At 32.1% G+C, this 72,089-nt stretch overlaps 5 protein-coding genes and 1 pseudogene across 9 annotated transcripts in view; 1 reads left to right on the plus strand and 5 right to left on the minus strand.

The window, feature by feature from the left end:
* LOC150034169 (basic leucine zipper 4-like) overlaps window positions 1-181 on the minus strand; it is a 758-nt gene extending 577 nt beyond the window's left edge. The window contains exon 1 of the mRNA XM_090318173.1: window positions 1-181. This exon is cut by the window's left edge and continues 577 nt beyond it. Within this exon, the coding sequence (XP_090174299.1) occupies window positions 1-108 (108 nt within the window). The 5' untranslated portion in view covers window positions 109-181.
* A 17,218-nt stretch (window positions 182-17,399) lies between these two features.
* On the minus strand, window positions 17,400-23,866 carry LOC120085674 (uncharacterized). Of its 4 annotated transcripts, none has more exons than XM_090317818.1 (3): window positions 23,726-23,866; window positions 18,360-19,175; window positions 17,400-17,960 (listed from the first exon to the last, which is right to left on the minus strand). In XM_090317818.1, the coding sequence occupies exons 2-3, from the start codon at window positions 18,406-18,408 to the stop codon at window positions 17,617-17,619; spliced, it is 393 nt and encodes a 130-aa protein (XP_090173944.1). In that variant the 5' UTR covers window positions 18,409-19,175; window positions 23,726-23,866; the 3' UTR covers window positions 17,400-17,616. The 4 variants fall into 4 exon arrangements, with proteins under 4 accessions (XP_090173944.1, XP_090173945.1, XP_038897735.1 ...); XM_090317819.1 differs by lacking the exon at window positions 23,726-23,866 and adding an exon at window positions 19,255-19,321; XM_039041807.2 differs by lacking the exons at window positions 18,360-19,175; window positions 23,726-23,866 and adding an exon at window positions 18,275-18,313.
* Window positions 20,041-22,124, minus strand: LOC120085673 (protein PHLOEM PROTEIN 2-LIKE A10-like). Its single transcript, XM_039041805.2, has one exon. It carries the CDS (start codon window positions 21,468-21,470, stop codon window positions 20,196-20,198), a length of 1,275 nt encoding a protein of 424 aa, XP_038897733.1. The 5' UTR covers window positions 21,471-22,124; the 3' UTR covers window positions 20,041-20,195.
* A 117-nt stretch (window positions 23,867-23,983) lies between the features above and the next one.
* On the minus strand, window positions 23,984-27,467 carry LOC120085672 (uncharacterized). The gene is made up of 3 exons (XM_039041804.2): window positions 26,760-27,467; window positions 25,038-25,225; window positions 23,984-24,797 (listed from the first exon to the last, which is right to left on the minus strand). Exons 1-3 carry the CDS (start codon window positions 27,343-27,345, stop codon window positions 24,282-24,284), a joined length of 1,290 nt encoding a protein of 429 aa, XP_038897732.1. The 5' UTR covers window positions 27,346-27,467; the 3' UTR covers window positions 23,984-24,281.
* A 5,676-nt stretch (window positions 27,468-33,143) lies between these two features.
* Window positions 33,144-33,964, plus strand: LOC150034170 (uncharacterized; annotated as a pseudogene).
* An 18,978-nt stretch (window positions 33,965-52,942) lies between these two features.
* On the minus strand, window positions 52,943-55,516 carry LOC120086479 (U-box domain-containing protein 30-like). Of its 2 annotated transcripts, none has more exons than XM_039043150.2 (2): window positions 54,994-55,516; window positions 52,943-54,833 (listed from the first exon to the last, which is right to left on the minus strand). In XM_039043150.2, the coding sequence occupies exon 2, from the start codon at window positions 54,770-54,772 to the stop codon at window positions 53,414-53,416; it is 1,359 nt and encodes a 452-aa protein (XP_038899078.1). In that variant the 5' UTR covers window positions 54,773-54,833; window positions 54,994-55,516; the 3' UTR covers window positions 52,943-53,413. The 2 variants fall into 2 exon arrangements, with proteins under 2 accessions (XP_038899078.1, XP_038899079.1); XM_039043151.2 differs by having other exon boundaries at window positions 52,943-54,757; window positions 54,994-55,500.
* Window positions 55,517-72,089: the final 16,573 nt, after the last annotated feature.

The raw sequence follows: 72,089 nt of genomic DNA on the forward strand, positions 1-72,089 counted from the left end.
CCCGGTTGGATCTTCGAGCAAAGACCAAAGCTCTTGGATTTCGGCCGGAGTGAACCTGGGTTCCTGAACCGGCCACCGAATCCCGACGTCTTCTTCAGAATAGAACATTAGGAAAGAGAACAAATGCCAAAGAGAGAAGAAAGTGAGTTGAAGCTCAAAAGAGGTAGGTTATAGAAGAGAAAGAAAGGGAAAAGGGAAGGAAGGAAGAGGAGGAGATGGGCATATAAAGAAGAGTTGGGGGGTGGGGGGACACCCTAGGGCCCATGAAGGCAATGTAAATAAAAGTTTTCTTTTTCTGAAAAATACTTATTTACCCACAAATCATTAAGATATTTGTTGGAATGTCTTGAATATGTTAACGAGGACTTTTTTTTGTTAATTATGATTTTGGTCCTTTGGTTTAGAAGAGTACTCTATATAAACTGTCTAACTCTATTAGTGCTTTTGAATCTGTAATATGATACTTTTATCTTTAATAATAAACTACTTTTTCCTTCTATTCATGGACATAGCTAATACATTATTAGTGAACCACATAAATATCTGTGTTAGTTGCTCTACTCTTTATGTTTGTTGCATTTAGTCGATTTCTTAACAACATTCCATTGACTTTGTGATCTAACGCCGTATATTTTCATCAGCTAACTTCAATTATATTTAATAAATAAATAAACCATACTAATAATACACCATATCATAAAATAAATAAATAAGATGTATAAAAATCTTACATTGTAATTTTTGTATACGCAATTCTTTGAAAAAAGTAATCTATTGACTTTTTGACAAGTATTTTAATAAATTAGTGCTAAAAAGGTTGTAGTAGAATCTAGGAGCTCTACATATGGCTGGTATAAAGTTAGTGTATTAATCTATTAATTAACCTTTTATTAAAAAAGTTTAGGGGTAGAGACAATGAAAGGAAAAACTACAAAAGTTTATAATAAAAATTTGTTGTAATTTAAGTAATTAGGTGGGAGATTATCTCTTATCCTTCTTCTTCGGTAACAAATAGGACCGATTAAATTAAAAAGTTTGAAACTTTAGAGGACGAACGCACATTTGTCCCCAAAAAAAGGCAGAGCCGATTTGCTTATCTTTTTTTATGTGCTTGCTGGTGGAAAAGGGGATAGTTTATATTAATTTTGGTAGTGGGGTCTGCAATTTTCTTTTTTTAAAAAAAGAAAAATGATTTAATTTAATTTAATTTAATTATTTTCTGGATTTCTCATGAGAGAGAGAGAGTTAGAAGATGAGGTCTTAGCTTAACCACGAAGGATAGGATAAAACGTAAGATTAGACGACAAAAAAACTTTTTCAGAAATGGGGAAAAAATTAAAGAAAAAAAGGGGGTGGTGACCAAATATGAAACAATTAAGTTTTAATTAGCAATAAACCCAATATTGTGCCCATGATCGTCCTCAAACTCCATCAAATGCAAAAGCTTGAATTTTTAAGAATAGTTTTTGTCAGAGAGATTTAATTAATTATTCAAAAAGTTATTGTGAGGTGCTGCAAATTAAAATCTAAGCTACCCACAGTTTAGTAGTTAAATGTCGGAGACTTGTTTTTTCTGTGTGGAGGAGCGACAGAGACAAGAAATTAAAAGAAACTTGGGCGGTTTTTTTAGTTAAATTTGACGTTGGACGGTTACGGAGGATCAGTTCTTGTTATTGCTGGAGGGTTTTTTATTTTTTTATTTTTAAGTAATATTTCAGTGCACACCTAACTCTACCCATTTCATACATTTCTTCAGTGATCGTTTGTTTTTTTGAAAATGTAGATAACTGAAATCTTAGATGTCCGACATATTTAAATTATCATATTTATTTTGTATGAATATTTTTGTAGATATCTAGAACTATTTTGATAATTGTATTTGTTTTATAGGATTTCTACTCGGAAATATCTTAAATTTACATAAAGTTCTAAGAATACCATTACGATTATTTATTACTTTATAATTAATTTGATATAATTTGAACTTATATAACATATTTGTTTTTATCAATTTGAATTTCTTTTAAAATTAATACAATTTATATTATTTTTATATGTTATTTTTCTCAAAAAAAAATAATATATCATAGTTTAAGATTTTTTATAAAATGAATATTAATTTAAATTTATTTCTAAAAAGTAATAAGAATTATGATATAACTAAAAGTATATGATATACATGGTTGACAATATTTATTTTAATTATATAATGCACATGAAGAATAATATATGTGTAAAATAAAATAAAAAGAAAGAAAAAAAATAAAATGGGGATGCCCTCAACTCGAGAATCTGGAAAACCCATGTTTCAGGAAGACATTCAAACTCTCTAGATGCCCTTTGTCCGGGCATCCTAGAATATCTGGGAATCTTTAGATGTCAGGGCATCTCACAATACCGCAAAACAAACACGGTAATGATACTCACTTCATGGGAATCTAGGATACCCACGAAACAAACGGTCCCTTAAGTACATAGTAAAAAAAAATTAAAAATATATATCTTTTTAAAAACAAAAGTTTTTCATGTGTCAAAAATTGATTGAATAACTAAGACTTCATTTGGTAATCGTTTAATTTTTTTTTGTCTTTGTTTTTTAAAATTAATCCTATATCATCTACATTTATTATAATGATTTGCATCTTCTTAGGTACAATGGTTGAATTTTTAGCCAAAATCAAAAAATAAAAACTACTTTTTGAAAACTACTTTTTTTAGTTTTCAAAATTCGGCTTCGTTTTTTAAACCATTAGTGAAAAGTAGATAACAAAGAAAGAAATTTGGTGGTGAAAGTAATGTTCATAAGCTTAATTTTTACAAACATACAAAAGATAAAAGGATTGTCAAAAGAAATCTACATAAGATGCATAAAGATAGGTGCAGTCAAAGATGTATTATGTATTTTTTTTAGTGACATTAATTAGTGTAAATAAATGTGAGTGGAGGCTAACATGCATGCAGAGCAAAGTTGGGTTTGTTCTTTTTTTTTTTTTTCAGCTGAATTTAGTAACGAAGTGTATGAGGCTATTTGTATATTTAACAACACAAAACCATTGCCTTTTCCCCTAATTTTTTCCTTCTTTTATCAGTTGGCTTCATGTGCTGCAAAGTCTGTAATATATAATGCATTTTTTGGATAGGGTTTCTTGTTTTCTTTGAAGAAGGGTTCTGAAACAAAAACAACCTGGTTTTAAGATTTCTACAGTATTGGATGAGCAAATACTTTAGTGCATTAATTCTAAAAATAAATAAATAAATTGTCATAGGACACATTGTGGTTGAACAATTTGAATGGATTCGGATGGACAATTAAAGATGGATACAAATACAACCTAACATGCACTCAAGTTATAGGGATTTTTACATAAGAAGTCTATCTTTGGCCATATATTTTCATAAATGTCTTTAAAGTTGATTTTTTTCATAAAGGTATTTTAGTATTATTTTTGGACAGTTTTACCCTTTTTATATTTATTTATATTCATTTTATATTTTTTCCTATTTTCGAAGCTATTTTAATGATTGGGAGAGAAAACACATTTATTGTAAAGAGGGAAAATACATTTAATATAATTTTTATCATTTATCAATTGAGAAAGAAATGCATTTATTTTAATTTTTTTTCTATTTTCTAATTTTAAAAAAATGCATTTAATGAATTTTTATTTTCTATTTACGTTGGTTTTCACTTATTGGGTTTTTTTTATAGATTAATGGTTATTTTAAATATAAAATAGAACATTTTGACGGATTCATGATTATTTTAAATATACCTTAGAACATTTTGTTAGGTATTTGAAAATATTCTAACCAATATATGAAATATACTAAAGTTTATAAATTAGAGATTAATTCAATGTTTGACATAAGTCACAGTATAAACCAATATATGAAATATACACAGTATATAAATTTTTATAAATTTCATTTACAAAATACAATAAGTCTAAATAAAAAAACACTTGTTTATATCAAATAAATGAATACATATACTACAATATATATCAAATTTCCTACAAAAGCTAAAAAAGTACGTATATATATCACAGTATATATAAAAAATAGGAAAAAATAAAGTTCATCTTCATATGGGAGTTTATGATGCATAACCCTCCATTTTCATCTCTTCTTCTTCAACCATTGTCACCACGGATCTCTCTCCCCACCGTCGTCGATAGGATTTTCTCGCCCCGTCGTGCCGTCGATCGAGTTTGCTTAACCCGTCACCATCGATTTGCCCCACGTCACCCACGCCATCAATTCATCTCGAGTCATCTCGTGTTGGGCCATCAATTCGTCCCACGTTGTCGTTTACTGCCTACAACTCGCACCACCGAAAGGAGAAAAGAGAGGAAGGGGAAGGAAAAAAGAGAAGGAAGAGGAAGAAATTATATGAATTATGGAGGAGAGAATATATGAAATATATTATTGGGGAGAGAGAATATATGCATGGGAGAGAGATAAATATGCATGGGAGAGAGAATATGCATAGAGGTGAGAGAGTATGCATGGAGGAGAAATAAATAAATAAATTAATATATATATATATATATATACATATATATATATATATATATATATATATATATAACGTAGGTAAGAGCTAAATTATAAATAACCACTAATATTAGTGAAAATAGGGAGGCTAGTTTTTTTTTTTTTTTTTTTTGTAAAAAATGAAATATTCAAAACGTAATATGTGTTTATTCTTTAATTAGGTCTTTTATGTAGAAATCCCCAAGTTGTGTTACTGATTTTTTGGGCTGTCAACCGTGCCTAATTAAAAGCCTAGTTACTAGAATGTATTAAATGTACCATTTTTTCGTGAATAATCTAATGTGTAGAGATATTACATAAAAATCAGGTCCAAAAGTCTATTACACCCCAACATAGTTTTGATGGTTTTTTTTTTTAGAAAAACGAAATACGAAAAACCACATATGAAAAAATAATAATAAAAATACACGCTTTAAAGAGGTTTTTCCAAAATTGTTTCTTTCCAAACACAACCACGAAGGGAAGTTCTAACATTTTAAAATTTCCATGTGTGAAATCTATAGAATTAAAAAAAAAAAACAAAAAAAACGATATATAATAAAGCATCCTACATCAAGTATATTATATATTGTAATATATGAAATAGACATCTCTCAACTGAATAAATAGTTATGTTGTTTGAATATATCATTTAATATATTGTATTATATATGGTGAATAAATCACAATATATAATGTAACTTACAAAACCAGTAATTATATACATTGTAATATACTAAATATGTTAGAATAAATTCTTTATATCTATATTGAATAGATAAATCCTAGAATCATTTATGTCAAATTGTTAAAAATAACATACCGGATTTCATTGCAAAATTGATGATAGCTTCAAGATGATGATGGAAGACTATGGTCTTCCTCAACCAAAATTCCGAATGCCCTTAGTGGGATCTCTCTCTAGATGGGATTCAAGAAAGACCGAGTGCTTATTGTTTTGGTATATCGAGGACCATAGCCCTAAGGTCTCTTTATATACTAGCTCAATTAGGATTCCCATTAAACCCTAATTAACTAGGAATGGGCTTCTACTCATTAAGTCCATACTCAATTAGGAATCTAGGGCCTTAATTAATTAGATCAGGTCCAATCTAATAAAATAACCCAATGTGATAAATTATTAATCTGCATACATAGCCCATACTTTAATTAAACATATTATTATTTAAATATGTCTAACAATCTCCCACTTGGGCTATGTATATGTACCTAATATAATTAAATCACATAAACCTTAAACGCGCATAAACAGGTTATTTCAATAATAAAATTCCTCTTTAGTTCAATCTAGTCCATCTCCTGTATTAGCATGGAATCAAGGTGGCTTTCGTCACTACCCTTGTAACTAAACCTTCCTTGATCACCAATTCCAATACATTCAATGACATAGATCAAGTATGGATGGATAGCATGGAAACTACATGCAAAGTGATCTAGATCATGTCTGTTTCCAACTGGTCCAAATTCCTTAATGAGATCATTCTAAAAAACTTTATGCTAAACTGCATGCATGATAAACAAATTTAGATAATAAAACATAAACCATCAACTTTATTCTATATAGAAAATAAACAAAATAAGGTCAAAGAACATCCTCAATAACAAACTCCCACTAAACCATAGAATCAGAAAAGTGACTAACACCCATGTGAGCAACATGCTCATGAAAAACTTTAGGTGGTAAACCTTTAGTCAATGGATCTATCACCATAGAGTTTGTTCCTATGTGTTCTATCGAAATTTGACCATTCTAAACTCTTTCTTTAACAACCAGAAACTTCAAATCTACATGCTTTGACTTCATATTGCTTCTGTTGTTGTTGGAATACATCACAGCCGACTTATTGTCACAAAATAATTTTAGTGGTCTTTCTATGCCAACCACTATTCGCAGCCCAATGACAAAATTTCACAACCATATTCCATGATTGGATGCCTCATAACATGATATAAACTCCGCAACCATGGTAGAAGAAGCCATAAGTGTTTGTTTAACACTTTTTCAGGATACAGCTCCTCCAGCCAACATGAAGATATAGCCTAAAGTGGATTGCAAAGTATCTTGACATCTAGCATAATCAGAATTAGAATACCCAATGATCTCCAAAACTTATGATCTTCGATAAGTGAGCATATAATCTTTTGTTCTCTGTAAATACCTCATAACCCGTTTGGCTGCTTTCCAATGATCCATCCCCGGGTTACTCAAATATCTGCCTAACACTCCAACTATGAACGCAATATCTGGACGCGTACATACTTGAGCTTACATTAGACTTCCAATGGCCGATGCATAGGGAACCTTCTGCATCTCCTTAGTCTCGAGTGTGGTCTTGGGGCATTGACCTAAATGAAATTTATCACCTTTAGCGATCGGGGTATCTCCTAGCGCACAGTCTTCCATGCCAAATCTACTTAAGATCTTTTCAATGTAGTTCTTTTGTGACAATCTCAAAATACCTTCAAAACAATCTTGCAGTATTTCAATTCCTAATACAAAAGAAGCATCACCAAGATCCTTCATCTTAAAATTTCTTTTGAGAAATCTCTTAGTGTCATGCAATAAACCTACATCATTACTAGCTATGAGTATGTCATCAACATATAATACCAGAAAGATTGATTTACTCCCACTGAACTTGTGATATACACAATCTTCCACAATGTTCACCTCAAAACCAAATGAGGTTATCACTTCATGAAATTATACCATTGACGAGAGGCTTGCTTGAGACCGTAGATGGATTTCTTTAATTTGCACACCATAGACTTTGAATTATCAGACACAAAGTTTTCTGATTGCACCATATAAATCGTCTCATCAATGTTTCCATTGAGAAACGCAGTTTTTACATCCATCTGGTGTAGCTCTAAATCAAAGTGAGTTACCAGTGTCATGATTACCCTAAAAGAGTCTTTCGATGAAACCGGAAAGAAAGTCTCTTTGTAATCAATGTCTTCCTTTTTAGTAAAACCCTTTGCAACAAGACAAGCCTTATATCTTTTGATATTGCCATGTAAATCTCTTTTGATTTTAAATATCCATTTAAAACCTATGGGTTTCACTTCTGATGGCAGTTCAACAAGTTCCCAAACGTCATTGTCTTTCATGGATTTTATTTCCTCTTCCATAGCACTTATCCACTTTTGAGAGTTAGAACTTTGTAAAGCTTGGTGGAAGTTGATTGGATCATCTTCCATTACACTCACATCATTCTGATGTTCTTGAAGAAACACATATAATCATCTGGAATTACACTTCTTCTCTCTCTAGTAGATTTTCTTAGTGGCACTTCTTGAGGTTGTTGAGTTTGAACTTCAGGTTCAACAACGGGGACTTCAATGTTGTCTTGTTTTATAATTGATTCAATAATGAAGTCAGGAATTGGAGCCTGAACATCATTTATAATCACATGAGGAAAAGAAACCAATTCCTCTTCAAAGACAACTTTTCTTATGTTATCTTCCCCCCAAACTCAACATCCTCAAGGAATTTAACATTTCTTGTCTCAAACAATGATCTAGAAATGAGATCATAAAACTTGAAACCCCGAGAGTGCTCAAAATACCCAACAAAATAGCAGCTAATAGTTCTTGAGTCCAATTTTCTTTCATTAGGCCTATAAGGCATAGCCTCAGTTGGACAACCCCATATGTGAAGATGCCTAATATTAGGCTTCTTTTCTGTCCGCAACTCATAAAGGATTTTGGCTATTGCTTTATTAGGTACCCTATTAAGGATATATGTTGCAGTCTTTAGTGCCTCACCCCAAAGGGATTCTGGTAGAGAAGAATGACTAATCATACTTCTTACCATATCCTTAACTGTTCTATTTCGCCTTTTCGCTACACCATTGGGTTTGCTCGGCATAATGTATTGCGGGACGATTCCACATTCCTCTAGGTTTTGGCAAAGGGCTCTGGACATTGTTCACTTGATCCATCATATCTACCGTAATATTCACCACCACGACCAGATTTGACAGCCTTAATTTTCTTTCCAAGTTGAAGTTCAACTTCAGCTTTGAAAGACTTGAAAACGTCCAAGGATTGAGACTTCTCATGAATTAAATATAGGTACCTATATCTTGAATAGTCGTCTATGAACGTAATAAAATATTGTTATCCATTCTAAGAGGCCGGAGGGAATGGACCACAAATGTCTGTATGTATTAGTTCTAAGACGTCTGAGCATCTGTTGGCACCTAATTTTCTTATGTTTGTCTGTTTTCCCTTAATACATTCCACACAGACGCTGAAGTTACTTAAATCAAGGGAATCAAGAATTCCATCTGACACAAGTCTTTGAATTCTTTATTTAGAGATGTGACCTAAATGCTTGTGCCATAACATAGCAGAATTCTCATTTAATTTACGCTTTATACCACATGAATTAGATAACAAGATCTTGTTAAATGAAGCAAAAGAATTAAGCATATATAGATTATCAATTAAAGAATCGGTACCAATAAGCTTAGAATCTTGAAAAAGACTAACTTTATTATTTCCAAAAGAACAAGAAAAACCAAATTTGTCCAAACTGGAAATAAAAACTAAATTCTGTCTAATGACGGTACAACAAAAGTCTCATTCAGATCCAAATAACAACCACTTTTTAAAAATAATCTAAAATTTCCAATAGCTTCAACTGGAACTACTTTGCCATCGCCCACATAGATGAATCTTTCAGCATCACTTGGCGGCTGGCTTCACAAGCAACCCTGCATTGATATACTTATGTGGGTAATAGCACCAGAATCTACCCACCAAGTAGCTGTAGGTACAGAAGCTAAATTAACTTCAGAACAAACCAAAGTAAGAAGTTTACCCTTCTTTACACGCCACTTGGCGTACTTTGGACAATCTTTCTTGAAGTGACCTTTCTTTTTGCAGAAAAAACAAGAATTTTCAATAGCTTGTTTCTTGTTTTTATTATGCTGAGATGTCCCTTCTGCAGCATCCACAATTCTCCTTTTCTTCTTATCACGAGAGCCTATTGCCAAATGAGCACTTTCTGTCCTTTCTCTCTTAATCCTATCTTCTTCTTGCACACATTGTGAGATAAGCTCATTAATACTCCATTTATCCTTCTGAGTATTATAGCTTATCTTAAACTGAGTGAATTGTGCAGGAAGAGAGATAAGTACCAGATGCACGAGTAAATTTTCATTTATCTCGATATCAAGTGCCTTTAATTTACCTGCGAGATTGGACATTTCCATAATGTACTCCTTTATGTTTCCATTGCCCTTATACCTCATAGAAGTTAAAGAAGTCAAAAGACTACTTGCTTTCCCTTTCTCATTTTTAGCAAAATATTTCTCAATTTGAGCAAGGAACTTATTGGCATTTTCACTTTCCGTGATAGAGCCCCGAAAAGACTCCAGAATGGAGTGCCTAATGATCATCAGACACATGCGATTTGACCGTTCCCACTTCTCTATATTAGTCGTATTTGGCTGTTCCTCAGTAGAAGTAGGTTTATCGGTCCTTAATAAAGGTCCAAATCCATACACCCAAGAAGTATCTCTAGGCTTTCTTTCCAAATCTTGAAGTTCGATCCATTCAACTTAGGGATTGAACTTAGATTTCCAGATATTTGAGTAAGACCAACTGAAACAATAAACAACAAAACATATGCTCACAATTAAAACATAACAAAATAATTTCACATATGTGGTGGGCCCTTTAACAAGATACCTAGCACAACATTGATGTCCAGCCTTTGGGCAAAAAACACCAACTGTAAATGGTACTCTCAACGTAGTAATCAAAGTACTGACAATTAACTCTGTAAAAAAAAAAAAAAAAAGCCTTTCTTTGGACCGACTACTTTTCACATGAGCAATCCTTATAATTGCCACATACTCATTACCACATGCATACCCACAATTTGGCCAAATAATTATCTTCCTTTGGGCCGATAATTATCTGCATAAATTCATGAATATGCACATCTTATATTTCATAATTAAAACGATCTAGATAATAGAGGCTACTTTGGTAACATATTATTTTTTACCAATTCAATCTAAAATATAAGATACAATAATATAATAATATTATTGTACAAAAAATAAAGGAGGAAGAACACCAAATAGTCTTTTACAAAATTCACTTAATAATTGCATACACATAATACAATTAAAGTAACATAAACATGTGAATATCACAAAAACAATCAAATTGTAGATTTTAATTCACAAACTTATCAATCAAGAACTAAGAACCCTTTTCAAGAATTTCACCAAGTTATTAATCAATAAAACTTAGAAACGAGGCAAGAAGTTCAATCAGCAATTAATCCAAATAGTTGACAAATTCAATATTATCAAACTATTAAAAAATAAATTCACTAAATTCAATCAGTTTTTTTTTTTAACTGAAAAGTTATGTTAATACTTAATTGATGAATATGAGTTTCAAAAAAAAAAAAAAAAAAATAGCGACAACACTAACTTTTCCATTATTAATCAAATTTAAAATCGAACTCATAAAATTATCCATTAAGAGTTAAAGAAAAAAAACTGATAATTAAAGTCAGTCATTAACCAAAAGTCTTGATAGGTAAAACTTGCAGCAACTAAAGACCTAACTCCTTCGATCGGTCTTTAACTTTTTTTTCCAGTGGATTTCATCACATTGGTGGATTTTTGTCAAGAATGTTGAACTGAACATCCTTAATTTTGACAATAATAGAACTAAGGTTTTTTTATTCCTAAAAAAAACTTTAGGAAACCACGTTCAATCAAAATAATCAACCAAAAAAAAATTCACTTTAATCCACCACTAGCACATCATTCATAATCGGTGATGGGTATGCCAAATACTATAGACAAGAATACGAGTTGCAAGAACACATATTGCCAAAGAAAAGAAATGACCGTCGAGATTTCCATCCTACCGTCGATGAGTTTACAACGCTACTATAGTAAGCTGACCATTTTTTTTTAATTCTTTAAATTCTTTACCGAAACCAAAATTTAATCAACAATGCCAATGAAAAATGCATAAATTAATAATCCAACATGAAATTCATGATCTGATACCAATTGTTAGAATAAATTCTTTATATCTATATTGAATAGATAAACCCTAGGATCATTCATGTCAAATTGTCAAGAATAACATACCAGATTCCATTGCAAAATTAATGATAGCTTTAAGATGATGATAGATGACTATGGTCTTCCTCACCAAAACTCCGAATGCCCTTAGTGAGATCTCTCTCTACATGGGAAATGGGAAGTGCTAAGGTCTCTTTATATACTAGGGTTCCCATTAAACCCTAATTAACTAGGAATAGGTTTCTACCATTAAGTCCATACTCAATTAGGAATCTAGGGTCTTAATTAATTAGATCACATAATAGGGTTTAATCTAATAAAATAACCAATGTGATAAATTATTAATTCACGTATATAACCCATACTTTAATTAAACATATTATTATTTAAATATGTTTAACAAAATATACTTTTTAATTTCTATTCATAATTAACTTTCGTTGAAATAATGCACTATTACAAAAATATGAAGAGTAAGTCATTGTATAAGATAAAGGATGGTATAAGACCAATGATCATCATATACGTTGTAGTACTTTTAATTTCTGACGTAAAAGAAGGAATTAGATTCTGTACGCAAGGAAAAAAAATGTAACTAGCATATCGTATTCCGTAATTCTAGGAATATATACAATATTAGTTAATAAATAAATATAATATATCAATGATAACCCAATTTTAATTATGATACATAGTGTAACTAATGTTTATTCAAAAAATAAAATCTATAAAGAATTAATACTATATTCGAATTGAATTTTTTAATTATTTTAATCATAAAATAATATAAAAATTAAATATGAGAAAGATGGTATCTAAAGGTTAAAATCGTCCTAAATTTATGCGTAAATATAGTTATAGAATATACTTAAAATTTTAGACGTTTGTGAAATATTGCTGGTGAAGTAAATTTAGAGACATGTCTTAGGGACGAAAAGTAATGGGCTTATTATTTTGGGCTTGAGTGCAAACAACCTTTAGGCCCAAATGGGATCGCAATGGCATCCATAAATGTGTATTTTTAAAAAATTATATTATTATTATAAATATTATGATAATAGATGTCCATTAGATGATCATGTTTAGTGTCCAATGTCATGCCCTCATTTCCTAAAGTATTGTCTATATGTCTCAACATTACATATTATTAGTGTTCATGTAATCTACCTTCTACTCGCCAAATTGTCTATAAATAGTGGCGTTTCGTGGGTTTTGGATGACACATTGGGTAAATTTCATGAAAATTAGAGAAAGTTGAGATTTTAGAGAAATTTCTTATTTCATATTATGTTAATTTATTTATATATTATATTTAATTTATTTTAATATTTATTTATATACTTATTATATTATATTATATTTATTTAATATTATATTTTATTGGTATCCATGTTTACGTTGTGTTCTTCAAGTTCACAACACGCTATTAGCACGAGCTTCTATCCTTTTCCTCATTAAAGGTAGATCCTAAATGTATGCTAGTTTTTCTCTCTTCGTTATAATTAATAAATTAAATGTTATTTTACATATTTGATATATATTGATTTCTAATATAAATATAATATTTTGCAATAGTGTTACTATGAAAATATTATAAAATTAGAATTTGCAGCATTTGATACTAATGGTAATAATTTTTTGTCATTAGTGATTGATGCCAAAATACACCTGGATGCCATTAAAATGTGATCATCAGAAAATAATTTTTCTTTCTAAAGCTCGTCGTAAAGGAATGCACTAGAGGCTCCAATTGATTATTTGTGAGGAAACGTACTGAAAATAATGAGGTCACAAGATATAAAGCAAGACTAGTAGCACAAATTTTTTCACAAAGACCTGGAATTGATTATAAGGAGACGCATTCTCCGATGGTGGATGCAATTACATTAAGATATTCAATTGGTCTGACTGTGTATGAAAATCTTGACATGCATCTTATGGATATAGTCACAACATATTTATATGGATCTCTTGATAATGATATTATGAGAATCACAGAAGGATTAAAGTACCTGAAACATGTAAATCAAATTTTTTGGAATTGTATTCAATATAAGTTATAGAGATCGTTATATGGATTGAAACAATCAGAATAAATGTGATACAATCGCTTGAGTGGATATTTGTTGAAAGAAGGATCAAAACAATCCAATATGTCCATGTGTTTTTATAAAGAAATCACAGTCAAAATTTGATATTATAACTGTATATGTTGATGATTTAAATATAATTGGAACTCTTGAAATGTTTTCAAAAGAAATAGAATATTTTAAGAAAGAATTTGAGATGAAATATCTCAGAGAAACAAAATTTTGTCTTGGTTTGCAAATTGAGCATGTAGCAGATGCGATATTTATTCATCAATCAACTTATATAAGAAAAGTTTTGAAAATGTTCTAAAACACATCCATTGAACATTCTAATGGAAGTTTGTTCACTAGATGTGAAGAAAGATATATTTCAACCTCAAGATGATAATGAAGAACTTCCTGATCCTAAAGTACCATATCTTAGTGCAATTGGTGTACTTATGTATCTTGCTAATAAAACAAGACTAGATATTGCATTTTCAGTGAATTTATTAGCAAGATATAGTTCTTCTCCAAAAATAAGACATTGGAACGGAATTAAGCATATACTCCGTTATCTTTGAGGAACAATTCATATGGGTTTGTTTTATTCAAATAAATGAAATTTTGATCTAGTTGGTTATGCAAATTCTGGATATTTATTTGATTCACACAAAGCTAGATCTCAAACAAGTTATCTATTCACATGTGGAGCAACTGCTGTATCATGGTGGTTACTTCCTCAAATCATGCTGAAATTCTTGCAATTCATAAGGCTAGTAAAAAAATGTGTATGGTTAAAATTAATGACTCAACACATTCGTGAAACATATGGTTTGTTTTCTAATAAAAATCTTCCAACAATATTATACGAAGACAACACAACATGCATATCCAAAATCAAATGAGGATATATTAAAGGAGATAGAACAAAATATATTTCACCAAAGCTTTTCTACACTCATGATCTTGAAGAAAATGGTGATATCATTGTATAATAAATTTGTTCGAAATATAACCTACTAGACTTATTTACAAATGCATTACCTACCGCAATCTTTAAAAAACTAATGCACAATATTGAAATGCAGCGACTCAAAGATCTCAAGTAATATTTCCATGAGGGGAGTTAATATACGTTTTAGGAATATAAATTATATGAAATACGTACTTTTTTCCTTCACTAGAATTTTTTTCCCATTGGATTTTTTTTTCCTTTTAACGAGACATATTTCATATATATAATGGTCATCTAAAGGGGAGTATTATAAATATTATGATAATAGATATCCATTAGATGCTCATGCTTAGTGTCTATTGATCATGTGTCATGCCTCCATTTCCCAAAGTGTTGTTCATGTGTCTCAACATTACACATTATTAGTGTTCATATAACCCACCTCCTACTTGCCAAATTGCTTATAAATAGTGGTATTTAGTGGATTTTGGAAGACACACACATTGGACAAAACCCATGAAAATTTGAGAAAGTTGAGATTTAAAGAAATTTTTTATTTCATATTTTATTTTATTTATTTATATATTATGTTTAATTTATTTTATTATTATATTATATTTTTATTTTTATTTTATATTTTATTGGTATTCATGTTCCCGTTGTGCTACTCAAGTTTACAACAATTATTTATATATATATATATATTAACGATTGACAAAATTGTAGAAGTCTACCAGCTAAACTATGCCAAGTTGACAGGGTCATCTGTTTGGATTACCTCTGGCAGATACTTCTTTCTTTTTGTTCATATGAAGTTTTTAATTTTATATAAGAATTTCTTTTAATTGCATGTTTCTTTAATATAATTAAGCCATACACTTGCTAAAGATTTAAAGAAAGATTTTGTCAGTTACATACATTGATCAAGATAATCATATTTCAACTCAAGAAAGACTGATTTTAAGCCTCAAACACATACCTTTTTCAAATATAGTACATTTTGTTGTATGTATGTATCGTGAGTTTTAGGCTCTCAAAGCCTACGAAGACATTCAAGAGGCTTTTCCATGGTCGACTTAAGAAGCCAAACTGAAGAAAAGAACCGACTGGTAAAAGAGGATACGACTTATCGAGCTACGCATGAGTTGAACCAAGGACAAGGCACGTGTCTTAGGGCTCCTTAATCAAAATCAATGCGTTGTGCGTCTTGGACACACATTTAGATAGGAAAATATATAAATAGAGGGACCGAACCAATCTCTATTTCAAAGTAGGTTAATTATCAATATCTTGCTCAACTTATTTCAATCCAATACTGACCTAAGTATTGAAGTGTAATGGTCACAACATTCGAGCAATTTGACGTGTATGTACTAAGAAGATGATCGACTTGTTGAGTTGTCCTATCTTGTTGACGGGTGGATATATTTTAAAACATGTTAAGTTGTTAAATAATAACTTTAATAATAATGGTTACTAAAACTAATTATATCATTGATCTTATACATTACTGAGAATTGGCCAAAATACTAATTCATGCTCCCCATTGTGCTTTGTGCATAGTTACAATAGCTTTTTTTTATTATTATTATTACAATAAAGGTGGAATATGAAAATTTTAGCTTTTGACATTCAGAAAAGAAGTCGATACCAATTATTATTGTATTATTCTCACGTTGGTAATTATAATAAGTTTCTAAATTAAATTACAATGTTTATTTATTATATTTTTTTTGTTGAGTTCAATAATATTTGAAGTTGAGGATTTAAACCTGTAACTTTTTAGTCAGTGATGTTACATTGACCAACTGAAATATGCTAAGGATATGGTATACTATTTTTTATGATATTGTACTTTCATTATGCTACATCCATTCATTTATAAAATATGTGGACTTTCAAATACTACCAAAAAAAAATTATATAATTTTATTATGTGATATCCTGAAATTTAGCCGATAATTGTCAATTTTGCGAAGAATTTTAAATTTTTATTTCACCAAACTAATCAGTTTCATATTGAAAAGACAACAAAAATTCAAAAAACAAAGGGAAAAAAAGTGAAGGAAAAAGGGAGGAGAAATGGAGAATAACGTTAAATTGCAGCCAAAAATTATCACTATTATTATTATTTAGTACAAGATTATTTGACTTTTCCATTATATTAATACTATTTTATTATTTAATCAACTTTAAAAAAAATATTTAATCAACTCTAATGTTGCTTTGTTTTTGCTTTGGATTCCCCGCTGGTTGTTTAGGATAAAAGTAAAAGGCAAGACTTTATTTAATTAATGCACAACATTATCACTCCCATTTTTACGACATTATTTGAAATCATGGCCCCAGCCCCTCAACTTTTTTTTTTTCTTTATAAATATCTTTTTATTTTTTGAAATTTGGAACGAGATTTTTAAAAATATTGAAAACCAAAAAAGAAATAAATAAATAAATGAACATCTATTTTCAATTTTCTACATAGATATCGTTAATTGAGAGATTTGATGATATGAATTTTTATCATCTTGTGAAATTACTTATATGGGAAATTGCATCATGGAATAAGTAGATTGAGATATGATTCCACTGGTATATCCAAGTGGAAAAAGAGCACGAGTTTTATTATCTAAAAGAAGAACATCGTAATTCAACTATAATATATTTTCATTTTAATTATCCTAAAACCAAATTCATGAATGCCAAAATGAAATTTTGAATTGCTAATGAAGTAATTAGTTGAGATTGAGATTGAACTGAAGCAACTTATTTTAGTTCTTAATTTCAATTCTAAAAGCACTGAACAATATATAAGTAGTTTGGTTGATTTCATCACCACAAAACTAAAGAAAAGAAAAAGGCAGTAAATATCTCAGATTCAGAAGCTCCTTTATATCACTTACCAAAGAAAAATAGGAGCTTTTTGATTTGGATTATACAACATCAGAAGCAGCTCATTGGATTTCACTTACTTCTTGCCTTTCCCAGCCCTCCTCCGGCCAGCAGCAGTGCCGTCCTGCCGAAGGTTTCCATCGTTTGGAATCAAGGGGACGTCGTTCGCCTCATCGCCATCGTCCTCAGCAGTGGCAATACGAATACAAGAGCATCGTTCCAACGATCCAAAGAAAGCTGTGACAAAGCCATTGATGAGCCAAGTTGCCACCCCATCAAGCTTCCCACATGCTGGAGAGCCATGGCTTGATGAAGAAGTTCTTAGTCTTGGCTCCATAGAATTTGATCTGATCGAGAAGAAGCTACTGCAGGTGGAAGTAATGGCAGCCATGAAAAATGAAAATTTGAAGCTGTCTTTACCTGAGTCAGAAACAGAGAGAGGAAGACAGAGACAGAGTTATGAAAGCTCTAAACTATAGAAGTTTATAAGTTCAAAAGAAGCATCTTCTACAGATCCTGTTTTAATAATTAAGGGTTGAATTTTGAAGCATGGCCTTGAATACTGTGGAAATTACCGACAAGATGGTGGTCTAAATCTTGTAAAAGACAGTGGAATTTAATCTCAAAACAAAGATCTTTATAAAAAGAAAATAATAATAATAACAAAAGTTGCTAACAAAGCGTGCAAAGAGCCAATCATGATTTGGGCCTTCTTAATAAATTCATCGACATACAATTACGAAGACACATTCAAAATCAGGGGCCAGTTAAACAAAAACAAAAACAAATTTGAAAGCAACTTATAAGATTAAGCCATACTTCCCAATGGTCCTATGGGGCCTGCATGAATGTATTTGCCGCCGCTCATAGCTGGCAGCTGCCCTAGTATTCTTCCTTCTCACTTCAGCTTTTAATCTCTCTCTCCATAATTCAATCAAAATATGATGGAGGCATGAATAATAATATCAGTCAAAATATCAGAAATTTACAAGTGATTGGAAAATGAAGCTAAAGTAATACATATTTAACTTTTAAAAGTGAAGACAATGGGGAATTCCAATATATTTGAGGTTAGTAGGAGGAGGAACAAGGAGGCAGTTTCTAGGAGATGATGAGCAAAAGAAATCATAATCCACTGGCTTCTCTACTACTAGAAGGCATGATTCTAAAGAGCTACTTGAAATAAACAATTGTTACAACATAAATGAAGGCAAAGGAAGTGGACATTAAAGATAAAAGAATGAGATGATAGTAATGATGAGACCCAAGTGTCAAAAATGCACCATCATCATGGGGTTAAAACCCACCTCCTCACCTATAAGCAAACCTACTGAGTAAATAATCTATTTAACAAAGAGAAAATTCTACTAAATCCACTCTAGAAAAGTCATCTTATGTAGAATTACTGCTCACTCTCCAACCAGAAAGAACTTGATCCATCTTTTGTGTAGAGTATATTGAGGAAGTTGAAGGAAAAAGAAGTTTCAACTTTCCAGCAAAGAACCACCCCCCGGGTTACATCAGTATCCGGCAAAAATTCAGAACATTCCAAAGGATACATCCAAGACAGTGTGCGCAAGCCTCGACTTATCAAGAACATCCCGTTTAGTTTCAGAAAAGGATTTACCTTGTGATCTGCAAAACAGTTTTGTAAGAATAAGCTTATGAGATCAGAAACAATACAAGATAAAAAATATCAGGATGAGTATCCCACGTGCCAACCACCACAAAATCTGTCCCATAGTGAGGAATGCTAAATAGTAATACAAGTTTTTCGCAAGGACTTACAAGTTCTTTGTAGCGTATAGCTAGACATAAACCAGAAGGCAAATTCAGAAACATGATAGAATTGTAAAACATAATCATGAGATAAATTCAGAAACATGATAGAATTGTATAACATAATCATAAGGTAACTGAAGGAGTGGGGTAATGGGTGAAAATCAATCATGCCGAGTTATTATGAATTATAGAACATCTATAATTGGAATAGAAGAAATCTATGTGCACTGCTCAAAGAACAAAGAAATTTGTACAGGTCTTGTGAAGAAGAGAAATAAAAGTCACATGGAGCTGCCTAGTATGCCATGCTGAGTTGAGAGAAAGAGAGAGAAACATGCATTATTGAGAACTTGCTAACTCTTGTGCTTGGTCATTCGCAGCGTCATCATATAACAGATTCAAAACATTCTAACAAAAAATATCAGAGAATCAAAAGTTAAACTTGTGGCATTTACTATTATTGCAAGGAAACTAGATAAAAGAAGGTGTCGTTTTGGTCAAATTGCCCCCCAAAACAGACAAGACCTTCAAAACCATAAAAAGAGTGATCGATAGAAAAGATGCAAGTAATTTCATTGCCAATAATTTGATTGCTGTTGCTCCAACAAGAAGGTCTAGGGTGCACTGATCGCTAAATTTTCAGATATCATATGGAGAGACATATCCCAGAGACAAATGAGAGAGAGAGAGAGAGAGAGAGAGAGAGAGAGAGAGAAGATGGTGGAAGTTATGCATCAATATATGCATTTGTTCAAGACGTATCATTATCATTAAAATTTGAATGATATTGGAGAAAGTACAAAACCTTCCCTGAATGCAACAATGGTATATACTTCCTAATCTAAGTGGCTTAAACAACATCCTGCTCTTATATTATGCAGGTATCAGAAGTCTTGTGCCACCAAAAACATGTAGATATAATGCTAAACAGATTGTAACAATAACAGAAGACTTTGCACAGAAGTATCTGATGACTTCCAATCCCCTACCCACAACTTCATCATGAACTATATCAAGACTTCTCTTCAGACCATCCATTAGCTTCCACAAGAAAAATTCCACAACAGATCTTGTTGTTTCAAAGGTCACCCTGCCAGTTAAATCAAGCACAAACTTCCGATTTCTAGGAACTGCCAAAGTAGATGAAACCGTGTCAACCCATCCATTTCGGCTACCCTCAGTTGAAGTGACCATAGCCATTTTCTTTGGATATGCTCCTTCAGAAAAGGGGTTATCACCTATCTTTGACATCCCATTACCAGATGAAACCGGACTCAAATTAGAAGTTGATTGCGAGCTTGTCAACACCTGGTGAGATGATTTTACCAAAGTTTCAACAGCGCCATTACAAACAGAAACAAGCATGTCCTTCACCTTGTCCTGATGAGTGGGATTGGTCAATCCACTAAACAGGTCATTGTACACATTAACATCCATTGTTTTATCAAGATACACACCAACTGCAGTGCTAACAAAAACTTGTATGCAATCTGCAATAACATTTTTGCATTTCTCATTGGAGGCCACAGTTACCCATCTGGGCACGTCTGGAGATTCAGATCCAGATTTGTAATCAGTTGTCTGTGAATTTCTACTTGCATCTTCGACTGATCCAGGCACCGAGTAATATCCCATAACTAAATTCTTTGCAAAACTTCCAACCACAACAGAAGCAAAACCAGTCCCAGCTTTTGAGAAAAGCTTCTCAAAGACACCAGAAGAAAAGCTCGAATTCGCCGAATCCGCCTCGAAATTTTGTTCATTCTTTGTCACAGTTTTATAACCTTTCATCATCCCAATCGTGAAAGCCTCAGTGACCTTTTCAAGAGACCCCGAAAATTCCCCAGACTTTGCAATTTTGGAAATTTGCTTCAAGCTATTGGGAATTTCGTCAGAATCAGATTTCAGAAACTCTTTCAAGTCCTTAGAAATTACTCCAATAGCTTCAGAAGAATCCGCAACCATTTCAGCAACAGAAATCATGGCGCCGAAGAGCTTCATTAGTCTCTTCCTCTTCCTCTCGACAGAGGGCAAATGATAGACCTTGTAAGCACCATAACCAGAAACCCCCATGACAGCCAATAGAATAAGCCACTTCCTTTTTCTCTGAGAGAATCCCAAACCCCTTCTAACCAATTCAAAATCCATAGCCAGACTCAAAAACACCCTAAAACCCAAATCAAACCGAAACCCAGATATCAAATTGGAAATGGCGCAACACAAAGAGAAGAGGGAGGAGAAAATTTGGTGTGTTTTTCCCTCTCGATGAATGGAAACAGAAGAAATCCGATAAATAAAATAGAATCGCAAACCTTTTCGGAGAAATTGTTGGAAGTCAATGAAGATTGAGGGGTCAAACCAGGAAGATTTAGCAAAATTTCTGAGAAATTGTCATTGGGCAACAAGTGGGAAGGGGTACAGAACAGGGGAAGGGAGGCGATTGGGCTGAACGAGCGTTGGGATTCGGGATCCTTGTTACGATTTACGAATACGATACGATTAGAAGGAATCTGATTACGAAAGTGTATAAATTTTATAAGAAGAAGAATGAGATGAGAATGGATTCAAAGAGGCAGAGGAGTTGTTCATGTTCGGGTCGGTTTTCCAATTCCTACACGGAAACACCAAAATCGCAGAAGAGAATGGGATGACCAATCAGAATGAACTTCTAACTTCCACACAAAACGGACCACTGCGTAAGAATTATGGTATTAAATTTTTATTTTTCCACTTTTTATATATATATAATAAACATTTTAATTAACCCATTTTTACTGAACTAAGCAAAATTCGATTCGAGTGTACTACAAACTATAAAATTTGTGGTTCAATTTTTATTTGCTAATTTAATTGTTTTGTTTTTATTATTTTTTAGATATATTCATCTACACCAATATTTTGTCAAATATTAGTTATAAATTATAATGTACAAGTACAACCTACAATTTTGGTTTGGAATGGTGTGATTTTAAATGTTTATAACAAAAATATATTTCTTCTTTTTACTCTAAATTCATTTCTCTATCAATTTTTACTCCCAATTTTTAATTTATAAATATTGGAATTTTTATTTTAAAATTAAATACTTGTTGCGAAACTTTTTGTTGTTTAAAAATTATGGTAGAATTATTTTCATGGGCAATTGATGAATATAAAATATCTAATATCAATTTACCAAGAAGTTTATAAAATTTTTATTAGTTGAAATTTAACTTGAGTTACATTTTTGTTGAAATTTGTGGATCTTAAAAAGACTTTTTAGTGCAATAAAGGTGGGAATGGGAGATCAAACCTCAAAAGAAAAAGTCATTTCAATTATAAGCTAAGCTCACTTTGGCGGTCTTACAAGACTTATCAAATGTTATTTTGTACAATTAAATGGCCAATCAAGTGAATTAAATACAACAATTGAAGAAAAATAAACAAAAATGGTCCATTTTAATCATGTCAAGTGACACTCACAATTTTAAGCAAGGGATCCGTAAACTTGCATAAAATTTAATGTCATTTATGATTCAAAGGCCAAACTAACTTTAACTCTAATAAATAGGCAAATTTATTCAAAATAATCTTAATTTATGGTATTGGTTATATTTCCATTTGGGAAGGCAAGTTTTATGCCAGTTTTGAGCTCAGATAACAAGGAAATTTAGACGAAAATTCCAACAACAAAGACTAATTGAAATCAACTGCAAATTTTGTATAATTTATTAAAAATTGGATGCAAAATTTAACCATTTGGACTGAAATTGAAATCAACTACAACATTTTGCCTTGGTTATAAAATTTCAATCATGCCATATAACTAAGACATACAAGTTCAACCATATATGATACGTTGTCGATGTGAATATAACTCAATAGTAATTGTCTTGTAATTCTTCCCCGGAGCTAAAAGTTCTATATAATATATAATAATTTTGTTGATGAAATTCTCGGAAAGTTAGGGTCATTTTCTTTCCTCCACAACATCAAGATCTTCGTTAACCGTTGAACATGTGAGTGGCTGACAATAATTTCCCTTTTAAAAGAAAAAAGAAACCCTTTTTGCCATATATTTTCATCAAACTTTCGTCCTCCTGTCTTCCGTTTCTATTATCCTACGATTCTTTATCCTGTTTGTCTTCTTTCTCACTTGACAACAAATCTCATCCAGAGTGATTGTGGTCAGTACGTTTCGGTTCAATTTCTGGTATCAATTTTAAACAAACAAACAAACTAGCTAATATTCAAATATTAAAATAATGGACCAACTTGCATTCCTACGGCAACAGGATTGGAACAAAAGCCTATCTGCGAATATGATAACTAAAGCTATTTATCTTCATGGAGTATAGAGGTAGAAAGTACAGCAATGAAATAAGAGGGAAAAAAAAGGTCCATTATGGTCGTAAAGTGGATACCTGTTATGGACGAGACAGAGACGTAACTTCCTTCAAAGTGAATCGTCCCTTCACCTCGAAATTCAAATATAGAAATCCAACAGAACCTTCTTTCTCAATTGCCTCAGTTATATAATTCGGTGGCTCCTTTGGCTGTTTTTAGCAGTTCCTCCTGTCAGACAGCTTCCATGGATCTCTATTCCTGACAGAATAAGATTTTTTAAGTATTTGGGAATGCCTGACAGACCAAAGGGATGAGGTTCCAATCATCATAGGGTATGGCATGGAACAAAAAAAATCTTATATCTTTTCCCTTTTTGTCTATTTACTGATATACATTCTTTACACAATTCCCAAACTACAAACCAAATTGAAACACATTATCGAGAAACACTCTTCCAATTGGAATGACCATTCGTATCATTTACAATTGCACCCCAACCCACAAAAAGCCATTTCAGATGGATTTACAGGATTGGTATCTGAAACCCAATAATCTTGTCAGACTGACTTTGTAATTCATTTAACCTCATCAGCAAAGCAAACACAATCGGAAGCAACACCACGAATAACTTCCCTATTCTTTTGAAGCAATCTTGAATTTAGCTGGCAGAACCATATCATCATCCTCAAGATCACTGAAAGAAATATCTTCTTCGTTCTCCAGAGGGAGGATGGTTCCATTACAACCACCCAAGTCAGAGTCTTCCTCTAGCCAGTCATTGTCTGACTCATCCTCATAGTTCTGAACAAGGAATTTTGAAGAAGACCCAATTATCGAGTTTCTATCATCATTCTTGATTATAGGTTGTTCGACAATAACCGACTTATCGATGAATTGCATTTCAGAACTCTCTGTTTGATATTTTTCTGTCTCATAATTGCTTGAGATAGACGATATGCTTGGCTCAGATGTAAATGTCCAAGGCAACGTCGATCCAGAATGAGTATCATGGAATGCCATGGGACTACTGCCTTCCTGCAGCACATAGGAGCTGTCTTTTAATTCAAAAGTGTCTCTTCCACACCAGTAAGACTCTGGCTTGGTCTGCTTTTGTAATTCCTGCATCCACATTGATCTTGCTGCTACTACCTACAAGTTTGAGGAATCCTTATTATACTGCAACCATAACATTTCCATCAAGGAAGCAATTCATTCTTGATTAAAACAGCCATTTTAGTACGTGTTAATAACTATACATGGCCCATCGGACCCTAATTTAATAATTCCCACCACCATGCCAACCACGTAACAATATAGAAAGTACATAGTTTAACTATAGAGAGGTTCCATAGCGATGTTAAAAAACAAAGGAAAGAAAGAGTAGTCAACCTGTGGAGTAGATAAAACCTCTGCATCATGCTTATTGAGTCTTGAATGCAGGAGCACAAAATAGACTTTCCAAAAGTAACTCTCACTCATATGGCAAGGACAGAGCTCAATTCTGAGAGCAGCTAATCTAGGAGCAAGACGCTCAATAGTGAAAGCATGCTCTTTTTGGGCATCAGACATTTCAAAATCTAAAAAAAGAAAAAAGAAGGATCTAAGGAAGTAAATATACAGGGTTCAACAATGTGAAAAAACATGATAGAAACAGAAAGTTAAAGAATACCAAAGTCCAAATTTTCCATTACAAAGTCGGCATATAATCATATAAGTGAATCACCATATATTATTTCTTTCTCATTCATCTTACCTTTTCCAGGTATAAGAGATGGAATTATGATTAAATTCAGTATAAGGTGTAATTTTCAAGTTTAAAAAACTGTCATAGACTCATACTTGATTATATAAGACCGAAACACCATATTTGCACTATAAATTATGAACATATTGCCTCTAATGCAATATATAATATGCTAATTATATTGATAGATGAAGTTAAACCAACAAGTTCCCAGGTTTTGAAGAGGCCTAAGCCTCTCCCTCAGGCCTCAATGCACAACACTTTGCTACCTTCACCTATGTGAGTTCTACACTTCGTACTAGCCATATATGAAATGCAGTCCCACATCAAGTAAAGGATCCATGCACGCTACTACCTACATACGAAGATTCTAACAGGTGACAAACTGACACATTACATAACAAAACTATCACTTAGACTTGCAAAGCTTTCACCGAGTGTAAGTGAACAGAATAGGGGATTGTATCCTTTCTATCAGGAAATAAGTGCATCGACACATTGAATGAATGATTTAGAAAGTACACATAAATGGAATAAGTGTTGTATATCACTGAGGCCACAATATTACAACTTCTCATCTTGAAAAAACCAAAAGGTAGGAAAAAGTAACAGCCATCGAGAAGCAGATAAAGGAAGATAAAATGGGGAATGGAACCCCTAAGCAGGAATTAGATGGAATGATATAAAAGTGCAGGTTCACGCCTTCTAAATTGCATTGAACATGATACTGCAGCTTTAAGTAAGCCCCTGTGTTATAAAAAGTCAGGTGACTGGAGCAATATAAAAGCTAAGATGTAACCCAAATATACTATCCTAGAGTCCAAAAGGGCTTACTAAGTTAAATCCCAAAAAAAAATAAAAAAATAAAAAAATAAAAAACAATACCCATAATCTATTGTATTAGGAGGACCACAAGGGCGCCAAATAAAGATACCCCAAATGTATTTTAAAAATAGTCGCTTAATTAGGATGCAGCTTTAAGCTTTTTGTGCTGACTGTGGTGATCTAACTGTGGCAGTCAGCATACCCCAAGATAAATTACTAGCATCACCCGGAGCTGTAGATCCAAAAAGAATGGAATACCAAATCATCCACTCCACTCAGATAGTCAATTGTCTCATTTCATTGAAGTCTCCATTCAAAGGAGAAGAATTTCCTAAAGCATTTCATAAACGATTCCAGAATCAAGTGAATATTCCATTAAAGAACAATGATGCTTAAGATCATTAGCAGTCATTCAATGACACCCATCCTATATCCGATAAAAACGAATAAAATTTAGACCAGATAACAGATTCTTCTTCGTAGGGAGTTGAATCAACAAGCTTCTAACGAATTGGATAGCCAAATTAGCAAAAGAAACATACCATCGCTGTTCTCCTCCTCGTCAATTGGGAAATCGATCCAAGTCTCAGGGTGCATTGCAATGTTCGTCGCAAACGTCAGCACTTCATCAGTGATCCCAATAGCATCTCCCCAATCCACCTCCTGATAGCATTCCCCCTGTAAATTCCCGGATTTCGCATACGCATCATAACTCGAACGCATCTTCAAGACTTCAACCGGATCGGACGGGTCGTCTTCGTCGTCTTCGTCCCCGGAGATCGACGGATCAGACTGATTAGACGGCTTCCAATCGGGAGGGGCAGCCAGATCACGTTCCGGGTGGGGATGAGAAGGGGTGGAGGAAGGATGGGGCGGCGGCTGCGGGGCAAGGAAAGAGGCGACGCCCCAGAATTGGCGGGTTAGGGTTTGTTTGAATTCAGTCAAGTCCTCTTTGACACCGCGAGATAATGCTTCGTCGTCGAGTTCGGATTGGGAATCCATCTGGTTGGGTGGAGCAGTAGAGGGAGAAGGAGGATTGGAGGGAATGGGGGAAACGACGCCGTTGTGTCCGTCATCTTCGTCTTCAAGGCGAAGGGAGTTGGCAATGGAGCGAGCCAACCATGACATTGTATCCGATTCGGATGGTAAAGAAAGTGACTGTTTCAGACTTTCTCCCTTAATATGCCAATGCTTTCTCCATTGGTTCGCCTGTTATTATTATTATTCTTCCATTTTTATTTTATAAATATATTTTACTTCTGAAAAACTTCGGTTCCCTTCTTTTATGGTCTAACAAAATATTGTCACGATTTTTATTTTTAAAATTAATTTTTTTTCTAATTTATTTTTTGTATAGGAATATATGAGTTAGGCTGCACCTAATCATTGTTCATTTTAATTTATGTTTTTTTTTACTTATTTATATTGAATGTTCAAATTGTATGACCGTAATAAATTTAAGTTGGTAGAAATTTAATTGAAAAATTAAGAGTTTGTTTGGTAGGCAACTCAAATTTTGTTTTATGTTTTCAAATTTACTGGATTAAGTGAATATGCATATAGTATGCCATCTAAATTTTGTTTTCAAATTCTATGATTCAAACAATAGGAATTCTAAAAACAACATTTTTTGTGTTTTTAATATATCCAAATTTTGAATTTGGTATTTAAAATAGGGAATTGTACTAAAAAAATACATAAAAAAATCACAAATATAATATTTAATGTTATAAACTCAGTTATTTTTATTAAATTAAAATATATAGTATATGATATTACAAAATAATAATTATACAAGTTTTTTAACGTAAAAAAAATTAAAAAAAAAAAATCAATTGATAATAATTTATATTTAACCTAATATTTAGTAACTACAATTAATCTTATGATTCGTAAATATATTCTCAATACATGTTTTGAAAATTTGTTTAAGTTAAAATTTTAATCTAAATATACTACCAGACATAAAAACATGAAATACAACTTTATTTTCATTGAATCTCTTATCTTTAAATTTATATTTTCAAATTGCTTACCAAACAGATCCTAAGTTACCTTAAACAGAAGTATAAAAAGAAATTATTAATCGTCTAATTGTCCCAAAGGGTTGGAATTTTAAGCCAATTGAAGTGTTATTACCTTTTTGGAAATCCATCTTATTTGGGTGAAAACTGACCCTATTGGATTCTATTTAATTTTCATCTTCTTTAAAAGACAACCAAGAACGACTTCAAATCCAACATTCTTTATGAAAAAATTATCTATTCATCAACATTATTCCATAAACCACCACTCCCATAATATTTATAACTTTCAAGTTTCAATCGATTAGAAATTTCTCAAATAAAATATATATTGGAATGTAATTCAACTCAATTTAAAATTTAAGAAATCACAAGTATCGATTTTTTTTCTTTTTCATAAAAAACCCATAACATTACATAATTAGGAAAAAAAAAATAAGAAATCAGATATGGATTATGAACCACATGAAATCTCTAGCAATAAATAGAAGAGCATAATAATACCTATTAAATCATCCATCTATCTAATAAAATTAATTTGAATAGACGTTATATATAAGTGATAACCTTGGTACATATTTCTATATTTGTTCCAATGTTTATCAAGCAAGTTTTAACGTTTACCATGTAATTGATTATTGAACGATTTATAATATTTTTACTCTTCTCAATCACAAAAGGACCATTCAACATAGATACAATTTTCAAATCATCGACAATAACAACAATAGAATCCTCAATGCTTATCAAGTAAGTTTTTGCCATTTGATCAATTTTTCCATGTAAGTGATTATCAAACTTAAACATTTGGGATTGTCAAATTGCTTCATGTCCATGAATTATCTTATTAATCAATTATATATTTAATTAGAACAAAACTCAATTTTAAAAGCAATATTTGCTACTATCATCTTTAAAAAAAAAATAAATAAATAAATAATAAAAAGCAATTTAGAACTTCTATTTTCATTTATTTATTAAGGATTGATCTAAAAAGATGAATCCTGAGTCAAAATTTATCATTTTTTAATATATTTAAAATTTCTATAAAGAAAATATACAATTTTTATAAATCTAGATATGGGTAAATCAAATCTAAATATTTTAAAAAAATTATATATAAAAGGCACATAACTATTGTAAAATAATTTCATATTTATTTTCACTTTAATTTCCACATTTTTATTGTTTATGCACTATCTTTTAAACCGAATTTATCTAATTTATCTTTTATAAAATTTTATTTAAACCCATAGTTGTATTATTAAAAACTATAGTGTATAAATATGTCAACATGCAACTATTTTAAACATTACAAATTACGTGCATTGCACGTGTAGGTATGATTGAAATTGTTGACAAAAACTGCATTTGGGCCATTAAAGATGGAAAAAACAATCTGCGGGCCAGATTTGAAAGGAGAGCATGAAATTCGTAAATTTGTCAACTTGGTCATGTGGCTTAGCTTGGGTTATGATTGGGCCATCTTATCCACGTAGACCGTTTTAAGTCGGCCCAATCTCAAACAAGCCCTTGGCCCACATTTTCGTTTGCTTCTACTGTCATCCGGCCCAATCCATTTAAATTTAAAATATTCTCACAATTTGGGAAAGCTAAAATAATAATAATAATAATAATAATAATAATAAGTGAATAAGAAAAAAGATGTAACATCCTGATTTTTATTTTATAATTAAGTTTTTTTTTTTTTTTGTTGGCTACTTGGATAAATTATATGAGATTTATGTTTTTGGGCTAAGCTAAAATATGATTTAATTATTTGGAATTAATTGAGTTTTATTTTGACTTATATTTGGGAGATTTGGTTATTTATGGAGATAATTAAATGTGTATATTAGATTTTTTTAGGAGAAGGAAAATATATATATATATATATATATATTGGGAGATAATTAAGGAATTTGTTTTTTTAAGGGAAAAGGAGAGTTTAATTTGGTTATATATATTTATGGAAAGGATTAAAGGAATGAAAAAAAAAAAAAGTAAATTAAATTTACTTTTCTCTCTCTCCTCAACCCACACGCACAAAACCTTTATTTTTTCCTTCCCTTTTTCTTCTTCTTTTCATTCTTCTTTTCCTTCCTGCCCTAGCTGCCAACACCTTCCAGTCGCCTCCGTCCGCCTTCTAGCCGCCAGCCTTGCCGTTCTGGTGCTGCCGCAAGCAACGTCGTCGAATCTCCTCGTTAGCGCCGTTGCAAGCAGCCTCACCTCCCCGGATCTCCTCGCCAGCACCAGCGCAAGCAGTGCCTCGCCGTTCCGTTGTCGCTGCCGTGAGTTCCAGCTGCCGCGAGCAGCGTCGCCTCCTTGTCATTCCATTCGCCGCCTCTGCCTTTTTGAGATTGGGTAAGATTAGATTGTTTTGAGCAAGGTTTGGTGTTGAGTCTTTTTAAAGTGCCTTTTGGTGTTGGAAACGATTTTAGTGTTACCCATTGTGTCGACTTTCAAGATTTGGATTTCGAGGCGTTGCTAACAAAGAAAGAACCATTCTCTTCATCGAAGAGTTTCAGTTTTGGTAAGTTTTGTGTAAACTGGTTGGTTATTCTTTTTGGATTGAGAGTAATAGTGGAAAATAATAATAATAATAAGTTATTGATTTTGGAATTAATTCTTGATCAGATTGGCTACTTGAATCAAGTTTTGAAATTTGTCTTGGATCAAGCCACAACTTTGGATTGATTCAAGTTTTCCAAAGGTTTTAAGGAATTATTTGTGTGGACTTTTGTGACCAAGTTGAGGTAAGTGATACTATTACTGGTGCTTTCGTGCCAGGCAATCTAGATTAGACCTATCAAGTTACTTGGTTGACTCTGGAGCATGATTTTGTTTGATATTATGTTTTGCTACTTGCATGGTGGCTACAAGTATTATGAGTATGTTAAAATTATAATCAGTACTGATATTATGTATGTGATGCATGAATAGACCAGTAGAGCGGTTTATTGTCTTGCCTTGACGCGTGTTATTACTATGTTTGACGGTGTGCCTACGGGCCGCTAGACATGCGTGAACCGACAGGTTAACGTTCATGTTATTATCATGTTTGACGGTGTGCCTACGGGCCGCTAGACATGCGTGAGTTGAGAGGTTTACGTTCATGTTACTTTTATTTTTATGTTTCATGTTTTGACGGTGTGCCTACGAGATGCTAGATATGCGTGAACCGACAGGTTAACGTTCATGTTATTAGTATATTTGACGGTGTGCCTACGGGCCGTTAGACATGAGTGGGTCGACGGGTTTACGTTCATGTTATTATCATGTTTGACGGTGTGCCTATGGACTGCTAGACATGCGTTTCAAGGCAAGATAGTACGTCTTTTGGTTTTCCTTTCATCATCAAAAAATCGATGTAACTGTATGAGCCACGGGCTATTTTTTTCTTTGCTCGTGGATGCACAGTCTGATCCCGGTAATGGGATCACTTACTAAGTATTTTATACTCAACCTTTATCCTTATTTTTTTTCAGGTAAGGGCAAGAACACTCGGACGACTGACAAGAGGAATCCGTGACGATGCCAAAGGAACCAAAATTCGCATCCGCATTTAACTGTTTATATTTTCGCATGTTTTGTTTTTATCCATTCATGGATTTATCATAATTTAATTAATTTATTTATCTATTTATTTATTCATTTTTTTTTATAAATTGTTTCTTGTTAAAAAGGAAAATTGTTTCTTTTATTTTCATGTTTCATGTTTTGACGGTGTGCCTACGGGCCGCTAAACATGCGTGAACCGACAGGTTAACGTTCATGTTATTATTATGTTTGACGGTGTGCCTACGGGCCGTTAGACATGCGTGGGTCGACGGGTTCATGTTCATGTTATTATCATGTTTGACGGTGTGCCTTTGGGCTGCTAGACATGCGTTTCAAGGCAAGATAGTACATCTTTTGGTTTTCCTTTCATCATCAAAAAACCGATGTAACTGTATGAGCCACGGGCTATTTTTTTCTTTGCTCGTAGATGCACAGTCTGATCCCGATAATGGGATCACTTACTGAGTATTTTATACTCAACCTTTATCCTTTATTTTTTTTTAGGTAAGGGCAAGGACACTCGGGCGACTGACAAAAAGAATTTGTGACAGTGCCAAAGGAACCAGAATTCGCTTCCGCATTTGACTGTTTATATTTTTGCTTGTTTTGTTTTTATCCATTCAAGGATTTATCATAATTTAATTAATTTATTTATCTATTGATTTTTTGATTTTTTTTTTTTTATAAATTGTTTCTTGTTAAAAAGGATGCCCGGGTTGAACAATTTAAGATTTTGAGATATGTTAGAACATTTTTTTTATATACTTAATGCAGTTTAAGATTATGATTATTTTCTTTAATTTACTTTATTTTCTTCAATGAGAATATTTACGTATGCATGCAGTAGCGATCCCCTTTTTAGCAGTCCTAAAAATTGGGGTTGTTACAGTTGGTATCAGAGCCCGTATTTTGGGGTTCTGTAGACTGACTTATTATGTAAGTTCAGATTGTTTCTTTCGCAAAACGGATTCTTCGTCGTCGCCAGGTATGTCCTTTATGAAAAGTATTTAAAATAATATGCACCCAAGTTAATAGCATTTATGATTGCAATTGATGTGTTTTGTGCTAGTAAGAAAAGTAGCTAAGGGGTGGTTGCGAATAACTGTCAGAAAAATGGTTCGTGTTAGGGGAAGAGGCAGTCATAGGGTTACTGGAAGGGGGCGTGTTCCCGTAGAGCAGAATCCGTCAGCTCAGGATCAAGATCCTCATGATGAGGACCTACAAATTCACGATGCACAAGTTTAGGACCCTCTGGTACCAGAGGATTTCTTGTCAACTAGGGTCCCCTCAGGGTCAAGGTGGCCGTGAACCCGGACACAAAGTAGAGCTCAGCACAAGGCCATGCTGCCACAGACGCAGCCCACCCCCGTCACTTCAACAGAGGTTACCGAATGGGTAGCCACTATTGGGGAAACAGTTACATCAGTTGTGTTGGATAAGGTAAAGGACATACTGGACGAATGACTGGCTCAGTTTGCCTGTTCCATCAGACACCACCACCACAAGATCAGGTGCCGAAAGTCCAGACTCAGAACATGATCCAGAACCAAAGCATGTCAGGCCTTTCGGTGGAGGCCAAGCATTTGCGAGATTTTAGGAAGTGTAACCCCAACACCTTCAATGGGTCACTAAAGGACCCTACCAACGCAGAATTATGGATATCCTCAATTGAAACGATTTTTCGTTATATGAAATGCCCAGAAGACCAAAAGGTGCAGTGTGCCATTTTTATGCTTACCGACAAGGCTCAGATCTGGTGGTAGTCGACAAAAAGGATGTTGGGTGTAAGAGGGGATCCAGCGACTTGGGAGCAGTTTAAGAAGCGCTTTTACGTGAAATACTTCTCTGTCAACCTGAGGTATAATAAGCAGAGGGAGTTCTTGGAGCTGAGGCAAGGACACAGGTCAGTGGAGGAGTATGACCAGGAGTTTGATGCCTTATTCCGTTTTGCCCTGGAGTTGGTCACCACGGAAGCCATGAGGGCAGAAAGGTTCGTTCAAGGCCTAAAAGACAGTATACGAGGTATCGTGCGAGCATTCAAACCAACCACTCATGCTGAAGCACTTCGTTTGGCAGCCGAGGCGGACCCACAGTCAGGAGATGAGTTTTCACGAGTATTCGGGGCGGGACCTTCCTCAGGTCATAAGAGGAAGGTAGATTAGAAGGCTTTCGAGCCTCACCCCTATCAGAAGGTTCAAGGTTCAGACAGATCGCTTCGTCATTTTAGGCAGCAGGTTGCCGAGACGGGTACGATGGAAAGGATGTGACCGGTGTGTAGCTCGTGTGGACGACGTCACTGGGGTCGATGTTTGGTAGGCACCGGAGTTTGTTTTCATTATAAGCAGGAGGGGCACTCAGTAGATAGATGTCCTATTAGAGGCATGTTCGATCTTAGGAACCAGTTTGTAGGCCGTGATCAGAGGAGTTCGGGTAGGCCCGAACATCAGCAAGGTCGTGTTTACTCTACCACTCGACAGAAGGCCAAGAAATTAGGTACTGTTGTGACAGGTACGCTCCCCATCTTGGGGCATCTTGCGCTAGTATTGTTTGATTCGGGTTCATCCCATTCGTTTATATCATCGCCGTTTGTTAAGCATGCCATGTTAAAACTAGAGCTTTTACACTTTATGTTGTCGGTTTCCACTCCGTCTGGATAAATTATGTTAGCAAAGGAGAAGATAAAAGCATGTCAGATTGAAGTAGTGAGTCATATCCTGGATGTGACTTTAGTAATCTTGGACATGTGGGATTTTGATGTGATTTTGGGCATAGATTGGCTAGCTGCTAACCATGCTAGGATAGACTGCTCTCGCAAGGAGGTGATCTTTAACCCTTCCACGAGAGCCAGCTTTAAATTTAAAGGGGCAAGGATCGTGGTCCTGCCCAAAGTGATTTCTGCCATGAAAGCCCAGAGGTTGCTTAACCAGGGTACCTAGAGTATCTTAGCTAGTGTCGTTGACACTAGAGAGCCTGAGGTCTCCTTGACTTCGGAGCCAGTAGTACATGACTACCTGGATGTCTTTCCAGAAGAACTCTCAGGTCTGTCGCCGCATCGGGAGATAGATTTTGCCATCGAGTTGGAGCCAGACACAACTCTTATCTCGAAAGCTCTATATAGAATAGCCTAAGAAAAACTGAAGGAACTCAAAGTTCAGTTGGAAGAGTTGTTGGATAAGGGTTTCATACGCCCTAGTGTGTCCCCTTGGGGTGTACCGGTGCTGTTTGTGAAAAAGAAAGATGAGTCATTACGGCTCTACATTGACTACAGGGAACTAAACAAGGTCACTATAAAAAACAAGTATCCGCTTCCCAGGATTGATGATTTATTTGACCAGTTGCAGGGAGCTACAGTGTTTTCTAAGATTGATCTTCGGTCGGGGTATCATCAGTTGAGGATAAAGGACAGTGATATTCCTAAAACAGCTTTTCGTTCGAGGTATGGGCATTATGAGTTTCTCGTGATGTCATTCGGGTTGACCAACGCTCCTGCAGTATTCATGGACCTGATGAACAGGGTGTTTAAGGAATTTCTTAACACCTTCATGATAGTCTTCATAGATGACATTTTGGTTTACTCCAAGACAGAGGCGAAGCACGAGGAACATTTGCGAAAGGTTCTAGAGACCTTAAGGGCGCAACAGTTATATGCTAAGTTTTCCAAGTGCGAGTTCTGGTTAAAGCAGGTGTCCTTTCTAGGGCATGTGGTGTCCAAGGAAGATGTATCTGTTGATCCTGTAAAGATCGAGGCAGTCACGAGTTGGTCTCATCCTACCACAGTTGGAGAGGTACGTAGTTTCTTGAGGTTGGCAGGCTATTATCGTCGTTTTATGAAGGAATTTTCCCGTATAGCCACCCCTTTGACCCGGTTGACCAGAAAAAGAGCTTCCTTCATTTGGAGTAAGTCTTGTGAGGATAGTTTTCAAGATCTCAAGCAAAGGTTACAGCCCCAATTCTCACTGTATCAGATGGAACGGGTGGTTTTATTATTTACAGTGATGCCTTCAAGAGAGGTTTGGGGTGCGTGTTGATGCAGCAAGGTAAGGTAGTTGCTTATGCCTTTCGCCAGTTAAAGAACCATGAACTGAATTATCCCACACATGATTTAGAGTTGGCAGCTGTTGTTTTTGCTTTAAAAATCTAGAGGCACTACTTGTATGGCGAGAAGATACAGATTTTCACCGACCACAAGAGTTTAAAATACTTCTTCACTTAGAAGAAGTTAAACATGAGGCGGCGTAGATGGTTGGAGCTAGTGAAGGATTATGATTGCGAGATTCAGTACCACCCAGGAAAGGCAAATGTAGTGGCGGATGCTCTAAGTAGGAAGGTAGCCCATTCAGCAGCCCTTATCACCAAACAGAGTCGTTTATGTAAGGACCTTAAGCGGTCTGAGATAGTAGTGGTGGTAGGGGAAGTATCTACGAAGTTAGCACAATTGTCAGTACAACCAAGTTTAAGGCAGAAGATCATTATTGCTCAATGCAGTGATCCTTACTTAGTTGAAGTAGCGCAGCAGGTGAAGACAAGACAGGGTGGTGAGTTCTCCTTGTCAGCAAATAATGGTCTTACTTTTCAAAGACGTTTATGTGTACCAGCAGACAGGGTGGTGAGTTCTCCTTGCCTTGACACGTGTTATTACTATGTTTGACGGTGTGCCTACGGGCCGTTAGACATGCGTGAGCCGACAGGTTTACGTTCATGTTACTTTTATTTTCATGTTTCATGTTTTGACGGTGTGCCTACGGGCCGCTAAACATGCGTGAACCGACAGGTTAACGTTCATGTTATTATTATGTTTGACGGTGTGCCTACGGGCCGTTAGACATGCGTGGGTCGACGGGTTCATGTTCATGTTATTATCATGTTTGACGGTGTGCCTTTGGGCTGCTAGACATGCGTTTCAAGGCAAGATAGTACATCTTTTGGTTTTCCTTTCATCATCAAAAAACCGATGTAACTGTATGAGCCACGGGCTATTTTTTTCTTTGCTCGTAGATGCACAGTCTGATCCCGATAATGGGATCACTTACTGAGTATTTTATACTCAACCTTTATCCTTTATTTTTTTTTAGGTAAGGGCAAGGACACTCGGGCGACTGACAAAAAGAATTTGTGACAGTGCCAAAGGAACCAGAATTCGCTTCCGCATTTGACTGTTTATATTTTTGCTTGTTTTGTTTTTATCCATTCAAGGATTTATCATAATTTAATTAATTTATTTATCTATTGATTTTTTGATTTTTTTTTTTTTTATAAATTGTTTCTTGTTAAAAAGGATGCCCGGGTTGAACAATTTAAGATTTTGAGATATGTTAGAACATTTTTTTTTATATACTTAATGCAGTTTAAGATTATGATTATTTTCTTTAATTTACTTTATTTTCTTCAATGAGAATATTTATGCATGCATGCAGTAGAGATCCCCTTTTTAGTAGTCCTAGAAAGTGGGGTTGTTACAAAAGAAGTATCTTATCTACTAAATTATATCCAAAATAGTAGTTCTATACTATTAGATTGACAAATCTAAGTTTAAAAAAAATAATGATTAAGTACTCGTTAGGATATGGTATTACTTAAAAAAAATATATATATAATTTATTAAAAAGAACTCATTAAATGAAGTTATTATAAATATGTTAAAATTAGGTGTAATGTAGATGTTTCATCGGCCAAGTATCACTTATCCATTACCCCACCCTATATATTGTCCATGTGTCTCAAGATTATGTATAGTGTTCATGTAATCACCTCCTACTTGCCAAATTACTTATAAATAGTGCCATTTTGGTGGGTTTGGGAGCATACACATTGGGCAAATTCCATGAAAATTGGAAAAATGGGAGAATTTAAAGAAATGTATTATTTTATATTTTGCTAATTTATTTTATTTTGTTTATTTATATATTTTGTTTAATTTATTTTCTTATTTGTGAAAATATGAAATATAAGTGTTATTTTATGAAAATAATGTTATTTTATAAGCATATACTCAATCCAATAAACTAAGATCCCATGTTATTTTATGTAATTTAAACAAGTATTTAGAGACATACAAGTGGATTTTGTTTAAATAATTACCTAAATGGTCTGTAGTAGATGGATATGGGTGGATACCTTATCCTGGTGACACTACGGATACGAGCCTCTTTGTAGTGAGCAAGGTATCCTATACAAAAAGTTTGTATAAGACTGGACCACGAAATGATTAGTCTCATTATATAACACCATTAATAATAGAGACTTATATTTCACTAGGATGACCATAGGTGACATGACCTGAATCTTGAGTGAGTTGTGAAAGTCAGCTCATGAAGGCAAACCTTTGATTTGTATGAGTAAGAGTGGCCAAATTGTCAACTCGATAAGCCTACCATTATAGGGATTCGTCTAACTGGGGAGCTGGGAACACAGCTACGCAAGACTGAATTCACTCATTATCCGTTGTTGGGGTAAGTAGATAAATTGCTCTCATAAGGGCTGATTCTAGGGCTTGAACATAGTGGCCACACCCTCTCCTGGCTCGAGAGGGACTTGGTTATAGTTGAACTATGACTTATTGTTCATTAGAAGAATTAGTGGTACTTAAAGAGTTAGATATAACTACAGGGGCAAAACAATAATTTTGGGCCTACTTACAAGTAATTTGTAAAGGATCATCGCACTGTTGATTAGTTATATCCAATGGAGTACAGTTGTCAGTCTTTAGTGGAATGACCGATAGTTAATGGATGTTGGGTAATTTAATTAAAGAGTTTAATTAATTATTCAAGTACCAGAGCTTCAATCTATAGGTCTATAAGGTCTTCTGTAGCTCAACATGGAAGAAAAATCCCTCTCTTCCTCTCCATCCCCTTCCCTTTTTCCAAAAACCCTAAGGTAGAGCCCACAACTTCGGCTTAATTCTCAACCCTAAGAAGAATATAGGAGGCTCCATTTTGTGGTGTCGCTTTTGGAAGACTGGATCAAGATTCGTCCATGGGAGATCTTGAAGAAGGTGTTCTTCAAAGGAAATTTTTTCCTCTCCTTTTTCTCATTGGAAATTAGCATGTTGTAAGTTAATTTAAAATGCATAATCCTTCTTTCTTTTTTGTTTTGTAATTCTGAATTTTCTGAAAGAAAATGAAAATTGGGACGTTCCTCGCTTTCCGCTACAGAAATCTTCATTGGTTTTCCCTTCAGTTTTAATATTATATTTTATTGGTATCCGTGTCCCCGTTGTGCTCCTCAAGTTCACATGTTATCGACACAAGCTCATGTTGTTTTTCTCGTTAAAGGTAAGTCCTAAATGTATGTCGATTTTTCCCTCTTAGTTATAATTAATAAATTTAATGCTATTTTTCAAATTTAATATCTATCGAATTTCTAATATAAATACAATATTTTATTATAGTGCAGCCATGACAACTTTCACAAAATTAAAATTTTTTGCCCTTGATATTAATGATAATAATTATTTGTCATGGGTGTTTGATGCAGAAATCCACCTAGATGCTATGAATCTTGGAGAGACTATTAAAGAAGGAAATACGACATCCAATCAAGACAAAGTAAGAGTTATGGTTTTCCTTCGTCATCATATCCACAAGGGATTGAAAATGGATTATCTTACAATAAAAGATCCCTGTATCTTGTGGAAAATTTAAAAGAGAGGTATGATCATAAAAAAAAAAAAAAAAACAATTATCTTCCTAAAACTCGTTATGAGTTGATGCACTTGAGGCTACAAGATTTCAAATCAGTAAGTGATTATAACTACGCATTATTTAAAATCAGTTCGAAATTGTTGTTGATGTCGATATGTTAGAGAAGAAATTTTCTACATTTCGTGTCTCGAATATGCTCATGCGGCAGGACTATCGAGAGAAAGTTTTAAACAATATTCTGCAGTAATTTCATATCTTTTTGTGGTCGAACAAAGTAACGAGTTATTGATGAAAAATCATGAATCTTAACCAACTGAAACGACACCATTCTCTAAAGTGAATTCTATGAATTTTAATAATAATCGTGGTCGGGGTCGTGGTCATGACCTTGGCAGAAGAAGAAATAATTAGTATTTTCATGGTGGTCGTTCTAATCATTCAATTTTTTTTTTTTTTAAAAAAAACACACACACAAAATGATAATCACAAAGGAAAAGCTCCACAAGATAATAGTTCAAAAATTATTGAAAAAGAGAAAAATGTGGATATGACATATTTAACCCATCCCATATGACAAATTTGGATGTGGCGGGCTTTCTTTGAATCTCTTGAAGAGAAAATCAGCAAAACTGATGGAATATCAATGTTTCCTTTGACTTTGAAAAAATCTAGACTTAATGTAATTTTTTTTTTAATTCATCTCCATGTTTTTTTCTTCTCTTAGTAAATGTTAACCTATGTATATTCCAATGTCATTGTTCTTATTGCAGTTATTTTTTTAATGAATAAACCTAGATCGTTTTCATATGTTAGGTGACTCAAAAATGAGTAAAGAAGATTTATGTCTGGTAGATAGTACAACTACACATAAAATACTTATAATTAGAAAATATTTTTCTAAACTGACAATGCTGGAAGCAAAAGTCAATACAATGTCAGGTTCTGTAAACTTAATTGAAGGGTTTGAAAAAGTAAATATTATTGTCCCTAGAGGAACAAAATTTAGACTTGACAGTACATTGTTCTCTAGTCAATCAAAGAGAAATTTACTTAGTTTTAAAGATATATGTTGACAATGGTTATCATATTGAGACTGATAGAAAAAATAATATGGAGTATCTTTATATCATATATACTGTCTCATATGAAAAATGTAAATTAGAAGTGTTTACGCTTTATCTTCTAGATTATAATATACTCATATACGAGTAATTGAAACATATGCAACAATGAACCTGAAGTTCATAAATCCAGACATATTTGCAATTTGACATGACAAATTAAGTCATTCAAGGTCTATAATGATGATAAGAATTATTGAGAATTCAAATGGATATCTATTGAAAAACCAGAAGATTCTTCAATCTAATGAATCATGTGATGCTTGCTCTCAAGGAAAATTGATGATTAAGCCATCACCAGTTAAAGTGGGGAATGAATAACCTGCATTTTTTTTAACAAACTCATGGTGATATATGTGGACCTATTAACCCATCAAATGAACCATTTAGATATTTTATGATATTAATAGACGCATCCAGCAAATGATCACACATGTGCTTATTATCAAGTCGAAATCTTGTATTTGCAAGATTACTTGTTCAAATAATTAAGTTAAGAGCACAATTTCCTAATTACAAAATTAAGACCATTCATCTTGATAATACTAGTGAATTTATATCCCAAGCTTTTGGTAATTATTGTATGTCAATTGGGATAAGTGTTGAACATCCTATAGCTCATGTTTAAACACAAAATGGTTTAACAGAATCATTTATAAAATATTTGCAGTTAATTGCTAGATCATTGCTTATGAAAGCTAAGCTTTCTACATCTGTATGGAGACATGTTATTTTGCATGCAACATCACTTGTATGAAGGATCTATAAAATTAAAGAACCAATTAGCGGAAGCGGATCTTCCAAATTCCATTGTGAAAAAACATAAACATTTATTGTCATACAAATAGATTATGCATTAAAGAATAAACTACAACATGCTTCTTAATTAAAAACGAAGTATCGAGTATAATACCTTTGAAGAACCTTTTTTTTTCCATGTATTCCCTCGATCAAACACAAACACGTTGAACAACACGAACGCAACGAGCAAACTCAACAACCAACACGAATCGAAAAATCCTCGATCACCACCGGGTATAACTCGATCCTCGTGAAGTGACTCTTATTCAAGAGTACCTACGAGCGGAAGTGGATCTTTCTAATTCATTGTGACAGAAATTCCACACATACATTTAAACATACTAAAATGCACTTATAATGCTAAAGAGATCGAGAGATCATACAAGTTGAAAACTTCTTCTTCACAGCAAATTTAAAACCCAATCGTCTACCTCGAACAGTCTCCACACGAAGAAAAGGAAACAGAGATGACACTACCACTCAAAGCCCTCAGTATTCTTGGAGTGAGAATCGAAAGGGTGGGTTTTGTTCGGATTTGGTAGAGGAAAAGAGGAAGAGATAGTGTATACTACGATCAAGCAAGTGGGAGATGAGCTCGTCTATCGTATAGACAAAGTGCTTGATCGTTTAGGTGAGGTATACGATCATGTAGGAAAAAGGTAAGCAATCGTCTAAACGATCGTGTAGAAAAAAAAGGTAAGCGATTGTCTAAACGATCATGTAGGAAAAACTAAGCGATCGTCTATACGATTGTTTAGTAAATATCGGGCGTTAAACGATCGCTAAGGAAAAGGTAAACGATCGTTTAGTAAATAGCATGCCCTGGTGTAATCGTTAAACGATTGCTTAGCACTATCGTATAGGTAAGCAATCATGCAGGCACTATCATATATGCATAAATTTTCTAAGCGATGACACACTTTTTAACACAATGTCTGCACATCTCATGCTTGACACATTGTAAGCTATTTATGCGTCTCAAAGTGATCTTCCAACTTACTCCTCCGTTATTAAAACAGAAAAGACGTCGTCCCGTTTCCCTTTTAACCGTCCAATGAATGTGATCACATCATATTCATAACATATGAATTAATATCGTATATTAATTATAGTATTTTCCTCCACTAGATATAAATCATATTTATATCCATTTTCCTCTAAATCAATGTATCTAATACATAAAGTTAATAATATCATATATAATTAACTAGTTCAATTATATCATATATAATCGAACTTCTTCTTGTCAATTTGAATATTTCAAACTGACCCAAAAACTAACTCTCAACTTGTATCTAAGCTACCAAATGGACCTTATTGACCTATGACTCGAAGCTCTAATGGTACGTGAATACCTGACTAAACTTTTTAGTCACGATATCCACCATCTGTTAACTGCCAGGCATTCCACTAAAGACCGACAATTGAACTCTTCTTGCCATAGAAATATTTCTATGTCCATTGGATATAACCAATCATCAGTACGATGACCCTTCACAAATGCTCGTAATTACAGCAGGCCAATTTACCGTTTTGCCCCTATAGTTATATCTTCCTCCTTAAGTACCACTGATCCCTCTAATGAACAATATAACATAGTCCTACTATGTGTGAACACCTCTCGGGCCATGAGAAGGTGTGTGGTGCCACATCGTTCAAGCCCCGGGATCAGCCCTTAAGAGATCAATCTATTTATTTACCCCTACTTCGGGGAAGGAGTGAACTCCATCTTATGAAGCTGAGTTCCCAACTCCCAAATGAGACGAATCCCCAAAGTGGTAAGTTTGAGTCGGTGCTCTGGTCACTACACCCATGTAAATCAAAGAACGACCCTCAATGGCATAATTCACTCAGGATTGAGGTCATGTTACCTATGGTCATCCTAGTGAAGTGAAGTCTCAGTCATGAACGGAATTATATGACGAGACATTAACACTTCAAGGTCAGGTCTTATACAAAATCTTTATATAGGATGCCCCCGTTCGCATGTTCACTACACGAATGATCAGGATTAGACCATTTGTGACAAGTCACAACACTTATAGCAATTCCACAAAGCTGGTCGCGTTCGTAGTGTAACCAGAATAAGGTTTCTCTCCTATATCCATATACTACAGACTATTTTGGTTGTCACTTAAGACATGATCCACTTGTATGTCACTACATACATACTTAAGTTACATAAAGACAACCAGGGATATTAAGTTGATTAGTTTGTGGTAAAATAAAAAACATCTAAATGTGCAAAGTCAAGAAGTGAAGTAAATATCATATATATTACACATCACAAATATTCTTACAAAGTTGTTTACAAACTACAGGACATGAGACTTTAGGGCACAAACCCCAACACCTCGATACTTGACCAGAGCTGGACACCACCACTCGATTGCCTTGATATTCTCGATGTGAGAATCCAGGAGTTGTGAGCACTAAATGGATTTGAATAGAGGGATGGAGGAATTAGACGATCAAGTAGATGATTGAGTAGGCGATAGAAGAAAGAAGTCTATCGTATAGACTTAAGTACTCGATCGTTTTGTAAGCAAGTAACTATCGTATAGTAAACTCGATGACTATCGTTTACTCTCTCAACAAGTTATATAACTTGATCTTTTTGTGCGTTGTATGAAAAATGAAAACTATTTTCATCTTTATCCATCCGTTGCCATAGAACCGTGTATAACCAAACATTTAGTCGGTTATTGGAGAAAAACAAAAATCAATTATCTCATAATTAATTTATTATAAATAAATATAATAACTAATTTATCATATTATATTTATAACATATAGTTTTAATATTACATCATATGCAACATATAAATCATAATTTTTTTTTCTCCTTTATGGCATTTAATATAAATTATATTTATATTAATTCCTCCAATCAAATAATGTATCAGATACATTATATCAATTATATCACATATAATTGAATTAATTTAATTATATCATATATAATCAAATTCCCTCTTGTTAATTTGAACACTTTAAAGTAACCCAAAAACTAATTCTCAACATGAATCCATTGAGCTACCAATGGGACCTTATGGACCTATAGCTTGAAGCTCAAATGGTACGTGAATAAATGACTAAATTCTTAAATCACGATATCCATTATCCGTTAACTATCAGACACTCCACTAAAGATCGACAACTATACTCTTCGCACTACATATATATTTATGTGTCCATCGGATATAACCAATCAACAGTACGATGACCCTTCATAAATCGCTCGTATGTATAGTTGGGCCAATTTGCTGTTTTGCCCATGTAGTTACATCTAACTCCTTAAGTACCACTGATTCCTTTGATGAACAATATATCATAGTCTCACTATGACTAAACCTTCTCGGGCCAAGAAAATGTGTGGCACCACATTGTTCAAGCCCCTGAATCAGCCCTTAAGGGAGCAATTTATCTACTTATCCCTGCTTCGGGGAATGAAGGAATTCCGTCTTATGTAGTTGAGTTCCCAGTTCCCCAATCAGACGAATCCCCAAAGTGGTAGGTTTGAGTCGGCAATCTAGCCACTCACACCCATGAAAATCAAAGGACTGCCCTTATAGATAGAAGTTCAAAACTCACTCAAGATTAAGGTCATGTTACCTATGGTCATCCTAGTGAAATGAAAGTCTCTGTCATGAACGACATTATATAACAAGACTAAACACTTTGTGGTCCGATCTTATACAAACTCCTTTGTATAGAGCATCCCCACTCGCATGTCCAATACATGAATGATCAGGATCATACCATTTATAGCACTTTACAACATTTGTAACACCTATAAAGCGGGTCACACTCATAGTGTCACAAGGATAAGGTTTCCCTCCTTTATCCATATACTACAAACTATTTAGGTTATCACTTAAAGCACGATCTACTTGTATGTCTCCACATATATGCTTAAGTTACAACGATAACCAGGGATCTTAGTTTATTGGTTTGTGGTTAATGCAACTAAAATATCTTATATTTCATAGACTGAAGTGAATAAAATATCTCATATTATAGATCACAAAATTGGTTGTTCATACATGTGTTTACAAACTACAGAACCCTAAGAGATTTAGGACATCAACCTCAACATACACATTAGGACAGTATCTTATCATAAGTACTTGCCATTACAATTAGCTTATATTCATGAGCCAAATATTTTTCTATCTGATAATTTTTGGATGTGCAGTATATGTTTCAATTGCTCCACCACAACGTACTAAGATGGGCCCTTAAAGGTTAGGAATATATATAGGATATGATTCCCCATCAATTATCAAATACCGTTGACGGGTGATGTATTTACTGCACAAATTTGCTGATTAACATTTTAATGAGATAAACTTTCCGACATTAGGGGAAGGAATCAAGAAGTTGGGAAAAGAAATTACATGGAATGCATCGTTATTATCTCATTTAGATCCTCGTAAAGATGAATGTGAACTTGAAATTCAGAAGATAATTAATTTACAAAATATAGTAAATCAATTACCATATGCTTTTATAGATGAAAATAAAGTAAATTAAATCATATATACCAATTGCAAATATTTCATCAAAAATTGACATTCCAACACAGCAAGTTGTCACTAATGAGTCTAGAACACGCCAGAAGCGTGGTAGACCAATGGGTTCCAAAGATAAAATTCCTCGAAAATAAAAAATAATTAATAGTAAAAAAGAGTTGGTTGATGATGTAAATACCCATGAAGAAATCCTTGACATGATTAGTGAGGAAGGTGAAATACCTAAAGATAATAATGAGATTTAAATAAATTATATCATGACAGGGAAAGATGGAACTGAACTAATGTAGTTATTGACAATATTTTTGCATATAATGTTGCTCTTGATATTGTATTTGAAAATGAGGATTTTAAACCAAAATCTATGGAAGAATGTCAACATAGGAAAGATTGACTTCAGTGAAAAGAAACAAGTGAGACCAAATTAAACTTACTTTCAAAATGTCAGTTTTTTTACCAGTAGTCCGAACACCAAAAGGTGTCAAACCTATGGGTTACAAATGGGTATTTGTGAGGAAAAGAAACAAAAATAATGAAGTCACAAGATATAAAGCAAGACTAGTTACACAAGGTTTTTCACAAAGACCTAGAATTGATTATGAGGAGACATATTTTCCGATGGTAGATGCAATTACATTAAGATATTCAATTGGTATGACTGTGTATGAAAATTTGGACATGCATCTTATGAATGTAGTCACAACATATTTATATGGATCTCTTGATAATGATATTTATATGAGAATCTCAAAAAGATTTAAGGTACCCAAAACATATAAATCAAATTCCCAGGAATTGTATTCAATAAAGTTACAAAGATTGTTATATGGATTGAAATAATTAGGATGAATGTAGTACAATCGCCTAAGTGGGTATTTGTTGAAAGAATTACATCAAAATAATCCAATATGTCTATGTGTTTTTATAAAGAAATCACAATCAGGATTTGCTATCACAACTGTATTTGTTGATGATTTAAATATAATTGTAACTCCTGAAGAGCTTTCAAAGACAATAAAATATCTTAAGAAATAATTTGAGGTGAAAGATCTCGGAAAAACAAAAAGTTGTCTTGGCTTAGCAGATGAGATATTTGTTCACCAGTCAACTTATACAGATTTTTTTTTGAAATGGTTCTATATGTACAAAGCACGTCCATTGAACATTCCATTTCGACCTCGAGACGATAATGAAGAAATTCTTCATCCCGAAGTACCATATCTTAGTGCAATTGGTGCACTTATGTATCTTGCTAATAAAACAAGACTAGATATTACATTTTCAGTAAAGTTATTAGCAAGATATAGTTCTTCTCCAACAAAAAGACATCGAAATGAAATTAAACATATACTCCATTATCTCTGAGGAATGAAATATTAGTTTGTTTTATTCAAATAAATCAAATTTTGATATAGTTGGTTATGCAGATTCTGGATATTTATCTAATCCACATAAAACTAGATCTCAAACAGGTTATTTATTCACATATGGAGGAACTGTTGTATCGAGGCGGTTAGTGAAACAGACCATAACGTCTACTTCCTCAAATTATGTTGAAATTCTTGCAATTCACGAGGTTAGTCAAGAATGTGTAAGGCTGAGATCAATGACTCAGCACATTCGTGGAACATGTGGTTTGTCTTCTAATAAAAATCTTTCGACGATATTATATGAAGACAACGCAACATACATATCCTAAATCAAATGAGGATATATTAAAGGAGATAGGACAAACATAATTCACCGAAGTTTTTCTACACTCATGATCTTGAAGAAAATGACGATATCACTGTACAACAAATTTGTTCTAAAGATAACATGGCAGGTTTATTTACAAAGGTATTACCTACCGCAATCTTTGAAAAACTGGTGCACAATATTAGAATGCAGCAACTCAGAAATTTCAAGTGATTTTTCCATGAAAGGGAGTAAATATACTTTTTAGGAGTATAAATTATATGAAATATATACTTTTTTTTTTCTTCACTAGAATTTTTTTCTAGTGAGGTTTTTCCTAGTAATGTTTTAACGAGACATTCTTCATTTATAATGCCCATCTAAGGGAGAGTATTATAAATATATTAAAATTAGATATAATGTTGATGTCCATTATTAGTGCTATTGGTCATGATTCACTTATCCATTACCCCATATGTTGTCTATGTGTCTCAAGATTATGCACTATTAGTGTCCTATAATCCACCATTTACTTGCCAAATTGCCTATAAATAGTGGCATTTTGTGGGTTTTGGAAGACACGCATATTGGGCAAATTCTATGAAAATTGGAGAAAGTGGAGAATTTAGAGAAAATTTTTATTTTATATTTTGCTAATTTATTTTATTTTGTTTATTTATATATTATGTTTAATTTATTTTATTATTATATTATATTATATTTTAATGATATCCATATTCCTGTTCTATCTCCGGAAGGTCATAGCAATCAATTTATTCTTGTTGTGATTTATTTTTTAAAATTTTTGGTGATTGACTAACTAACTTTCTTTTATTAAAGGCAAACCATTAATAGAATTCCAACTATTAATAGAATAAAAGACAAAATAGTGGTCCCAAATGATCCCTTGGAAAGACAGGGGAGAGAGTAGTTAACAAAATGATAAATATCCATTGACTCTCTTGTCTTCATATCTTGATTAACTATTTAGAGGATTTTTTTTATTAATATTATTTTTAAATTTTATTAAAAGTATATGCTTCTTTGGAAACTTATTTATCATAGACTAAATTAGAACAAAACTCAAATTTTAAAGGTAAAATTGTAATATTTTGAAACTTAAAAATTAAATTGAAACCAAATTCAAAACTTAAGAATTAAAAGTATAAAATTTTGTAACTTAGGCCACATCTACGTTACTAGAACGAAAAATGGTGTGAACGTAATGGATTTTCATTTATGAATCAATTGTAATTGACCTCAATCGTAAAGGTAATCAGATTGTTTTTTAACATGTTTACTTAACTTAATTACTATTGATGTTGTTTACTTAGCCATTACTATTAGTGTAAACATAATAGATTTTTTTATAATTTTTTTTATCAGTGCCTTTATTTATCGATATCGTTATCAAACAAACACCCTCCCATAATTTTGGAGTTTTTAAAATCTTTTTAACTTATCAAATAAAATCCCTGATTTTTTAAATCTTTTTATCAAGCCAATAACATTCTAAAATTTTGGTTTCTTTTTCCCAATACGAGCAAATAACATCCCAAAATTTTAGTTTTTTTTTTAATTTTTTTTATCGATATTGATATTGAGCAAATAATATCAATAAGTTAGGTTTCTATTCCCTACTTAACAAAAATTTCCTATTTTCTCGCTCAATTTTTTTAAAAAATATCTATTTGTTTTTTTTTTCTTTACCAAGAAAAAAAAAAGAATGAAAGAATGAAAAAAAAAAAAAAAAAAGCAACATGATTCTAAAATTAATTGGTCTTACCGATATATACCATATCTCAAAATTCTGGATTTTTTTATATTTTTTTATGGATACTATTACTGGTCAAATATATCGCTAACATGGCCTTATCGATAAAATTTAGCGATAACCCAAAACATGATACTTGAGACCAAATCTGAAAATCGTTAAAAAAATATTTTAAAAATATGGTGGATCCCACATAATTTTCAAAGGTAATTTGATTGATCATCTTTTAGTTCTCTGTGAGATTACAATATTTGATTACAAATTTCATAGTAGGGTCCATATTTTATAACAATTACAAAATACAGGTTAACATCAACAAACATAATCAAACGAGACTTACTTTTTAAGTTACGATTGATGAATTACATTACCAGTGCCGTAAACGTGGCCTTATATTCTGAATGGAAACTAAACTCAAAATGTAGGGACCAAAAAGATATTCTCCCTTGTTTTTATTTTATACTGCAGAATAATATTTTCATTTTTATATTTTAAATTGTAAGAACTATTTAAAAATATTTTCTTACTATGTTTTGAAATTTAATTTATAAAGAATTTGGGCATCCAAAGTGTGACTTCGAGAACGAATCAGGCTAACCCACGAATCCCTTAAGCCGGACATGCATCTGACCGACCTCATTTAGTAAAATGATAGGGTTTGTTTCAAAATCACCCATAACAATATATATATAGTATTAACGACATTCACTTTAGTCCATTATGTTCAAAGAGTAACGATGTATCTTTTTCTATATCACAGTAAACTAAGAAAAAATTAAGCATATATTATCATAACTTTATAGATTAGAAAGAGAAGACAGAAGGTGTGAGTGTGTGAGAGAGTATAATGTTCAAAAATATACTACAAGAGATGAGAGGATGTAGTGTAAAAAACAGGGAATGGTTGTTTTGTTTCAATTATCATAGGAACATCCGAAGCTGTAATAAGAAAGTCTCATTTGGATTTGGGACAGGAACAGACCAAACCAAACTGGCTGCCTATCTGGCTGTGGCTTGGCTGGTTGGTGCCCTCAAAAAACCAAAATATATATATACACATATTACAATTTACAACAAATATTCAGAGAGATGTGTGTATAATATAATGTCCATATGATCTAATAATAATACCACCATGTCCATGTGCCCACACACCCATTTCAATAGCGACATCTCTTTATTTTCTCATTTAATGTTTTATCTTTCAAATTTTTTGAATTCCCCACCAAATGTTTTCATTTTTTTTTTCCCAAATTGCCACCAAAACTTGCCCTTTTTTTTTGTTTGAAAATGGGTTCATTTCATATCATATTCATATAATTTGTATTTGTTTGTTTGGGATTTTTCTTTTTCCTTTTTGCAAATGGGAGAAAGGAGTTGACTGTGTGCACCCATTTGTGAGAACAAAAGGAGAGGAGAAAGGACCCCCACAATGGAAAGAGTTTGAGAGATCTAACTCCACCCAAAAATCATTATTATTAATCCAACATCAAAATTTTTAAAAGGTTGCCATGAAAATGACCCTTCTCTCCCCTCTATTTTGTCGAGACTCTTCTAACGTCTAAAGTAATTGTTGTCAATTGTACATTTGAAAAAAATCAGTTGTACTACAAAGTAAATTAGTGTTGAACGCTTTCGAAAATTAAAAGATAGTTGTAAGTATTTGGTAAACAAATACTAAATTGTTACAACTTTAGTATTAATAACCCAAATAAATTCATTTCAAAGTTGTTTTTTTTTTTTTTTTTTGATAACTAACTTAAATTTCATATTATTTGAATCATAATAGTGTTAAAGCTAGATATTTGTATATTGATAAGAAAAAAAATGTTAAAAAATCATAATGAAAAATTAATCTTATTTTAATTTAGATAACAAAAAATATATCAAATAAATTCAATTGAATTAAAATAAGATAATTAAAACTACAAATGATGATGAATCAAATTTCAACCACGTGGAGATATAGGAGGATAAATAGTCCGTCGGTAAATTTGCTAGATTTTTAGAATGAGTTAATTTAAAAAGGCTCCGTTTTGTTAATCATTTTATTTTTTGTTTTTAGGTTTTAAAAATTAAGTCTTTTTCCTCTTCATTTCTTATAATTATTTGTATCTTTATTAAGTACAATGGTTGAATTTGTAGTCAAATTCTTTAAAAAAATAACGATAAAAGTTACTTTTTTAGTTTTTAAATTTTGGTTTGATTTTTGAGACAATTAGTAAAGAGTAGATAACAAAGGAAAAAAAATTAAAAGTGAAAGTATTGTCAATAGACTTAATTTATAAAAAAAACAAAAACAAAAATAAAAACCAAAAACCAAATAATTACTGAACAAAACCTAGATTTTGCAAATCAACCTAGTTTTAAAAAAGTATTAACATTAATTAATGATCACTTTACCCAACGCTAAAAATGGTTTAAATTCTTTTAAATAGCTTTACTACTCATTAAAATCAATTTCAAACGAACACAAAGTCTCAATCACTTCGCTATTACAAATTCCCACAATTTCCTTTTACCTCACCCACATTCCTCCTTCATTAACTTATCAGGTTCAACCATTGCAATCGTATAATGGTAATGGTAATTGGTGTCTTATTTATTGAGCTAAACTTGAATGAAGTAAATATGATTAATCTTCAACATGATAATATTTATGAAAATCATTAGATAAAATTAAAGATTTAAAAACTACGTGGACTAAATTTGAGTATATGTGCCAACAAGAGCATGGTTCAACTGACATACTGTTCATACTATCAACCTCGTGCGTTGAGTTTCAATTTCCCCACTCCATACTTTAATTACAATATCTTTCAAAAAAAAGAATTGAGCATGTGTCCAAATATATTGTGGTTGACCTAAAATGAGAACTTTAAAACAATAAGACCATCATTGAGGTCAATTTGGTAATTTAATATAAGATAAATAATGATTATAAAAGTTATTTTTAAAATAAAATATCTTAGAATGTATAGGGAAGTTTTTTTCTTCCCCCTATAAATACACAAAATAAATTAATAAATGTGGCCATAAAAAGGTTATGAGTGGAATTGAGAAGTAATTAAAATAGAATATTATGAAGATGATCCTTATCCTCTTTAGCTTTTTCGTTGGTAGACATTTTCCGACCAATTTTCTGGCCATTCATGACCAATCATATCCAAACTCTCAATCAACCCTTTTTTCACACATCAAAAAGGCTTTCAATCTTTGGGGGACCCTTCATTGGAATTGTACTTTTCTTTTTTCTTTTAATTATTATTATTACTTTCTCAACTTAATTAATTCAGATTCTGCACCATATCTTTTCATTAACTGTACCGTTTCTTACTACTAAACTTAATTAATTCCCATCTAATTTGGTTCCTAATGTTCAAATATTCTGTTTTTATATTCCAAATTTAGAATTTGAATCAAATCATTTTGAGAAAAAAAAAAAAAGGAAAACTGTTCCATTGTCCATACATTTGTTCAACAAAGTAATCATTCTACTCCATGATCATGTCTGATTCTTTTAGTAATGATAACAAACAGAAAACTTAGAAGCCAGAGGGAAAGAAAAACTCATGTTCACGAAACTAACTGAAACAAGGAAAAAATAATAATAATATTGATCATAAATTGTTCTTCATCATCATCATACAAGATTTGATTTGATAGGTCAACAAAAAGCTCTACAAAAATTTACAATGGTGAGACTCCAAAACTCACCCCCACTTGATTGATTCATCCCCAGATGGAAGAAGAAGAAGAAGCCTAAATGCAGGAAAAGAGATCTTCATTCACTCTTCAAAACTCAGGCTAACAAGAATCTTATCTTATCTTATCCACATAAGAATCTATTACTGAGAAGCCATGATGTTCTCTGTGCTTTCAGATTTCAGTGGCCATTTGCGTAGGCTTATTCTTGAAAAAATGCCAATGCCCACTGCTCCTTATGATAAGCTTTTGTTTTTTGTTTTTCTTTCTTCAACTGGAAATGGAGCTCTATAGAGATGGTGGTTTTCTGTATTCCAATTTGGCTGGGTTTATCTTTTTCTTTTTTTCTTCTTCCTTATTGTATTGTCCTTGTAAGCTTACACTTGGATATGAAGAGGGTTGCTGTGTAATTTAAGCTGCAGAGCTTTAGAAGCTCGGCAGAGCGTTGTTTCAGAACGGGGTTGCAACCGCTCTGAATCACCAGAAGAAGCTTGGCTGCTAAGCCTGCTTCCACAGCTTGGGATGCACATTCTTCAGGGGCAAGTTTACAAACTGCCCATAGGATTGATAAAGCCAGCTGAGTGCAGCTCTCTGAGACTCTCATTAACAATTTGACCAAATTTGGAATGGTGTTGGGGCAATCTTTCAAGGCCACCCTGCCCTCTGAGAGGGATGAGAGTGAGTCCAATACATGAAGGGCTAGTTCCAAGCATTCGGGGTCGAAATTCGGGAGAATTTCGATCAACTGTGGGATTGCTCCAATGCTTACTACTGAATTCCTCACTGGTTCTTGGGAGCACAGAGCTTTTAGCAATCTTAATCCAGCAAGAACACCATTTGGGTGTTTCTTTTCTTTGATTAATCTTAACAATCCAACCACGAGACTAAAACTCGAGACGGTGTCCGCTCCACAATCATCCCCATCGAGTAAAGTTTCAATCAATCTGGTGCAGTTGATTTTGGTCTCTGGGGATCCCTCGTTCAACATGTCCACCATTAACGAAATCTTAGCAGGTTGAACAAGGTTTCTCCTCGACTCGGCATCTAGATCCAAGTTCACCAAAATCCCAATGGCTTCCGAGCCAACCGCGTGGGATGTGAAAGGACCCAACAAAGAGGAAATCAAAGCAACTCCACCATTGTCTTCCACAGTGTTTTTCGCCGAATTTGAACCTACAACTTGGCGAAGATCCTTCAAAGCTCGAACTCTAGCTTGGCCCTTGACCTTCTTCAATGTGTCTAAGAGCTCGAGAGCCCTCCCTTGCACATCCTCAGACCTCTTCTTCATAGCCAAATACTTCTGGGAAAACCAACTGTAAATGAGTTGGTGAAGAGTGTTATTCGGAGTGATTGAATCATCCCAAAGCTCTTGCATTGTGGTGGGGCATGTGATATGGCCAAGAGAGAACCATTTCAGGATATTGGATCGTTCGTAGGTCTGTCCTGTACAAAGGGTCACAGGATCTCGCATTGGCTCTAATGAAATTGGGCAAATAAACACTGAAGGAACCTCAATGTTCTCAAGCTCCTCCACTATCTCTTTCAGATCCAATTTCTCAGTTATTCCACCCTCGCAAATGAACCCACCGCCTCCGCCGCCGCCGAGAATACCATCCTTCACGGCGGTTTCCACATCAAGAACTTGCCCACCACCACCTAAACCCAGCTCCGAATCGGCCTCTCTTCTCCGACCGGAAGGCTGGTACATCGGCATTTTCCAAAACCCTCAAAAGAAGAAATCAAAAAAAAAAAAAAAAAAAAAAAAACCCAAATCCCTGGAATATAAAAACAAAACAAAACACGAGCTATTGAATTCACTTTCAGCAACCCAATATTCAATCATTCAAACACAATGACAGAAAAATACGTGCAAAAAATTCAAAAAAGGAGGGGGGAAAAAAGAAAAGAAAAGAAAAAGGGAGGGTTGTCTCTTACTTTCTCTTCGTTCCACAATCTTTTAACATACAGCTATCCTTCCAGTCATTGACAATCAGAAGCAGCAGCAAAAAATGGGGAATGGGGAAATCTTTTCTTTTTCTTCCTTTAACTGAACCCTATCGTTAGTCAAAAGAAAGGCCTTCTTCTTCTTCTTCACCATCGCCTCAATCATCATCAGTAACCACAAATGAATCTCACTTCCCCTTCGACCTCCACAAAAAGGGCCAAATCATCAAAAACCCTTCAAAATAATACACAATCAAAAGCGATTCCATGAATGTAAATCATTCATACTTGAGAACAGTGCATTTTCCTCCCTCAAAAAATAAAAAATGTCAGAAGAAATTTTGGAGGATCTAAGACACGAAAGAATGGGAGGCACTGAGAAAGAGGAAAATTAAAATTTTAATAAATTTTAAAAAAACCGAGCTCCGGTTCTACCGAGTCTCTTCTATTCCATCGTTTGGGTGGAAGAAAATCGAAACCCTCTTTTTTCTTTGTTGCATTTTTTTCTTTCCCTAATTACCGATAAATTAATTTAGTTTTTTTGACTGCCAGTTACCGGCTATAGCCCGTAATGTTACCGGGAGGCACACGTGTAGTGGTACCTTTTCCCTTTCTCATCACCGTAATCGCCGGTTTTTTCTTCCTTTTTTCATAAAGTGTTTTATTTCTTTTTTCTTTTTTCTTTTTCTTTGTTGTGGCCATCTGGTCTGGGCTGGTCCCTGGGTTGGACTTGAGGATGGTCAAATGGTCAAAGATAATAATAATAATAAAACCATTGATGTTGCCCTCAAAATTATTGAACAATATATTATTTATTAAAAAAAACGCCCACGAGACTATATATATAAAGAATTAAAGATCCAACAAAAAATGATTCTGTCGATCTTTAATAGTTAACATTACGATAGTATATAAATTTTTTATCGTGCCTCAATTTTATTATTCCCATAATATAAGTATGAAACAATAGCATGAGGTCCATAAAAAATGTGACTAATTTTTGTAATGGTGAATTGACGTGGGTTGTAATTTGAACTTTTGACATTTTATTTCTAGAGATATGTGAGTTAAGTTAATTAGTTGAGTTATAATCATGCTAGCAAGCGAGAAAGAGGAAACTAAATACGATAAATTGATAAAAGAATCAGTTAAAAATAAACACTTTTGTCACTTTACTTTTGTGGAATTTACGATTTAGTCTATGAAATTTTATTTATAATAATTTGGTTCTTGTATTTTAAATGTGTAACAATTTAGTTATTATCAAAATCAAGTGTCAATATGTATCATAGAGTACATGACACAATATACTTATTGTTCACATACACATTTAGTCCTACTAAATCTAATGACTTTTTTTTTTTTTTTTTTTTTTTTTTGCTTATGAACTAAATTGCTACAAATTTTAAAATATATGAACAAAAATTGTTGCATAATAAATTTAAAGACTAAAATTGTAACAAAATTGAAAGTAGACATTTAGAAAATTATCAAGTTACACTCCTAAACTAAGGTTGTATTGATTTAAATCCTTTACTAATAATTGAATCAATTTAGACTATAAACTTTTGTAAGTGTGTCAATGTACACCAATTTACACTTTATTTTGAGAAAACTTCGTGTTAAATTTATAGTAGTATCAATTAAAATTCCAACTATTCATAAATAATTTAATTTAGACTCTTAATTAGAATTTCTTTTAAGAATCGTCAATGCATATACTCTAATCATCGTCCATTTTATAAAACAAGCATTTGAAAGAGTCTACACACAGTTGAGGATTAATGCATAAATGATTTTAAAAGGTAAACGTAATGAAATGTCTAAATTGACTGTCTTATAAAAATTTAAGAGTTTAACTGACTCAAATTATAAATTTTATGTGATATCAATTAAACAAAATCTAGAGGTGTATAAATCAATACACTTACTAAAATTCAAGGTTTTAATTCATAAGATTTTCACATTTTAAATATATAAATTGATATATGCCTATAACATCGAAGACTAAGATTTTTTTTTTTTCTTTTTGAAAAAAACCAAAAACTTCTGTGAGCTCTTAACAATCTGAAGAAACAATGATATTAAATAATTCTCTTATATGACTTCATGCTACATTGAAGCAACAATATTTGTATCTATTTAATATTCCACTAATTGAACTTATAATATACACTTAAAAAGAGTATCCAACTTTTGCAGAAAAAAAAATATATATTTGAAAACCGCAACCCCCCTTTTTTTTTGAGCCACAGTCAAATAAATTATATAATATAAAGATAGCCTTGGACAGATTATACTCGTGTTAAACTAATAAGGGTTTCTAAGGAGGATAATTAGTTAGGTTTCATTTGATAATTTATTAGTTTTTTATTTTTTATTTTTAAAAATTAAGTTTATAGACACTACTTCCACTTACATATTTTTTCATTTGCTATCGACTTTTTAAAAATGGTTTAAAAAAGCAAGCCAAATTTTGAAAACTAATATAAATAGCTTTTAAAAACTTGTTTTTAATTTTGGAATTTAGCTAAGAATTCAATCATTATACTTAAGAGGGATATAAATCATGGTAAAAAATGCGGAGAAAATAGGTTTAATATTCAAAAAATAAATAATTATCAAACGGGATCTTAATCTTTTAACCTAAAGAAAATTAAAGTTGATTTTTAAGGACCACGTAAAAGTTTGATTTATGGATAAATCGCAAAATTTAAAGGGCTTATTAGTTAATTTTTTTTATATATATATAAATTTGAGTTTATACACTCAATTTATATTTTGTTATGTGAAATTGTTTGTCCCAAAATGTAACATTACTAATTAAATTTAGATTAGAATGTCATTTTGATCCAAAATACTTTCAAGTTTATTCTACTTTAATTTTTGTACTTTACATCTAAATTAATTTTTATTAAATTTTGTTAAACAATAATAATTACATTACAACCTAAGAAAATATAATATATGAATATATTTGTAAAATTTATAGTAATAATGTAAATAGATAACATTTTTATTTGAAAAACAAAAACCATGAACTAATAATAGTGATTAAATTTAAAACATAAAAGCATATGAAGTAAAATTCCTAAAATTCAACTAGTTCTAAAATATGGATACCAAAAATTACTTTTTAACCTTAAATTTAATAAGCTACCTTAGACTATAAACTTTATTTTTTATATTACCATTTACAAATCAACTATGACATGTCATAAAATTACAAATCAACCATAGACTCCATCAACACATTTAAAAAATTTAAATACTCCCTGAAATTTAATAAATTTATTTTTTTTAAAAAATAATATTAAATAAAGTTAAGAGAATCCATAGTTACCCTATGCCCTACTTTGTACTTGGATTCAAAACATCATTATTATTTATTACTAGTCATCGGTCAAATGGTCTTGCCTTTTCCATTTCCCCACCCTTAATTATTATTATTATTATTAATTAATGAAATTTGAATTTATTGTTTGTTTAATAACATTAGGGAAAACAGAAAAATAATGGTGCGCCTGCGGGTGATTTAGAACAGTGTGAGGGTGACAGAGCCGCACGGTTCCCATGGTTACGTGTCAGTATTCTGTTGGCTGTGAGGGAAGCAAATGCATGAGGGGACGCACTTGGCAGTTTTGCCTAGTTAGACTGGTCAAACTAAACCATTACACCCGACTTTCCCTCACCTAATAAAATCCACTATTTAATTTATATAGTTAAATATCATTTTTTTACTTTAACTTCTTTTATTTTGATTGGTTAAGATTAACTTTACGTCAGAGCTTAGATACACCTACACCTTATCTCACATATTGTAAATAAAATTAATTAATTAATTAAAATTAAAAAATAGTATTATTTTTTAAAAATCTTTATTTTAACATGTCTTCCATCCATAATTCCATATTTCTAAAGATTTGACATCAACACGACATGTGAATCGATATTTTTATTATTATTTTAGAAAAAGAAAATAAAATGTCATTAATATAAACAATATAAATACTAGATATGTTAACTTATTTAAATATAATAAAGTGTTTATTTCTTAATAAAAATCATAGAATGTGTATTTACTAATATGAGTTTCTTTTTAATTTTTTTTTTTTTTTTTTTATAATTTTTTCAAAAATATCCATTGAAATCAATATTTTCGTCAAAATTTTAATAGAATTAAAGGCCAAGTATCTCTTACAGCCAAAATGAAAGGAAATTAAAAGAAATGTCATTTCTTTCCTCTATCGAGGACTTCCACCTTGATATTTCCATCAAAATTGATATTTTAAAATTATACATTCTAGTTAAATTTATTTTCTAAATAATATAATTTTACTTCAATAATAATTTTATTAAAACAAGATAAATCTATATCGATATTAACTTATTTAAATATAGTTCAATGGATAAAAATAGTAATTATCACTTTAAAAGTTGATGATTCGATTCTTTAAAGAAGAGATTTTGAACATTTACTTGAAGATGAAGTTTTTAAAACTTCAATTCATAAATTCAATGTTTGTAGTTTATTATAATCTAATTTTGGAATAAAAGGGACGTTGATTTGTGTGTATTTGAGTAAGATGCCCTCGACATTCAAACTCCTAGGAATTCGAATCACGTGTCTTCAAACAGCCCTATTGAAATTGTTTGTGAAATACCTCAAAAAAATATAATAGAAAAATAAATGTATTTGAAAATATAGCCTTTCAAATCTTACTTACCTCGTGTATAAGAATCTTTGGCTTAAAAATTACCTTTAGCCCAACTTTCAGCACGCTAATAATTTAGCTACAATTATTTAGTCTTTAAACTTTTAAAATTGTAATAATTCAGTCTCTAAAATTTAATAAATAATACTTTTAAAATTGTAATAATTCAGTCTCTAAAATTTAATAAATAATATTTTAATACTTAAATAGTAACAATTTAATCTCTATTACAAAAAATTAGGTAAAATTAAGTGTTGAAATTTAGGTTTAAATACTATTTTGGTCTTTATACTCGTGACTTTTGTTCATTTTTGTCCCTGTACTTTTGGCTTTTTGTTTATTTTAGTCTCTATACTTCTAAAATGTTAATTTTGATCCTTATACTTTTGAGATTGATTCATTTTAGTCCCTATACTTTTCAAAACGTTCATTTTGGTCCTTGTACATTCAACTTTGGTTCATTTTGATCCTTGAACTTTAAAAAAGTTACCATTTTGATCCTCTTAAAAATGAAGTAAACATGAAAATGAAGGGACTAAAATGATCACTTTTTTAAAGTACAAAGATCAAAATGAACACTTTAAAAGTACTGGGACAAAAATGAACCAAAGTTGAAAGTATAAGGACTAAAATGAATATTTCGAAAGTATAAGGACCAAAATGAACAAAAACTAAAAGTATAGGGACCAAAATAGTATTTTAACCTAAATTTTATTATGTAACAACCTAATATTTATAGTTTATAAAAAAAAATGTTGATTTCTAATCGATTTAACGATCTATATGTGCAAAAGAATTCATTAAATCTTAAGAATCTTTTTCACAATAAGGACTACTTCGTTACAAAGTGTAAAGTATAGGCATCAAATTGTACTTATAAAAGTTCAATGACAAAATCATTACAAATTTGAAAGTATATGGACTAAATCGCTACAACAAAAATTCAGTGACTAGATTGTTACTTTAATGAAAGTTAAGGAACCAAAAGTAATTTTTAACTTAAATAATAGTTCATTCTTGATCATTGTATTTTTAAAAGTGACTATTTGGTCCCTTTTTAAAGAACCAAAATGATCACTTTTTATAAATATATAGACCAAAATGAATGTTTTGAAAATATAAAGTTCAAGTTTAAAGTACAGAGATCAAAATGAATATTAAAAAAAAAAAAAAAAAACAATGACGGACTAAACTTGAAAATACAGATGTCAAAATTGTATTTAAACCATAATGTTATCATCAACCCGACTCAACATTAAAACTTTTTTTTTTTTGGTTAGCATGGAAATTGGGTCCTTCTTACTTATACATTTGTAAAATTGAAAAGAAAAAACAAATAAGAAAAATAGGTGTAGATTCTCTTTTCTTCATTTGTAATTCAACTCAAAAACTCTATTGTTGTCAACTCCATCTCATATTCTAAATTAATTTAATAAAGTATAAACATTTGTTTTTATTTTTCTATGGTTGGTAATATTTTAATTTATGCATGTATATAAATCATATGAATTTAGTTACATTGTATTGTAGAAATTATAAAAACATTGATCAAATTTATAATAAGACATCATAGGTAACTAAGTTAAAGAATTAAAAAAAGTTATTGGGTGGGCTTGAATCTTCACTTTTTAAATTATAATATTCTAGAAAAAAAATCAAACTTTAGCATCATGAAAAATTTATTAATCAATTCAAGATTTTATTTTCTTTTCCAGATTTAGATTAAATTTTAATCATGAGAAAACGTTCCTCTAAGATTTGATCCTTATTTTTTAGGATAATTGTTTTAAATGACAAACATATTGAAAATATTTTTAAATACACTATCAATCAATGATAGACATTGATAGTGATAGACACTATTAAATATTGATAGATAGTGACATTTTACTAGATCTATAAATAAGTTAGTTCATATTTCTATATTCGAATACAATCCTAAAAATAGTAATAGAAATTTTAGTATGCTTAACCATAAACTAAAAGATTATTGTGAAATTGAGGAGCACAACAGGAAAACGGATATGGAGAAAATATAATATAATAATATTTTTATATAATAATATGAAATATATAAAATATAATATAAAACAAAATAACTAAAAACATAAAATAACTAAAATTACAAAATTGGATAATATGTAAATTAGTGAAATTCTCACCAATGTATGTGTAATTTTAAGATCCACAAAATGTCACTATTTATAGGTAAAGTGGCAAGTAGGATGAGACTTACATGGACACCAAGCATGAGTAATTACAAGGCACATGGACAACATGAAGGGTGACACATGGTTTTGGGACACTAAGCAATTGACATCTATTTATTATTATTATATTCATAATACTTTCCCTTAGATGTCCAAATATATATATAGGAAATATGTCTCGTTAAAACTTTATTAGAAAAAACCCAATGGGAAAAAATCATATTGAAGGAAAAAGAATATACATTTTATATAATACATACTCCTAAAAGAATACAATATATTTACTTCCCCTCATGAAAACATCACTTAAGATCTCTGAGTTGCTGTATTCCAATGTTGTGCACCAATTTTTCAAAAGTTGCAGTTGGTAATGTCTTTGTAAATAAGTCTACCAAGTTATCTTTCTAACAAATTTGTTGTACAATGATGTCGCCATTTTCTTTAAGATCATGAGTGTAGAAAAACTTTGGTGAAATATGTTCTGTTCTATCTCCTTTAATATATCATCATTTGATTTAGGTTTTGCAAGCTGTGTTGTATTCGTATAATATTGTTGGAAGATTTTTATTAGAAGACAAGTCATATGTTTCATGAATTTGCAGAGTTATTGACCTTAGCCATACACATTCTCGACTAGCCTCGTGAATTGCAAGAATTTCGTGGTCGTTATAGTCTGTTTCACCGATCGCCATAATATAACAGTTCCTCCACATGTGAACAAATAACCCGTTTGAGATATAGTTTTGTATGGATCGGATAAATATCCAGAATCTGCATAACCAAACAGATCAAAATTTGATTTATTTGAATAAAATAAATCCACATCGATTGTTCCTTAGAGATAACAGAGTATATGCTTAATTCCGTTCCAATGTCTTTTTGTAGGAGAAGAACTATATATAGCTAATAAATTTACTGAAAATGCAATATCTGGTCTTATATTATTAACAAAATACATAAGTGCACCAATTGCACTAAGATATGGTACTTTAGGATCAAGAAGTTCTTCTTTATCTTATTGAGATCGAAATATATCTTTTTTTACATCCAATAAACGGATTTTCATTGGAATATTTAATAGATGTGCTTCATCCATATAAAATATTTTCAAAATTTTTCCTGTATAAGTTGACTGATGAATAAATATTCAATATGCTAAATGCTTAATTTGCAAACGGAGGCAAAATTTTATTTTTTTGAGATCTTTCATCTCAAATTATTTCTTAAGATATTCTATTGCCTTTGAAAGCTCTTCAGAAGTTCCAATTATATTCAAGTCATTAACATATACAGTTATAATAGCAAATCTTGATTGTGATTTCTTTATAAAAACAGACGGACATATTAGATTATTTTGATATCATTCTTTCAATAAATATCCACTCAGGCAATTGTACCACATCCGTCCTGATTGTTTCAATCCATATAGTGATCTCTGTAATTTTATTGAATACCATTCCCATGATGTATATGTTTCAGGTACCTTAAATCCTTTTAGGATTCTCATATAAATATGTTATCAAGATATCCATATAAATATGATGTGACTATATCTATAAGATGCATATTTAGATTTTTATATACAGTCAAGCTAATTAAATATCTTAGTGTAATTGCATCCACCACTGGAGAATATGTCTCCTCGTAATCAGTACCCGATCTTTCTGAAGAACCTTGTGCAACTAGTCTTTCTTTATAACTCGTGACCTTATTATTTTCATTTCTTTTTCTCATAAATACCCATTTGTATCCCATAGATTTAATACTTTTAGTGTTCAGACTACTAGTCTAAAAACCTAATGTTTTGAAAGTGAGTTTCATTCTGTCTCGATTGCTTTTTTCCGCTGAAGCCAATCTTTTATATGTCAACATTCTTTAATAGATTTAGGTTCAGGATCCTCATTTTCAGATATAATATCAAAAGCAATATTATACGCAAAAATATTGTCAATAATTATATTAGTACGATTCCATCTTTTTCCTGACATGACATAGTTTAGTGAAATATCATTCACCTTCCTCACTAGTCATGTCGAGGATTTTTTCATGGGTATTTACATCCTCAACCAAGTCTTTTTAACTATTAATTATTTTTTGTTTTCGATTATTTTTATCTTTGGAACCCACTGGTCTAATACATTTTTGGTGTGTTCTAGATTCATTAGTGACAACTTGTTGTGTTGAGATATCAATTTTCGATGGAACATTTACAGTTGATATATGTGACCTAGTTAATTTCTTTGCATCTATAAATGCATCTGGTAGTTGATTTGTTATATTTTGCAAATGAATTATTTTCTGAACTTCAAGTTCACATTTATCTGTACAATGATCTAAATGAGACAATAACAATGTATTCTATATAATTTATTTTTTCAACTTCTTAATTCCTCCCCCTAATGTTGGAAATTTGTCTAATTAAAATGACAATTAGTAAATCGTGCAGTAAATACATTACCAGTCAGGGGTTCGAGATATTTAATAATTTATGGGGAATCATATCCAACATATATACCTAACCTTCTTTGAGGACCCATCTTAATGCGTTGTGGTGGAGTAATTGGAACATACACTACACACCCAAAAATTCTCATATGAGAAATATTTGGTTCATGACCATAAGCTAATTATAATGAGGAGTACTTATTATAAGCTACTGACCTAATGCGTACAAGTGGCGCTGCATGCAAAATAGTTGATCCCCATATAAATGAAGGAAGCTTAGCTCTCATAAGTAATGGTCTTGCAATTAATTGCAAACGTTTTAGAAATCATTCTATTAAACCCTTTTGTGTATGAACATCTTGTGTATGAACATGAGCTATAGGATGTTCAACACTTATCTCAATTGACATACAATAATTATCAAAAGCTTGGGATGTAAACTCATCAACATTATCAAGATGGATGGTCTTAATTGTATAATCAAGAAATTGTGTTCTTAACTTAATTATTTGAGCAAGTAATCTTGCAAATGCAAGATTTCGACTTGATAATAAGCACATGTGTGACCATCTACTAAATGCATCTATTAATAACATAAAATATCTAAATGGTCTACTTGGTGGGTTAATAGATCCACATATATCACCATGAGTTCGTTCTAAAAATGCAGGTGATTCAGTCCCCACTTTAGTTGGTGATGGTCTAATTATAAATTTTCCTTGAGAGCAAGCTAAAGGAACTTTCTTCAAAGAGAACCAATAAGCGAAAGCAAATCGTTCCAAATGCTATTATGAAAGAACATGAACATTTACAGACTAACAGAAAAGTTATGCATCAAGTCTAAATTACAACATGCTTCAAAAGAATAAACACAAAAGGGATCGAGTGAACATACTTTTGAAGAACTTTTCTTCTATTATTCCCTCGATAAATCAGCAAAATGTTCAACAACACGCGAGCAAATCCAGCAAACAGTACGAACTGGTAAATACTCGATCACAATAAAGTTAAATTCGATAATCGACCCTCGAATACAAATTCGACACTACCACGAGGCTATCTTGGTATTCTCGGTATGAGAATCTAGGAAGTGTAAGCTCTGTATGGATATGGTAGAGGGAAGAAGAAACTTAACGATCGGGTAAACGATCGAGTAAGTGAGAGAATGAAGAAGTCTATCGTATAGACTTGGGTACTCAATCATTTAATAGTGAGTGACTATCGTATAGAATACTTGATCGATCGTTTACTCTCTCAAAGCTATCGTGTAACTTTTGCATCTTGCGCGTTGGATTATGAAAAAAATAAATACGATTTTTATTTTATCCAACACTAATAAAAAAAACTGATTAAAACTTTCCACTAAGTCCGTTATTGGAGAAAAAGATAACCAATTATTTTATAATTAATTTGTTATATTTAATATATAAAACATAGTTCTTTTTCTCCTTTATGGCATTTAATATAAATCATATTTATATTAATTTCTCCAATCAATTAATGTATCAAATACATCAAATCAATTATATCACATATAATTGAATTAATTGAATTATATCATATATAATTAAATTCCCTCTTGATAATTCGAATAATTCAAATTAACCCAAAAACTGATTCTCAACATGAATCCATTGAGCTACCAAGGGGACCTTATGGACCTGTAGCTTGAAGCTCCAATGGTACGTGAATAACTAACTAAATTATTTAACCACGATATCCATCATTCGTTAATTGTTGGGCACTTCACTAAAGACCGACAGCTGCACTCTTCGCACTACAAATATATTTATGTGTCCACTGGATATAATCAATCAACAGTACGATAACCCTTCACAAATCGCTCGTAAGTATAGCTGTGCCAATTTACCATTTTACCCCTATAGTTACATCTAACTCCTTAAGTACCACTATTCCTCTAATGAACAATACATCATAGTCCCACTATGAGTAAACCCTTATTGGGTCAAGAGAAGGTGTGAACCTACATTGTTCAAGTCTTGGAATCAACCCTTAAGGGAGCAATTTATCTACTTACCTTTGCTTCGGGGAAGGAGTGAATTTCATCTTGTGTAACTGAGTTCCTAGCTTCCCAATCAGATGAATCGCTAAAGTGGTAGGTTTGAGTCGGCGATCTGGCCACTCGCACCCATGCAAATCAAATGACCGCCCTCATAGGCAGGAGTTCCCAACTCACTCAGAACTAAAGTCATGTTACCTATGGTCATTCTAGTGAAATGAAAGTCTTTGTCATGAACGGCGTTATATAACGAGACTAAACATTTTGTGGTATGGTCTTATACAAACTCCGTTGTATAGAGCATCCCCGTTCGCATGTCTAATACATGAATGATCAAGATCAGACCATTTGTAGCACTTTACAACACTTATAACATCTACAAAGCGGGTCACACTCGTAGTGTCACCAAGATAAGGTTTCTCTCCTTTATCCATTAACTACAGATCATTTAGGTTATCACTTAAAGCACAGTCCACTTGTATGTCTCCACATATATGCTTAAGTTACAACGATAACCATGGATCTTAGTTTATTGGTTTGTGGTTAATGCAACTAAAATATCTCATATTTCGTAGATAAGAGTGAATAAAATATCTCATATTATAAATCACCAAATGTTTGTTCAAACATATGTTTACAAACTACAGGACCTTACAAGATTTAGGACATCAACCCCAACACAAGCATCACATGATAATTCATTAGATTGAAGAATCTTCTGGCTCTTCAATGGATGTCCATTTGAACTCTCAATAATTCTCCTCATCATTATAGATCCTGGATGACCGAATCGGTCATGCCAAATTGTAAATATGTCCGGATTCATGAACTTCAGGTTCATTGTTGCATATGTTTCAATTACTCGTATATGAGTATAATATAATCCATTAGATAAAGCAGATAACTCTTCCAATATACGTTTTTCATTTGAGACAGTGGATATGATATATATATATATTCCACATTATTCTTACTATTAGTCTCAATATGATAATCATTGCAATGTATATCTTTAAAATTTAGAAGATTTTTCTTTGATTGACTAAAGAATGCATTGTCAATTATAAATTTTGTTCCTCTAGACAAAATAATATTTACTCTTCCAAAATCTTCGATCAAGTTTGTAGAACCTAATATTATATTTATTTTGCTTTCAACATTGTCAATTTGGAAAAGTATTTTTTATTTGTAAGTATTGTGTGTGTAATTGCATTGTCTGCCAGACATAGATCTTTTTTGCTCATTTTTGAATCACCCAACATATGAAAATGATCAATGTTTCTTCATGAAAATAAAATAATTACAATAAGAAAAACAACACTTAGTTACTAAAAAACATGGAGATAGGTAAAAGAAAACAATAAGATTAAGTCTAGATATTCTCAAAAAAAAAAAAAAAAAAAAAAAAAAACATTTGATGTTCCATCAATTGCACCAATCTTCTCTTCAGGAGATTCAAAGAAGTCCGCCACGTCTAAATTTGTCATATGGATAGGTCAAATATATCATTGTCCTGATATGCAAAATTTGCTTCCACATTTTTTCATTTTTCCTTCAGGGAGGTTTGATAGAGGTCAACTAAGTGTTTTGACGTACGACAAATACGTGACCAATACCCAGTCATTCTGCATTGGAAGCATTTATTTTCAACACTTTTTGAACTGTTATCTTGTGGAGTTTTTCCTTTGTGATCATTTTTTTGTGTAGTTTTTTGAAATTTGAATGATTAAAACGACCACCACAAAAGCAATAACTATTTCTTCCTCTGCCACGGTCACGACTTCGACCATGACCACGATTATTATTAAAATTCACAACATTCACTTCAGGGAATGGTGTCGTTCCAGTTAGTCAATATTCATGATTTTTCATCAATAACTCGTTATTTTGTTCGACCACGAGAAAACATGAAATTAATTCAGAATACAGTTTAAAATCTTTCTCTCGATATTGCTGCTGCAGGAGCATATTTGAGATATGAAATGTAGAAAATGTCTTCTCTAACATATCAACATCAATAATTTTTTCTCCACATAACAACAATTTTGAACTGATTTTAAATAATGTGGGGTTGTAATCACTTACTGATTTAAAATCTTTGTGCCTCAAGTGCATCCACTCATAACGATCTTTAGGAAGAATAACTGTTTATGGTTGATCATATCTCTCTTTTAAATTTTTGTTTCATAAGATATGGTATTTTTTATTGTAAGATACTCTTTTCAATCCCTCATGAATATGATAACGAAGGAAAATCATAGCTTTTGCTTTGTCTTGACTGAATGTTGTATTTCTTTCTTTAATTGTTTCTCCTAAGTTCATAGTATCCAGTGAATTTTGGCATCAAGTACCCATGAAAAATAATTATTGTCGTTAATATCAAGGGCGACAAATTCTAATTTTGTGAGATTTGTCATGGCAATACTATTATAAAATATTGTACTTATGTTAGAAATTTCTTAGATATTGAATATGCAAAATAACATTAAATTTATTAATTATAACGAAGAGAGAAAAACCTACATACCTTTAGGACCTACTTTTAGTGGGGAAAACAACATGAGCTCATGCTGATAACGTGTTGTGAAATTGAGGAGCACAACGGGAACACAGATATGGAGAAAATATAATATAATAATATTAAATATACAAAATATAATATAAAATAAAATAACAAAAAACATAAAATAACAAAAATTATAAAATTGGATAATATGTAAATTAATGGAATTTGGAAGTGGAATTCTCACCAATGTATGTGTAATTTTAAGATCAACTAAATGTCACTATTTATAGGCAAAGTGACAAGTAGAATGTGAACTTACATGGATACCATGCATGAATAATTACAAGGCATATGAACAACATGAATGGTGACACATGGCTTTGGGACACTAAGCAATGGATATCTATTTATTATTATAATATTCATAATATTCATAATATTTATTTTAGCACAATCAATATGAGGTGGGGATTTTGAACATTAACCTTAAAGAATGGACAAGATGTCTTTAGCCTTTACCTTGGAAGGAAGGTATACATGGATTGGGTAGGGAGATTTTTTTGGACCAAATCAAAATTTCGGATTGGTCAAGTTGACATCTCACAAGACCCAAAGAGGGTCTTCAACCCAACCTTTAAAATTGGGACTAGATTAAGTTTGGTTGGTGGATTGAGTTTTACTCGATTTGAATATATATACTATTATTCAATTGGTTAGAGTATATATCGTCAATAAAAAGATAAATCTCCACTGATACATATTGCACTAAAAAAAATTTGTTGGCCTTTTTGGTCGTTAATCTCAAATTAATTAATTAATTAATATTTTGATGATAACAAACCTGAATATATTCACTAACAATTTTGGTGTTTTGAATAATATATTATGTAAAGCTCAGAATAAAGATTTCAACACAATTTAAATCACTCAAGTTGAAGCTTAAATGAAGAAGATACAATCGAAACAAGTTTAACGGAAAAAACCTGACTTGATGACGTGGCAAAATTTTTCTCATCAAAGTGGATCAATTGAAAGGTGCCACTTGGAGCAATAGAGGAGCGACACACGGTAGACTTTTGATTTTTTGGAGTGATTTTTTTTTTTTTTTTTTAAAAAAGAAAGTGAATTTAAAAGTAAAATGAATTTAATATTATTTTATATTTATGTCTAACAGCTAGTTTTAGACACATAAGAAAATAAATTTAATTGAGAGGGAGTCACATCTAGGGGGAGCCTAGGTGACTGGTGAATTGGGCTCATAAGTACTATGTTGTAATTGCTTAACTCTTTAATATTAGTGGATTATCTTTCCTAGACACACTACCCCTAGACGTAGGTGCTTGGTTGCCGAACTGGGTTACCAGCTCTTGTGTGCCTTTACTTATTTTTTATTGTTAGTATTTTGTTGTTATAGTGTTTGTTAATACTTTTTGTTTAACATCCGTATTTCGAGTGACGAGTTATCTTATTGTTTTTTTTTAGAAAGGAAAGCTACAAACAAAATCAATTACGAAATTACCAAACTCAATTGCACTATAAACGAAGCAAGGAACAATCCCATTCGACGATAGTATGTTATTCAACTCGAGACCCAACCCAACTAGACAAAAATAGAAAAAATTTAACCCAACCCAACACAAAAATAAAAATGATCTCAACCTAACCTTTAAAGTATGAGTTGAGTATTTCGGATTGTTTGAATTGTCGGATTTTTTGAGCACACCTAGAATTCATTGTAATTTTGTCATTATTTTAGAGCCTTAGACATATACTTATAATCTTAACTAATATTTACAAATTTAAACATAGTTCAACTGATACAGTCAATAAAAAAGTAAATCTCAATCGATTCATATGTTAAATTTAAAAATTAAAACAATCACCTTGTTTACCTTTAAACTTGATTGGATATGTTGATTTTCTTGATTTCAATACCATCAAGTTAAACTAAATTCTAGACTTAGACTTCTCAATGATCTGCCATTTTTTTCTTTAAATTAATTTTTATAGAGTTTAAATATGTAAATATGAACCTTCCACTTTAAAGAAAATAATATATACTAATTGTAAATGAATATATAGGGTTACATACACAATTCGAATCGAACAAAAAGAGAAATGCTACATCCAGCGTTCAGACAACTCCCATAAATCCCCCCTCTTGTAACATGATAGTATTTTAAAAAATAATCTCTGAATCTACCTTGAATACGAGCCTGTTCTTTTTAGTTCCACATTGTTTTGATTTTGGACACAGAAAAAATCATTCTAACAATAAATATGGAAAGACATATCGGTAATTTGGGGTATGTGAGTAGGGATGTCCAATTTCTTCAGATCTTACTCCGTCGAGACAGAAATTTCCCGATTAGGTGGAAATGGGGGAGGGAATGGGAGAAAAAAATTCTTCGTGAATTAAACGGGGACGAGGACAGAGAATGCATTCCCCGTCCCTTCTCCCGCTCCATTCCCCGTCCCCGCCTCGATTAGCTTCTATATATTTATTTAGTATAGTCATTTAATGTTATATTATTTTTATTATATAAATATTACATTTAAATTTCAAATTTGATTATTTATTAGGAAAGATAAAGAATATGTTTAAATTGAATATTTAGATTTAAATTATATATGTGAATAATTTGATTTATATTTATTTATTTCTATTAAAAAATTTGAGTAATTTATCTTTAAATTCAAATGGTCATGTAAAACTAACCATAATAACCAATTTGGTGATAAATTTAATTATTTAATTACAATTTGCTGATACTAGTGATTTAATTAATTGACTTTTTACCAAAAAAAAAAGTAATAAAGAAAAATTCCCCGTAGAGGGAACCCGATCCCCGTGAATTTCTCGTGGAAAATTACCGTCCCGATCTAGTGGGAGTGGAAATGGGGAATGGCATCTCCGGGCCTGTCCCATCCATGGACATCTCTATATATGAGCACACGAACCGTTTTTATTTGATTACATATTATTTAAATAATGGAAAATATGAAATTAGTTGTGGGAAGGATATTTTTTTTTCTTTTTTTAAAAAAGAATGATATTTTGTTAAACAATTGCAATTATACAAAGGGTATGATGGACAATATACCGAGGAGAATTAGGAATTTAAATTGTTGAGGACCATTGTTGCTATATATAAACTTTTTATCACTTTTTGAGGGCGAGACTATTGACA

This window comes from Benincasa hispida, chromosome 9, assembly GCF_027475165.1.
Source record: "Benincasa hispida cultivar pf3 chromosome 9, pf3_genome.v1.1, whole genome shotgun sequence".
Lineage (NCBI taxonomy): Eukaryota > Viridiplantae > Streptophyta > Magnoliopsida > Cucurbitales > Cucurbitaceae > Benincasa > Benincasa hispida.

Coding starts and splice junctions, on each gene's coding strand:
- LOC120085674 (XM_090317818.1), bottom strand. CDS start 18,408: ATGAGCGGCGGCAAATACATTCATGCAGGCCCCATAGGACCATTGGGA. Junction 17,961..18,359: donor CCCCATAGGACCATTGGGAA/GTATGGCTTAAT, acceptor TTTCTGACTCAG/GTAAAGACAGCTTCAAATTT.
- LOC120085673 (XM_039041805.2), bottom strand. CDS start 21,470: ATGGATTTTGAATTGGTTAGAAGGGGTTTGGGATTCTCTCAGAGAAAA.
- LOC120085672 (XM_039041804.2), bottom strand. CDS start 27,345: ATGTCATGGTTGGCTCGCTCCATTGCCAACTCCCTTCGCCTTGAAGAC. Junction 25,226..26,759: donor CGAGGAGGAGAACAGCGATG/GTATGTTTCTTT, acceptor TTCTTTTTTTAG/ATTTTGAAATGTCTGATGCC. Junction 24,798..25,037: donor AGGTTTTATCTACTCCACAG/GTTGACTACTCT, acceptor TCAAACTTGTAG/GTAGTAGCAGCAAGATCAAT.
- LOC120086479 (XM_039043150.2), bottom strand. CDS start 54,772: ATGCCGATGTACCAGCCTTCCGGTCGGAGAAGAGAGGCCGATTCGGAG.